This window comes from Pseudonaja textilis, chromosome 2 (genome assembly GCF_049901715.1).
Source record: "Pseudonaja textilis isolate UNSWEBS1 chromosome 2, rPseTex1.2, whole genome shotgun sequence".
In the NCBI taxonomy this organism is placed as follows: Eukaryota; Metazoa; Chordata; class Lepidosauria; order Squamata; family Elapidae; genus Pseudonaja; species Pseudonaja textilis.
Genome location: NC_141991.1, coordinates 18,319,410 through 18,391,498, shown reverse-complemented (window position 1 = coordinate 18,391,498; position 72,089 = coordinate 18,319,410). Strand labels below are relative to the sequence as shown.

Genomic DNA, 72,089 nt, shown 5'->3' with positions numbered 1-72,089 from the left:
CTCAATATATTCAATCCTAGATATCTCTTTATCTCCCCTAATTGCTTGATTTTTATTTTCTTGGCTAATGATGCAATTATTTCATTTGCTTCATCATTAGTCTTAGTTATCAGAGCAATATCATCAGTAAACAACAATAATAATGATATTTTCCCATTCTTTTCTCTCTTAAATAGACATGGGTCGGCTAAACCAGCTTTAAACCCTATATTGGTCAGTTCCTTCACAATATACTGGTTCCATTCATAGCCCGATTGTTTAAGACCATAAAGGCTCTTCTTTAAACAACCAACAATCATTATTATTGTCTCCTTTAAATCCATTAGGCCTTTTCATATAATAGTATGTCTTAGTGGAGCATGCAAGTAAGCAGTTTCCACATCTAAATGGTTAACTATATATTGCTTGCTTGCTGCCCACACTAATGCTGCCCTTAAAGTTGCTGCTTTAAGACTAGGTGCAAATACTTCATCATAGTCTTTTGCACTTTGTTTAAAACCTTGGGCTACTAACCTTGCCTTATGGATTGTGTTTCCATCCTTATCTGTCTTTATTTTAAAAATCCATCTGCAGCCAATGGGTTTTTCATTACTAGGTAATCTCACGTTCTCATACACCTTCATATCCTTCAAAGATTTCAATTCTTTATTAATTGCTGCATACCAATTTTCTTTCTCTTTAGAAGGATATCTTTTAATCTCATCCACAGTACTTGGGATTCTATTTTCCTGGCACACTGTGTTAGCCTGGTATCTATCAGGCGGTCTAGAAATACGTGTAGCCCTTCTGGGTATTACTGGGCTTGGTTGAGTTACTACCTGTTCCTCATCTTCAGCTATTTCTTCCTCTAGGGGCTGTACTTCTTCCTGTACTTCTTCCTTTTTAAAGTTACAGGGATACTTAATGGGATTTCTATATGATTCAATAATCACCTCGTTATTGTTATCCTGCTCTAACTTATCCCATCCTATGTGCTCTAGAAATTGGGCATTGGCACTACATAACACCTTAGATGTGCCTTTCTCCCAAAATCTATATGCCCTATGGTTAGCTTGGTAACCAACAAAGAAAAATTGTTTAGCTCTGTGTTGCCCTTTACGCCTGAGTTGTGTAGGGATATGCACCCATGCTGGTGCACCAAATGTGTGCAGGTAACTCAGATCAGGCTTCCTGCCATGCCACATGGTGAATGGTATTTCACCAGTAGTTGAGTTAACCACGTTGTTCAATAAGTTATTAGCACACATTGCAGCCTCCCCCCACAAAAAATCAGGTAATCCAGAATCAGTTAACATTGTTCTAACCATTGCCTGTAGTGTTTGGCCTCTTCTCTCTATAAATGCGTTGTGTTGTGGTCTGTATGGTGCAGATTTCTTATGCTCTATACCAGCTGCCTTTAATCTATCCTGGAATTTGCTATTAACAAATTCCGTACCATTATCTGTCACCAGGGTTATCAGTTGCAGTTTAGTCTTTCTTTCAGCAAACTTTAACCAGTTGAAGAAATGTTGATATGTTTCAGTTTTGCTTTTCATTAAGTAGCAAAACCCATATCTAGAGTAATGGTCCATAATGCTCAGTATATATCGAGCACCCCCCATACTGGGTTTCTTTGGACCTATAATGTCTGCAAATACTACTTCTAAAGGTTCTTTAGTTTTAAAACCATTTAGCCTATTTGCAGGCATTATTTTACTCTTATCTTCACAACAGACATTACAACACAAATACTTATCACAGGGTTTTAACCTTATTCCTTCAGATAACTCTACTGTACGTTTTAGCATTTTAAAATTCACATGCCCCAAACGCCTATGCAATAAATGGATACATTCATCATGAGGCTTGATATTATTAAATACAGTTTGTGCCTCCCCTTTCTTACTATCATGTAAGACATATTAAAGCTGCAGTTACCTTTTTGCCATCTCTTTCCAGTATGCACTTATTATTCTTAAATGTAACCACATATCCTAGTTTATCCAATACTGTTACAGAAAGTAAATTCATTTTTAACTGTGGTACATATAACATCTTTATATTCTGGTTTAAACATGGACAATAAGCAATACCTTCACCCTTGGCCTTGAGGTGTCAACCATTGGCAAGTGATATACGTTGAGAACTTGTAGACATTTTTATAAACTTTGTCTTATCTCTCGTGATGCAGTGGGATGCACCACTGTCCACCACCCATAAATCATTCTTCATATCACAGTTGCTAAACGTGGCCAGTTCAAAGGATTTCTTTGGCTTCTTTACATTCTGGCGTTTTCCTTTTCTGCAGAATCTTGCCAAATGTCCTCTGCCTCCACAATTAAAACACTTTTTAATTGTGTATGCCGTTGAAGATAAATTCTCTTCCTCCGGGTGCTTTACCTTGCATAGCTGGTTTCTTTCAAACTTTGAAGATAATTTCTCTTCATTAGGCTTATCTTCTCTCAGCTGGTCACGTTCACTCCTTCTTCTGGCTTCTTCTAATAGCCTGCCGGTTATCTCAGTTACTGATAAACTGTCTTTAGGCAGTACCTCTAAAGCAGTCACAAAATCATCATAGCTTCGTTCCAAAGAAGACAGTATAATGTATACTTGTTGCAACTCATTAAATATAAGCTCTTTTTCTTGTAATTCTTGAAAAATGCTTTTCATACAGTTTAAATGAGTTAACATGTCTCCATTGCTCTCAAGATGTGTTCTAAACAGCTTCCGTGTAAGATTTATATGAGCTCCTACACTGTCTCGAACATAAATCTTCTTGAGGTTATCCCAGCAATTGGCAGCACTTTCCACTCCACGGATATGTATCAGTTGCTGGTCTGAGAGAGTCAGTCCTATGATGCACAAAGCCTGTTCATTCTTTTGCTTATAGTCCTGTATCTTTCTGGCATCCTCATCAACAGTAGGATCTAAATTAGATACATCTGGTGGGTTTGTAATTATGTCCCACAAACCTTCTCTTCGTAGCAGTAAACTACACTTCATTGACCATGAAACATAGTTTGTTCCATCTAACCTGGATATCATGGACAGACTTGGCAAATCTATTTGTGCCATTACTCTGCAGAAAAATAACTATCCAACAAACAGTTTGTTTTCACAGTAATGTGCAACTCACCCCAAAAACTCTCACTGCTATAACCTGGTTAGCTAGACTGTGCACACTGCTGGGCCCATAACCAATGTTAGTGTTTGGGGATAAACCCCCAAGCAGAGTATGCAGCAGCAGTCAAGCCAGGCAGGCAAATGAGAGAGAGAGTGGGCCCAAGAGTATACACACACTGGAGACAAAAACACAGTTTGTGGTTTTAAATAGTTATTTAATACACACAGAGATTAAGAAGTGTCATTCAGTCCATATGTCAGTATCCAGTATATCTATCCAGTTATCAAGTCCATTAACAGTAAATACAATGTCCTTATCTGCTTGTAAATCTTCTCCTCCTGATACCTTTCTCTCAAAGACAACGCTGAGTCCTCAGCTCACCAAGCAAACAGTCTTTGTGTTCAGTTGAAATGGTATCTGGCACAGTAGCCTCCAGAGTAAGCAGATAGACGTTCCAGAACAGCAGGCAGCAGACCAGGAACAGAACCAGGTGCATCCAGAAGCCGGGGTCTATTACGTTTCCCTTCCTACCTATATTGCTGCCTGCAACCGCACCCACAATGACATTGCAGTTTCTTGCTTAAAGCTACAAGACACTTAATCCTAGGTTTACATATTTATTCAACCCAAACCTGGTTGGAGTATCCATATACCCAACAATTTGTATGAGAGGAGCAGCTATATTAATGATTAAAATACATGGAACAGTATTTTAGAACAGAAGGCCAACTACTACAATCGATTGCTTTCTTTCCAAGGATGCTTCAAGGAAGCTCACCTTTAATGATAGACTAGAAGGAACCTACAGGTAGTCAATACAGTTCATTTAGTGACTGTTCAAAGTTAAAATGGCCCTGAAAAAAGTGACTTGTGACTTCAGTAAGACATTTTGACAAAATGGATCACAGCCTACTTCTTGGTAAAACAGAAAAGGGCGAGATAGACAATATCATCACTAAATGTATTTGCAACTGGCTGGCCAACCCCACACAATGGGTAATCTACACTACACTACATCTAAATGGAGGGAAGCATGCAATGGAATGCCCCAAGGTTCTGCCTTAGTCCAGAATGCTTCAGCATCTTCATAAATGTTTATTCGTTTGTTTCTTTGTAATTTATTTGTTTAAAGTTTTGTCATGTTTATATAGTGTATATTGGAGATGACCTTTTGAGAGCTGTAGGTAATGAAATTTCATTTTAATGTATGCCGATTAGTGTACACTTAAAGTGACAATAAAGTTATTTATGTCTTAAGTCTAATTTAGATGAGAGGGTATGAGGAGAACTCATAAATTTGAAGTCAACACCAAGCTGGGAGAATAACTTCAGAAGATAGACTCAACTAAGCAGTTGTGGGAACTAGGCACATCTAGTCTAACCAAAAGAAGAACTAGGGGTGACATGAGAGCAGTCTTCCTATACTTGAGAGGCTGTCACAGAGAAAAGGGGATCAATGTATTCTCTAAAGCAATAGTCGCCAACTGGTGGGCTGTGAGAAAATTTTGGCAGAGAAATCTCACCCCCAGAGCACTCCTTCAAAGCAATTAATCCAGGCTGCGCAGAAACACAAGGCTGCACTGCCCACATGGCCTGCAGAAACCCTCCCCACCCACTCACTGCTTACCCGGTAAACTTGCCTGCTAAATTGCTATTTTTCCTTTTTCCAACCATCATGTTCCGCTGTGCCGGAAGATTTAGATTAGCTAGAAACAGGAAATGGTTGGGTTTCTTGTTTCCTAGCTAGTCTTTAGATCTTCAGCTCAGCACAGCCGAACCTCCCTTAGGGCTGAAGGTTTGCTTGCAAGCAAATTTGAGAGACTGAGCTAGACGATGGCAGATAGATAGATCACTGAATGTTTCTGTGAGCAACTCAGTATGCCTGCTTTGCGTGATATTGGGTAAAAGTTGCTCTTTTTTAAAATAAAAAAATCAATATTTACATGCATGGTGTGTTTGTTGTGAGTTAATTTTGTGAGTTTGCTTGCAAGCAAATTTTATGTGACAGACTGAGCTAGCCAATGGCAGATAGATAGATATCTGAATGAATCTGTGCCAGTGTCTTAACCACTCAGCCACCGTGTCCCTAATTCTAGACTTTAGCGGTAGGCAAACTTTTTGCGGCTGAGGACATTTAGGAAATTTAATTTAGGAAATAATATTAGGACATTTAGCATTTAGGAAACATCCAAAGACTGCAGTGTGGTACTGGTAGAAATAAGATTTTGTGTCAGATCAGCCACAACTTAAATCTCTAAGCAGAAATGATCCTTGGCTCCACTTGATGAGAAAAGTATAGTTTTATTAGAAATCAAGTGTATTGCAGTAATGCAAAGCCAGAACTGAGAATCACACGCCAAAATCAAGTTCTATTTTTCCCTCCTTAATTGCTCCTTGCTGCTCATTTCATTGTAACCAATCATGGTCATGCAAGATGGTTGGTATGCAGTTCCTTCCTCCTTCCAGCTGGATGACCTTGGAGCAATGTTTCAAGGTGGCACATTTACTATTTTCATTTTCCGCAAACATTCCCCTCAACACAGTTTATGGCAGACTCACCGCATGACAGCAAAGCACAAGCGAACATAAGATGGCAGCTGGCATTATGGCTTTCCTAAGGCCAAAAGGGGAAGAAATTTGAGGGGGGGGCCTCCTATTTTCAGTAGTTAGGATCAGTGGTGGTATTCCACCTGTTTGGCCCAGTTCGGACTAACTGGTAGTAAAAAATGTTACCGTTCTGCCAAACTAGTAGTAAAAAAAGTGTTGTACTTCATGATTCTTGATGAATGTATCTTTTCTTTTATGTACACTGAGAGCATTTGCACAAAGACAAAAGAATTCTATTATGTTCTGCTTTGTTCTGTTCTATTATTTTATTCTGTAAGCAATGGACTTTTCCCCTCAACTGAAAAGAATGAAGTTCTGGAAACTAGGTATTTCAAAAGGAATCCTTCATTGAAAGGAAGTGAATCCAGTACTAGTGAAAGCAGAATCTAAGGTGCTTCCAGGCATACAGTAATAAATAAAGGGAGTTAGAACCCCTCCCCTTATTTAGATGTGGATTTAGTCAAACAAAGAACCAACATGTTAATTCCTCTCTCTCCTTTCCTGGGAACGTATCTTAGACGATTTTCCCAGGGAGTATCTTCCAGAGCTGGAATTTTTATGGTCCCTTCTCTTCTTGCTGTCTCTCCAAGAGGTGACAAGTTTCTAGCCATCTGGCTCCAGTCCTCCAGTTGTATATCAATATAAAATTTAATATATTCAGGTTATATCAAAAAGGATTACTTGTATCAACTTCCCCCCCTTCTATCTGGCAGATACATGGATCTGACCTATTCTATTCTTCTATTCTCCATTCTATTCTATTTTACTCTATTCTTTGCAATGCTGGAAATAGAAGCAGCTACTTTAATAAATGTGGGCAGATGCCATGCTAGCACTTCTACATCTTCCACATGAAATTCAAAATACACTCTGATGCAGGAAACACAAGCATAATTTATCAAGGTTATATATCAGTCATATCAAACAACAAGCAATGAAAACACATTAAAATAAATAGTCACATTAAAATAGCTTTAATATTAACCAAAATGGCAAGCAAGGGAATAAGGCACAAACGGAGTAGAGTTAGAAGGTCCTTCCTTCAAATCTTCTAACAAATGCTGGTGTCAGTTATGCTGAATTTAGGGTGAGGCTACCATCATGAGCTTCCACTGATGGAGATTGGATTTTAAATGGGGTTTCCTACAGGAAATTCAATATCTGAACCACTGCTCCATGCCAATTCTCATTACTTTCCCTTTTGAAGCTATGACATGGATTATAAAAGATGTTCTCATTTTGGTTTGTTTTTTTTTAACACTGGGTTAAGATTTACAGTACTTTGGATATGTTTTGCTTTGCAATGCAATGGAAATAGAAGCAGTTACTTTGAATGAGTTCCAGGCAGATGACATGTTAGCACTTTTCCGCCTTCTGCATGAAATCCAAAATTATTATTATTTATTGAGTTTATATGCTGCCCATCTTGCCTAGAGGTGGCTTTCAAGCAGTAAAGAAAGCAATATTAAGTACTAACATTAAAAATAATAAAGATGACGACTTCCGGTTTGAAGAGCTTCGGCGACAGACAGAAATCCGCGATCGTGCACAGTTTCTGTCTGGGCTTGCTGCTGGAGCGCCCTGACCCAGCTGGTTTCAGGGGTAAGCCACCCCGTAGAGGTGGGGAAGAGGGGGAAGACTGCCAGCAGGGTTGAGGAGAGCCGCATCTCTCCTCCTCAGCTGGCCATTACTCCCTTTCCTGAAGACAGTTGCAGTGGTGGTCAGAAATTGCCACCACAAAGGAGAACTTGACTGGAAAAGAATGTGCAGGAGGAAGATAAGAAGTGAAAGTTTTGGCTGACCGGGTTAAATTGTAAAAGTAGCAACTAAGGTACCCTGGAATTTAAACTTACAAAAAATAACATCACTCCCAAAAAAGAGTCGGAAACAGCGAAGGAAAGTGAAAAGTTTGGCTTTTTTCTTCTTCTCTCTCCTTCCGTATACTGACAACTAAGAGACTTAAATAAGAAATCGGAAAAATCCGCTTTGACATCAATAGGCAATTAAGCTGAAAATAAAACAAAAATGCCAAAGGGATAATAAAGATTTCTGGACATTAAAAACTTTCTTTTTCATAAGCAGGAAGGGAGAGAAAAAGAATAAGGGCAGGATCTGGAAGAGGGAGGAGACTGCCTGGAATTAAAAAGAATCTACAGTAGAACTTCAACAAGACTTCTAAAAGATACATTTTAACTGAAACTTTGCAACTAAATAGTAACCCCAGGAAGAGAAAGTGAAAAAAAAGAGCAAAAAAGAAACAGCTTGCGTGTATTTGGATTATTTGGTGATCTTTGGATTCTTGGTTATTATATTTGAATAACTAAAATCAATCGGATGGTTGTTTAAAAATTTATACAATGGAACCACTTCTGGATGAATTGAAAATGGAACTTTAAAAGTACAAAGAAGATGCACAAGAAGGGAAGGGTTCTTTTGGCTTCGTTTTTCAATTCTTAGAAATGGAGATTTGGAACTATGAGAAACAACAAGAAAAGAGTGCAAAACAAGAAGACTGGGACAAAGAAGAAGCCAACTTTAATGAACAAGCAATTTTATGTGGGGAAGAAAAAGGAAAGGGGGGAAAGAGAATGGAGAATTTAAGACTTAAAAAATCAACCAAAGAAAAGAAAAATAATTCGAAAAATAAGTATAATACTGGAAAGCAACAGAAAAGGGGAATACAGAAGAGAGAAATAGAGGTAGAGAGACAAGGGGTAAAAAGGGGAGAGAAGAAGAAAGGGAAGAAGGAAAGGAAAAGAAGTTACAAAAGACTGGAGCAAGATATAGAGAAACAGGACCTATTTAGAGATAATGGGTGAAAATCTATCTGAAAAAGGGATTCTGTAAAGGTAAATAAGATTGTATTGTTATATTAGTAATATAAATAACTTTAGAAAATTGGAAACAACGTATGATTAAAATGAGGGATAAAATAGTTAGTGTAATTTAGTGAAATGTTTGTGAATAAAATAAGTGAAATAAAATAAATGAGAAAATTGAATTAGGAAGAAACAGGAACATTTTAATTAGTTAATGTTTTATAAAATATAAGTGAAAGGGGGGGGAATTAACTATGGAAAGCTTAGAATTGTTCCCATAGAAGTATGATATTTAATTGAAAAGTAATGTTAAAGATGTTAAGACTTTAATGAATATTAATATTAATGATAGAATTGAATTGGAATGGAATGTTGTTTTAATTATATTATACATTTATAATTTTTTCTTTTTTTAAGAATACAGTGTGTATTTTAAGAATGTACCAAGCAGAATCCGAATGGAAGTTATGTGTTCTATTGAATGTTACAACTTTAGGGAAAAGATATAAAGGTGTCATACTCCAATCAGTAACTACAGGAGAAATTTTGTTTAATGAGAAAAGATAATAGATAATTGAAACAGGACAGACAAAAAATATAAATACAATGATTTGAATTGAGATGAGATAATTAAAATAAAATCGAGAAAATTAAAAGAGGGGAGAAGCTATGCAGAAAATGTAAAACAGTAATAAGATATCGAATAGAATATAAAAATGAGCATGAATCTGAATTTGTGTCAGTATGAAGAAATGTAGCCTGGGATTACGCTACTTTCAAAAAAGATGTTTTATTTGTATTTTTTTTTTCTTTGTGAAAACTCAAATAAAATTTACAAAAAAACCCACAATAATAAAGATGGCAAGGAAAGGAGAAAGGCACAAATTGTACGGAGGCAGAATCTTTCCTTAGTCCATTAACCATCTTCAATATGACAAGCCACCATTAGGGATCCAGCCCAATCAAAACAGATTATAACACCCTTTATATATAACACAATTGTTATAACACAATTGTTATCCATAGTCCTGATACACAATCTGCATGAATGTGTCCGTGAAGTCAACAGGAACCTATCTTGGTTCAAGGGAAACTTTCCCATAATAACTGTAAGGCAATACAGAAGCTGTCTGGACTCTAAAATTAAAGTTTGGAAAATAACACAGAGAAATCTGTAAACTTAGTTTTGCCTGACTGAGGAAATAATGGCAACTTACATTTAGCCATTATTTGCAATCGCTTGAATAACAAATAGGAGTGTGAATAAAATAAGCAAGTGTTAAATGAAATAGCCTGTGTGTATCTGGATTGCTTGGTGACTTTGGGACTTTTGGAAATTATTATTTGAATGATTAAAAACATTTGGGTTGTTTAAAAAATTTTCTACAATGGCATTACTTGTGGATGAACTGAAAATGGAATTTAAAAAAATATAAAGAAGAGGAACAAGAAGGGAAGGGCTCTTTTGGCGCTGTTTTTCATTTTTTAGAAATGGCGATTTCTACTTATGAGAAACTACAAGAACAAGAAGATTGGGATGAAGAAGAAGCCATCTTTAATGAACAAGCAACTTTATCTGGGGAAGAAAGGGGAAAGGGGGAAAGAGAATGGAGAATTTAAGACTTAAAAAAACAACCAAAAAAGGGAAAAATAAGGTGAAAAGTGGATACAATGTCAGAAAGCAACAGAAAAGAGGAATACAGAAGAGAGTGGAGGTCAAGAGACAAGGGGGTAAAAAGGGTAGAGTGGAGAAACAAGGGAGGAAGGAAGGGAAGAGAAGCTACAAAGGTCTGAAACAAGATGTAAAGAAACAGGATTTATTTAGAGATAATGGGTAAAAATATATCTGAAAGAGAGATTCTGCAAAGGTACGTAAGACTGTATTGTTGTATTTGTATTTGAAATAATGTTAGAAAATTGGAACAACATATGATTATAAAATGGGATAAAATATTTAATGTAATTTAGTGAAATTTTGTGGGGGTTTTTGAACAAAATAAATGAAATGAAATATGAGAGAATTGAACTAAGAAGGAATGGGAACATCTTAGCTACATAATATTTTAAAATATATGTGAAATGAGGGGGAAGTAACTAAGCAAAATTTATAAATGTTCCCATAGAAGCATGATACTTATTTGAAAAGGAATGTGTCAAATGTTTAAGATTTAAATGAATATTAATTTTAACGATAGAATTCAATTGCTATAGATTGTTGTTTTAATTATATATTTATAACTTTTTCTTATTTTAAAATATAGTGCATAGCTTTAGAATGTACTAAGCAGAATCTGAATGAAAATTATGTATTATTTTAAGTGTTAAATTTAGGGGAAAGATACAAAAGCGTCATATTCCAATCAGTGATTACAGGAGAAATTTTGTGTTAATGAGAAAAGATAATAGACAGCTGAAACAGGACAGACAAAAGATATAGGTATAATGATTTAAATTGAGATGAAACAAATAAAATAGAATTAAGAGAGTGAAAAGAGGGGAGAAGCTATATAGAAAATGTTGAATGGTAAATAACATATGGAATGGTAGACAAAAGTGAGCATGAACTTGAACTTATGTCTGTACAAAAAGATGTAACCCAGGATCAAGCTGCTTTCCAAAAAGATGTTTTACGTTTTCATGTTTTATGTTTTGTTCGTATTTGGATATATAAATGCCTCCATTATTGATAACCAGACTGGTATTTTCATATAATGTTGTTTCCTTATTTTCTCCCATACTGACAATAAAGCATCTCTAACACAATGTCTTTGAAAATAACTGTTTTTTAAAAATTAATAAAATTCTTGGAAAAAAATTAAAAGAAGGATGGAAGGCTGAGTCAACCTTGACCCTGGTGAGATTCAAACTGCCAAATTGCAGGCAGACAGTAGGCAACAGAAATAGCCTGCAGTACTGCACTCTAACCACTGCACCTCCACGGCTCCTAGTTAGCTAGCCTTAATTCTAAAGCAAAAATTACAAAAAGCTAATTCAGGACTGAGATTATTAGGGTTATTTAAATACAATTCTTAAATAAACATTTTTAGCTTTAAATAAAAGAAAAACTGAGACAAAACATTAAGACCTGCCTAGGAAGCTGTCACTCAATGACCTTATTGCTCTGTCCCGCACCCCCTACCCCCATTTCTCCCAGATAGGAGTTCCCCTTCATTCCAGCCTTGATGTAACTTTCTGGCCGACTGCAGAGAAAATGTTTCTCCATGGAGCATACAGTACTACTGGCCCCTTTTCCGTTCAGATATGCACAGAAGCCTTCTCCTCGCACTGGAAACCTGCAGAAAGAACAAGGAATTACTACTATCTGCTTGGGCAGAAATTAGCACTGCAAAAATGATCCTTCTAGGAAGACTGCCATCTTTAAAACACAGGGTACATCAGCCAAGAGATGTTACATATTATTCCCTGAGCGCTTTTATTCTCTTTTCCTCCCCTTTCGGTGCTTTATTTTTGCAGAGAGAGCCTTAGGTAAAAATTACCCTCATTGTTATTATTGTTTCAACCATTGAAACTGAAGATGTATGTAAATACTTTGAATAGTTAAATAGCTCTATAGATCCTAAAAGCAAAGAAATAAAACCCTACTTACTGATTTTTAAACACTGTGCCATTGGGCCATTTCCAGATCTGGTTAACTTTTCTTGAGAGACCAAACCAGTAATGAGAGGAACGGAAAATATGCACCAAAAACTCCTAGGAGAAGGGAGATAATGTATAGTAAAATCCTCATTTAAAAGACTAACTGAAGGAAGAAAGTGTAAGAAGTTAATCATGATGTCTACTTATTCCTTACCAGTTCTTTCTGAGTATCAATCACAGCCAAGGAGGCATTGAATGAAGAACAAGTTTCTAAACTGACAGGCCAATTTCTTTCTTCTTTTGATACATAGAGACATTTTCCATTGTATTTAATCCAGGAATCTGGGCAGGCAACACTTACAAAGGGAGGACAAGGGGAACATGTTTCTCTCTTTTTAACTAGAAATAAAGCAAAATGGACAAATGATAGAACTCACAATCCACTACAGTTCTGACAACAAGGTTTGAATAGTTAATATTAACGTACCTCACTTAAATTGCAATGTGTTCTAGTCCTGGGTTAGACACAAAACCCAGTTGAGTTACCTTAGGATAATAAAAATAAGGACAAATAGGCTGAAAAGCAGCTTCTAGCCCAGGGCAGTAATTCTACTGAATTCTACTGTATAGTGCAATATGAATGCAATATCAGGGGTTTTCAATTCAATGTATGGAATGTGAAGGATGTGTGTTTGTGTTTATGTTCATAGTCATAATGTACACTGAAGATAGTATTTAATTTCATTGTAGGAGGTGCAATGACAATAAAGCAAACTAAACTAAAATTAGGCCAGTCACTCTCTCTCAAGCCTTAGAAGAAGAAGGAAGCAGGGGCAAACCACTTCCAATGTCTTGCCACACAAAATACCCCATCTGTTTTTGACTGTTCAGCATTCCCTTCCTCACACGATCAAAATTTGGATACTTGGCAACTGATTCATATTTAAGATGGTTGCAGCAGTGGACTTCTGGTTGAACTTCCCTGAATATGGACCATTGCCATGATCGTCCGCGGCTTTGGTCCGTGCTTTTTCGTCGGAGAGCCCCGATCATCCAGATCTGGGGCAGAAGTTGCCTCGAAGGGGCGGTGAGGGAAGGGAGACTGCCAGCCAGGTACAGGGGAGCCGCATATCCACACCCTGGCTTGGCAAACACTCCCTTCCCGAAGATGTCTGAAGCAGTGGTCTAAAATGGCCACCCTGAAGGGGAAGAGTCTGCTGGAATAAGAGTGTGCAGGAGGAATGGTGGAAAAAGAGGACAGCATAGAAACCAGGAGAATTTTGGTATAAGGTACCCCAGTTTTGAAATCTTTTAAAAGCATTAAGAAAGTAGATTTAAGCTGCGGACAAAGAAATTAAGAAAGAAAAATTGTGACAGATGAAATGGCTTTGTACTTAAAAGGAAGAAGCCGAAAGAAGAAACTTGCATTTGAAATAATTAAATATACAACCCTGACACCAAACAGGTTTATTAAAACTGGACTGGGCCGTGTCAAGGTGGGAAATAAAATTTGAAAATTAATGCTTGAATTTACTGATATTGGAACTTTAAAATCTTGAATAAGTGAAATCAGGAAAAAGGAAAAGAATTGACTCTAAACACAGCAGAGAGTGCCATCTAGCGGAGAAGGGAATTGTTTATACATATCCCTTTCTATTCTAAAACTTGGATCCGTTAAAGAGTTTCTTGATATAAAAGAATCGGAATTAGGATACTACAAAATAGGGACCTTGGAAAGTAAAAGTGAAATTTGAAAACAAAGGGAAATTGTGGACGTGTTTGGTGCTTTTGAATTATAACTTTAATTAATGGATATTAAAAAGTGGAGCTAATCTGGAAATCAGGAGTCAATAAGAGTAAAATGTTGGAAAAACTTCTTTAAACATTGTCTAAAGATGGCAGGAATGTTACTGGAACTTAAAAACATGAAAGACATACTACAAAAAGAAGGCAAATCATTGGGTTTCGCATTGCAATTTCTGGAAATGGAGGTTTCAAAATACCAAGAACAACAAGATGAAGAGAAATCAACGCAAGAAGTGGCCATCTTAAATGAACATTTGAATGAACGGAAACTTAAGCAAAGGAGGAATAGAAAGAGAATTAATAATAGGAGGTTTAACACTGTAAGTAAAAGGGGATTTATTCTAAAAACTGAACAAAAGAAAAGGAAACAGCAGGAAACGAAACTTCAGGGGGGAGTAATGGAAAAGAAGGGAGGTCGAAATTGGAGTGATAAAATAAGGGCAAGAATGAAATGGGATTTGGAAAGAAAAGAATATGGCAAGCATATAACAATGAAATGGAATTGCTTAATTAAAAGGCACAGAGATAATGGTTGATTGAGAATTATAAAGAAGGGGATTCTGCAAGAGTATTGGGACTACTTTAAATAAACAAGAAATGATAGGTTTAGAAAATAGTGAAATATAGATTATTAAAAGGGGAGAGTGGGACTGACATTGTTTTGCTATTCATCGTGATTGCTTTTTCTTTATTTATGTTTTGACATTAAGAGAGATAACTAAAACAAAGACATTAATAATATTAAATGAATTAATAAGCAATAACATAAGAAATGATAAACAGTGGAATATAGAGTATTAAGATGGGAGAAGGGGATTGATATTGTTTTGCTATTGTAGTGACCTTTTGCTTCTTCTCCCTTTATATTATGAAATTAAGAGAGGTAATTGGACTAAAGATATTAATAATACTAAGTGAATTAATAAGTTGTGGCAAACAGAGCAGGAGTAATGTCAAAGGGGACACAATATTAGTTCTTATGAAATGATGATTAATTATGTCTGTTTTATCTATATTTTTTTTTAATCTAGATATATTTTTTAGGTAATGAGAAAGGGAACTTGCAGATCCAGATTTAAAAGAGATATACGTAATGTAGTAATTACTAGAAAATTGTTATTGTGCCTTTTTCTTCTTTTTAAAGTGTTAACTCAAAGTTAAATTATGGGAATCTTAGTGGGGGGAATTAATTATGTGATACGTTTAACCACAGGGATGGCACTTTGGAATTGGCAAATAGGAGTGTTTATTGTTGTTGTTTTTTATTAGTATGTTGAAAATGTGTGAATTGATGAAATGATGAATTAATAGATGAGTAAATTGTAGATCTGACATAAGAAGATAAAATATAACGAATATGAAAATATATAATGATGTATTAAGGATTTAAAGAAATAGATAGCAATAGCACTTAGACTTATATACTGCTTTATAGTACTTTGCAGCCCTCTCTAAGCGGTTTGCAGAGTCAGCATATTTGCCCCCAACAATCTGGGTCCTCATTTTACCCAACTCGGAAGGATGGAAGGCTGAGTTTCAACCTTGAGCCCGGTGGGATTTGAACTGCCAAATTGTAGCTAGCTGGCTGCAGAAGTAGCTTGCATACTGCACTCTAACCGCTGTGCCAGAGGCTCCTAACCACTGCACCGCAGAGATCAAACAATGTATTGGAAAAATTATAAAATAAGATGGGAAAAGCTGGATGATTAAAATTAAAGAAAATATATAAAGTAAGTTTAAGATAAGTTATCAAATGTGAAAGATGAATATGAAATGTAAGTCAAGTTTGTTAACCTGGAATCATGCTGTTCACTGAAAAAAGTTTTTTTTTTCTCTAATATGTGAAAATTGAATAAAACTTTTGCAAAAAAAAAAAAAGATGGTTGCAGCATCCTGGAGTCATATGATCAGCTTTTGCGATCCTTCTGACAAGTCAATGAGAAAGCTAGACTCATTTAACAACCATATTACTAACTTAACTGCAATGATTTCCTTGACAACTTTAACAAGAAAGATTGTAAAATGGGGTAAAACTCACTCAACAAATGTCTCACTTAAGAACATAAATCTGGGACTCAATTGTGGTCTACTTTTGCGGTCTAATTGAGAACTACCGTATTTGGGTTTGTGCGATAAAACGAAGAGAAATGGTAGAGAATGAAAAGGCATTAAAATCAAATGCAAGTTTGTTTATGTTGGATCGTGTTACCTTCTTCCTGTCTCCAGAGCCTTGGTGGCACAGTGGTTAGAATGCAGTATTGCAGGCTAATTCTGACCACTGCTAGGAGTTTGATCCTGACTGGCTCAAGGTTGACTCAAGCTTCCATCCTTCCAAGGTCGGTAAAATGAGGACCCAGATTGTTGGGGGCAAATATGCTGACTCTGTAAACCACTTAGAGAGGGCTATAAAGCACTATGAAGCAGTATATTAGTCTAAGTCTATTTAGTCTATTTCTAGTATATTAGTCTAAGTCTATTAGTCTATTTCTATTTCTACATTGGCTTGTCCTAACTTTCACATAGCAATATTCCCTTCCTGGGGCATTTGTGAGTGTCAAAAATGTCCAGAGGCAATCACAGCAGTGTAACACCATTCTTGCCTTTTTTAGATATGCAAGCAATATTTGACCACACCTACACTCTTCCGGAAGGCACTGAAGACTTGACTCTGCCAGTGGGCCTGAGGAACGCAGGGCAGGTTTGAGCCCATTAAATGGCTTGTGTGATGTGCTGTTGCTCGGTAAAAGGCTTTTATATTGGTTTATTACCAGTAATTTATTTTTGATTATTTTCTTCTATTAGTTTTATGTTTTATATATGTTTTTATATTCCTGTAAGCTGCCTTGAGTCGCCAAGTGTGACTAGGCAGCAATATAAATTTTCTAAATAAATAAAAATAAATCAATAATTAAAAGTCTGGGATTCAATTGCACTGCCACAACCATCATTTTGACTTATTTGACACTCCCTATTTTTAGTTGTGGCTACTTCCTTCCATATCCCGCGCCTTAAATGTAATCATTCATGCGTGGGATGATCTTGATTTAAACAATAACAATAAGAAAACGGAGAATATTAAACAGAAATCTCTCCTTACTTACCAGCCAATGAAATGATAATAATGATCAAAGTTGCAATTGCAACAACAGCTCCTACAGTGAATAGTTTGTCTGAAATGCATTTAGGTATGAGAGCTGAAAAACAGACAGAAAAATATTAGAACGTGAAGTTCATGGTTTTCTTATTTATATTATTTATTCTTTGACAGACTCACAAAATGCTGTGGACATAGTAGATTTAGACTTCAGCAAGGCATTTGACAAAGACCACAACTTACTCCTTGGTAAACTAGAAAAATAGGGATAGATAGACAGCATCACCATCAGATGCATTTTTTAACTGGTTAACCATACTTAGCAAGTAGTCCTTAATGGTACTACGTCTACATGGAGGAAAGTAAGCAGTGGGGTACCAGAAGTTCCATCTTAGACCCAGTTCTCTTCAAAATTTTCATAAATGACTTAGATGAGTGAATAGAAGGGGAACTCATCAAATTTGCAGGTGACACTAAGCTGGTAGGAATAGCCAACACCCCAGAAGACAAGCTCAGCATCCAAAAAGATCTTTACAGACTTGAACAATGGGCCCTATTCAATAAAATGAAATTTAATGTAGAGTGAACCAAGGTTTTATACCTGGGCAGGAAAAACCAAAGATACAAGTACAAATTAAGCAAAACGTGGCTCAAAAACAGTAACTGTGAGAAGGACCTTGGAGTCCTAGTGGATGATCAGTTAAAACATGAGCCAGCACTGACTTCCGGTTTGAGCTTCTTCAGCGACAGACTGAAACCTCATCTCTGCGAGGCTTCAATCCGTGCTCGCTGCTGGAGTGCCCTGAGCCAGCTGATTTCGGGGCTAAGCTACCCCGTAGAGATGGTGAAGAGGGGGGAGACTGCCTGCAGAGTTGAGGAGAGCCGCATCTCTCCTCCCCAGCTGGCCATTACTCCCTTTCCCGAAGGCGGTTGCAGTGGTGGTCAGAAATGGCCACCACAAAGAAGAACTCGACCGGAAAAGAATTTGCAGGAGGAAGATAAGAAGAGAAAGTTTTGGTTGACCAGGTCAAACAGCAAAAGCAACAAATAAGGTACCCTGGAATTGAAACTATTAAAAAACAATAACATTGTTCCCTAAGAAGGTTTTTAAGCTGCGAAGGAGAGAGAAAAGGGAAAAGATTTGGTTTTCTCCTTTTCCTATACTGACAGCTAAGAGACATAAGCAAGAAATTGGAAAAAAAATCTACTTTGACATCAATAGGCATTTAATGCTGAAAATAAAAAGTCAAAGGGATAATAAAGATTTCTGGATAATTAAAAGCTTTTGAAAACAGGAAAGGAGAGAAAAAGAATAAAAGGGCAGGATCTGGAAGGGAGGAGACTGCCTGGAATTAAAAAAGAACTTACAGTAAAATCTCAACAAGACTTCCAAAAGATATATTCTAACTGAAATATCGCAACAAAACCCCAGGAAGAGAAAGTCAAAAAAGAAATAAGATATAACTTGGGACTATCTGGATTACTTGATGATTTCTGGATTCTTGGTTATTGTTTTGAATGACTAAAATTAATCGGGTGGTTGTTTAAAACTTTTTAAAATGGCTCCTCTTTTAGAAAAACTGAAAATAGAACTTAAAAAGTACAAAGAAGATGCACAAGAAGGGAGAGGTTCTTTTGGCTTCGTATTTCAGTTTTTAGAAATGGAGATTTGGAATTATGAGAAACAACAAGAAATGCCTGCAGAACAAGAAGATTGCGACAAAGAAGAAGCCATCTTAATGAAAAAGTAATCTTAGATGGGGGGGAAAAAGGAAAGGGGGGGAGGAGAATGGAAAGTTTAAGATTGGGAAAAACAACTCCAAAAAAAATAGAGTGAAAAGAAGTATAAAATCAGAAAGCAACAGAAGGGGGAAATGCAGAAGAGAGAATTAGAACTAGAGAGACAAGGGGGTAAAAAGGGGAGGGAGAAGATGAGAGGGAAGAAAGAAAGGAAAAGAAGGTATAAATATAGAGAAACAGGGCCTGTTTAATAATGGGTGAAAACTGAATGGAAAAAGGGATTCTGCAAAGGTACATAAGATAGTATGGTTATATTAGAAACAGAAATAATTTTAGAAAATATGAAATAATATATGATTAAAATGTCTGAAAAAATAGCTATCGTAATTCAGTGGAATGCTTGTCAATAAATAAATGTAACAAAAGGTATATTTAATGATTTATAAAACATATGTGAAGAGAAAAAAGGGAAAAATTAATTATGGAGATTATATGTGTTTTTAAGGAAGTATGATATTTAATTGAAAAGAAGTGTTAAAGATGTTAAGATTTTAATGATTATTGATAGAACTGAACTGGAATGGAATGAGGGTTTATAATTACATATATTTACAGTCTTTCTTTTTTTTAAAAGAATATAGTGTGTATTATAAGAATGTACCAAGCAGAATTTGATTGGCAATAATGTATTATGTATTATATCGAAGGTCATAAACTTAAAGTATATATTGAAGTTTAAATAAGAGTTGAATGGATGTAATTAAAAGATATAAAGGTGTCATACTCCAATTAGTAACTACAGGAGAAAATTTGTTTAATGAGAAAAGATAATATGAAATTGAAACAGAACAGACAAAAGTATAAATATAATGACTTGAATTGAGATGAGATAATCAAAATAAAATTGAGAAAATTAAAAGAGGGGAAAAACTACATAGAAAATGTAGAATAGTATAAGACATGGAATAGAACACAAAAAGGAGCATGAAATTGAGCTTTGTGTCTGTATAAAGAAGTTCAACCCGGGACCATGCTATTTTCAAAAAAGATGTTTTACTTGTATTTTGTATGTGTGAAAACTCAAATAAAACTTTATTTAAAAAAAAAAAAAACATGAGCCAGCACTGTGTGGTAGCACCCAAAAAAGCTACTACAATTCTTGGTTGTGTAAACAGAGGCATAGAAACAAAATTACATGAAGTAGTAGTATGACTTTATAAAGCCTTAGTAAGTTACACCTGGAATACTGCATCCAGTTTTGGTCACCACTTTACAAAAAAGATATTGAAACTCTGGAAAAAGTGCAAGGAGAAACTAAGATGATTAAAGGCCTGGAGACTAAAACACACGAAGAAAGGTTGCAGGATTTGGATTTGGCTAGTCTAGAGAAAAGAAGGACGGAGGGGGGCGGATAATAGCGGTATTCCAGTTTTTAAGGGGCCGCCACAAAGAGAAGGGGGTCAATCTATTTGTCAACTCATAAAACATTTTGTATACACGTTTTATAATTGACAACAGAAAAGCGGGGGAGTTTCAAAGAGCAGGCAAAATCGAAACTACATTCCATTCATATTTTCTTCTAAGACTGATGAGATGGCTGAAGCTTCTGCTGCAGAAAAAATCTAACTGGAGAGCATGATTGACAACTCTTGGCTATGGACGTTTTTCGTTGGATGATACACCCAGAAAGGTGGGGGGGAAAGCAGGATCAAGGATAACAGTGAATTACATATCTCAGAGTTGGCTACGCCCAGATTAGTGCCGGACGTAGAATGTTACCTTCAAATAAATCCTCTTTAGTTTTGGGAGTGTGGCTCAAGGCTCATGATTTAATTGGAGTAATTGCCAGAACCCTAACACTATTTTCCAAAGCACCTGAAAGCTGGATAAGAAACAATGGATGGAAACTAACCAAGGAGAGAAGCAACTTGGAATTAAGAAGAAATTTCCTAACAGTGAGGACAATTAACCAGTGGAACAGCTTTGCCTTCAGAAGTTGTAAATGCTCCAATACTGGAAATCTTTAAGAAGTGACTGGACAGTCACATGTCTGAAATAATACCAGACTAGAAGAATTCCAGGATCCTCCCAGCTTTAATTTATTCTGATTCTGATTGTTTAAATTTTTAAAGTTTTTATTGATTTATAAGCCACCCAGGGTTGTGCTCAGACTGTAGTAAACAGATAGTCCTCGACTTATGACCACAATTGACCCCAACATTTCTGTTGTTAAGTGAAACATTAAGTGAATTTGCCCCATTTTACGACTTGGCTCTCAAATGGCTCATAACGTATATCCTTCTCACATTTGTGGGAGACACACAATCTCAATCCCATTGTTGAATAGCCCTGTCAGAAGAAAAAGCTGGCAACAACTGTGAGCGCCTTATCCAAGTCCTAAAATGTAATATCACAATGTACAATTCAAGTATAGAAGAGCAGAGTGGAAAACTTCATCTTCTCCAAAAGCATTACAAAAATTAACCAGATCTTGTTCTTTGAGACAATGGTATCAATATCAATTCCTTCCCCTTCAGATGGATGATCTGGACTTCCCTCTCAAACCCTAATTACCAAAAGTCAGTGGCAGGGTTTCTGCCCTGGAAATGGGAAATACCCATCAAGGTGATGTTAGAAACTCACAAAAGGTAGTGTTGACCCTAAAGTCAGTTTTGTGTGAAAGTCTGTAGAGATTCTCAGTCATCCAGGTCATGGTTGTCTGACCATGGTGCTTTTTTCAGGAGGCAACTGGACGTTTCGCTTCTCATCCAAGAAGCTTCTTCAACTCTGACTGGATGGTGGGGAATGGAAGCAAGGAATATAAATCTTTCCATTTCCCAACATCCAGTCAGAGCTGAAGAAGCTTCTTGGATGAGAAGCGAAACGTCTTCAGAGAAAAAACAAGGAAGTCCAGTTGCCTTCAGAAAAAGCACTTTTGGGATAGTTTTGTGTGACGTTTCTCTTTTCAAAAGAAGGCACAGACCCTACGTCTTCTTTATAAAATCAGGAGGAAGATAATAAAGAATTCTGATTTTTACTTAGGTGTGGCACAGCTCCACCCACTTTAATATTTTCCCCTCAAAGGGCCCCAGGCAGGTGTTCACCTTTGTTATGACCAGCATTTCTTGCCCTTTTTTCATCACAGCTTCCAGAAGAAGATGCAGTTGTCATCTCAGGAGTCAAACAATCACAGTATCGAGAAACTCCTCCTACTAATACTGGAAGGCAGAAGACAAAACATGGAAGATGTAGTTGTCAGCTCAGGAATCAAATGATCACAATACCCAGAATCTCCTTCTAACCCCTAAAGGAAGGCAAAAAAAACCCAAGAATGTTCTAGTTTTGCTCTTGGGAAGACATTGTCCCCAATACCCAAATGAGGCTCCATATCTTTCTCAGTCAAAACAATTTAAAGAAATACTTTAAGTAGCTGAAACTCATAAGATCTCCAAATCCTGCACCGCTGAAAAGTTTACAGGCAGAACTCAAGGTGACTGCCAAAAATCTCATGAGTGATGAACATTTTGCAATATTTTAATTAGGAAGTGGTGCCCATGTCATAGGACAAAATCGGGCTTAGATCTGGGGTATTTCCATTGCTTTTTGGGGACATATTGGAAGACCTGCTTGCTTTTGCACAAGAAGGTTTGTATGATCTTCTAAGCTTTAAGATCACCGCACGCAGATCACCTGGAATATTCCTCTCAAATGCTCTTCCTGGTTCACCAGATTTAGAATATTTATTTCCAATAAAGCTCTTGTATCATAAGAATGGAGGATGACTGAAGGAAACAATCCTACTGGTAACCAGTTCTCTTACCAGTTTTCTCTTCCCCAGTCATCTCCAGATATTGCAAATCAAAACTTTTGCCCATCCAATTTTGCTTTTTCAATTCATGCCTGCTTTACTTATTTTGATTCCTTTGCTTAGAATAGAAACCAATGTTTTTTGGCCATAGAACCTATAAGCATTTTCCTCTGACTTCATTACTAGAGCTTTTTTCCTGCTTTCTGTAGTTTTCAGCTTAGTGAAAGAAAGATCTGAATTCCTCACTTTTAATTTCTTCTGGCATCTTCCAAGCTGTCTGCAAAAATAAAAAATAAAAATCAGGATTCAGACTGCATGGAAAGGAAATAAATTGGTATCACTCATTCCCGCATTCAATATTGTTGACATATTTAAGATTCAATATAAAGATTAAATGGAATGACCAACTAACATCAGAATCAGCCTTACTACTGACAACGAACATATGGAAGTATTAGACAGCTTTTGCCTTTTGAATCAACTATGGAAAACAAGTCAAGAAACCAACCAGAGAGCAGTGCTTGACAGAAGAGACGTGAAGCTCCTATAAAAATAAAACAAGAAATCAATTTCTAGGACATTATTTGGGGAGACTAAGCATGAAGACTGTTAAAACTAAAAGTAAAGTTGGTTTATTTGATTAAAGTTAGAATAGATATAATCTTTGGTAAATTTGAACGACTTTTGTTAACTCGAATAAGTGAAGAGGTTTTAAAGATTTGTTTATAGAAAAAAGAGATGAGATAGGGGAAGAAGACATCTCTGGCTGAAATGTTAGAGGCGGTGATAATTTATTAAAACTGTTTATGCTTATTATGTAGGGGGAAGTCATTACTTTCTGGATTCTCTTTCTTCCTTCATTCTCTGCACTTACTACTCCCTTTCTCTTTATTTTACTTTGGCTTTAGTTCTTATCTTTTTAACTGTAATGCTTAATAAAATGGTTACAAAAGAGTTTAAAGGAAAACTGTTTTTCCTCCATTGCAGTGGGAGTCCTCACAATCGAAAAGCCCTCACAGTCACAAAAAGCGCTGTGTTTCTTCATGCTGCCCACAGCAGGAACTTCATCACAAGACGAGAGAACACACCTACTCACCACAGTGTACTCAATGAGTCCTATTAATCATTCCACCACAAACTAGAGCACACCCTGCTTGCAAAATAAAGCCCCCCAAACACACAGGACCCCTGCACAAACTCTATAGTCTCTTCAAAGCAAAGCTGTTGTTAGAAAACAATTAACCCTTAGGCAAAGGGGCCTGACATGCTTCTGTCCAAGCCTCAAAATGCAACTCCACTGAGTCTCAGCCCTGAAATACAGGTACACGGTTCGTTTAGTGACCATTCAAAGTTACAACATGGATTTTAAAAAGTGACTTACGACCATTGCAGCATACCCCCAAGGTCACATGATCAAAATGGAGACATTTGGGAAACTGACTCACATTTATGACTGCAGTGTCCCGGGGTGATACGATACCCTTCTGCGGCCTTCTGACAAGTCAATAGGGAAGGCAGATTTACTTAACAATTGTGATACTTAACAACAGCGGTGATTCCCTTAACAAATGTGGCAAGAAAGGTCGTAAAATGGGGCAACGCTCACTTAACCAATGTTTCATTTAGCCACAGAAATTTTGGGCTCAATTATGGTCTAAGCTGAAGACTACATGTAGGCCCAAATCTAGGAGGCCCAACTGCTGCCCAGGCAGCCCGTTCAGCCTTGTTAGGCTTCAGCCAGGAGCCCACCCACACCTGCATGCTAACCCGCCTCTTCCACTGTACAGGGAGTCTTTGACTTACGACCACAACTGAGCCAAGATATTTCTGTTGTTAAGTGAGACATTTGTTAACTGAATTTTACGACCTTTCCTGCCTCCGTTGTTTAGTGAATCATTGCAGCTGAGAAATTAATAACACAGTTGTTAAGTGAATCTGCCTTCCCTACTGACTTTTGCTTATCAGAGGTTGCAAAAGGGGATCACATGACTCGGGCATCAGCAAAGGTCGTAAATATGAACCAGTTACCAAGCATCTGAATTTTGATCCCGTGACCATGGGGATGCTGGAAAGATGGTAACTGTGAAAAACGGTCAAACATCACTTCTTGCAGTGTTGTTGTAACTTTGAATGGTTACTAAATGAACTGTTGTAAGTCGAGGACTACCTGTATTTACTCCCAGTCCCGGACGAGAAGCAACCACTCAGCCTCCACATCTCATAGCTATTCATGTTGCTCTCCTTCCTTCAATTAAGGCCTGAATTGAAAAATCGCCGATTGAGTCAAAGTACAGATTGTGTAAAGAGGCAGAAGTAACAGTACATCATCATATACTTACCTCATGTAAGAATATCTCACCAGTGGTGGGATTCCAAATTTTGTACTACCGGTTCTATGGGCGTGGCTTGGTGGGCGTGGCAGGGGAAGGTTACTGCAAAATCCCCATTCCCTCCCCACCCCATTAACCTGCTTTCCAGCTCCATTCTCCTGTGCAGGGCAACAAAAGAACAGTCAGCCGATCAGCTGGGACTCGGGAGGTAGAGAATAGATGGGGGTGGGGCCAGTCAGAGGTGACATTTGGCGGTTCTCCAAACTACTCAAAATTTCTGCTACTGGTTCTCCAGAACTGGTCAGAACCTGCTCAATACCACCTCTGGATCACACATATAAATTATAAACAAAGACATAATACAGTCACCAAATGATTCACTGGAACATCTGTAAACGTTTTCATGTGCCAGCAGTGAAAAATTGCTGGGAACGTAAGAGTTGAAAAGGAAGTTGAAAATGAGGTTAAAATATTGCAGGATTTCCAAATACAAACACATCATAACACATCAGATTTAAGTGGCTGAAAAGAAGAAAGTTTGTATAATTGATGTGACAATACCAGGAGAGAGTAGAAGACAAAGAACTGGAAAAGAACAGAAAGTGTCAAGATCTGAAAATTGAAACTGAAAGATAACATAAACCGGTCATAGTGGTTCCAGTGGTTATCAGCAGACTGAATACCATACCAAAAAAAAATCTTAGATCTGATATTTCCATCTGTGAATTACACAAGGCCACACTGTTTGGATCCCTCCATATATACAGTATACAGCACTACAAAATCCTGAGGTTCTTAGTAAAAACTTGATGCATATGAAGACCAACACCAGTTTAAAAAACTGGCAGCTTTGGCTTCACATTGTTGTGATTAGAGAGTAACAACAACAATAAAAAATGGAACCATAAAATTGAGAAAGTAGCAGAAAATTAAGAAGTTAAATTGCTCTGGGACTTTAGAATTCAAATAGACAGGCACCTGCCATATAACACCCCAAATGTAATAACCACCAATCAGAAAGACAACAAAGTATAGATAGTTGCAGTACCTGGAGGCAGCATAATAGAAGAGAAAGAAATGGAGAAATGAAAAAAGCATAAAGAATTTCAAATAGAAATAGAATGACTGTGGGAAAAAATAAAGCAAAGGTAGTACTAATAGTCATAACTGCCTCTGGTGCAATCTGAAAACAATTGGAGCACCATTTGGACTGCCAACTGTCAGAAATGGTGTAGCAGGGTCTCCTGCTTGGGCATGGGGTTGGACTAGATGACCTACAAGGTCCCTTCCAACTCTGTTAATCTAATGTAATCTAGCACCATCGGCATTGATAAGATCACAACCAGTCAATTGCAAAAGGCAGCTTTACTTGGAACAGCTTACATCCTGTGACAACTCATTTAACACCATAAAACAGGAGCCTTCAAACTTGACAGCTTTAAGACTTGTGGACTTCAACTCCCAGAATTCCTCCTCCAGTCATGTTAGCTCAGGAATTCTGGGAGTTGAAATCCACAAGTCTTAAACTTGCCAAGTTTGAAGACCCTTGATTTATACTACACTGTAGTTAGTAAGATACAGTACTTCAACTCCCAGAATTCCTCCTCCAGTCATGTGAGCTCGGGAATTCTGGGAGTTGAAGTCCACAAGTCTTAAACTTGCCAAGTTTGAAGACCCTTGCTATACAACATCAACATCTGCCTATCCCTTGTCCTTGGGAAGGATTCGATAGGGGGACAAAAATGCCAAATTTACACCCACAACATGAAAGTTAACATAGGGCTGGAAAACATACTCACCAAAATGTAATCAAGCAGTCTTCACAATCATCGCATTGCAAGTGTCCTTACCAGCACTCGCAGCCTGGGTGTGTGACCCAAACTAGTGCACCTCCTGCTTGCAAAATAAAAACCCCAAACTGGCTGGACCCCTACATGAATTCTAGTCTCTCCACGGCAAAGTTGTCAGAAAGCGATTCACCCTCAGACAAAGAGGCAGAAACGCTTCTGGACTCGCCTCAAAGGGAGGCGGGCAGCCTCACTGAGATTCACGAGTGGGAAACGCATGCAGATTTGGGGTGGGTGGAACAATGCTCTCTACAGGCAGCCTGTTCAGCCTCGTTAGGCTGCAGCCAGAAGCCCCATCCTCCTCCACAGACTGGTGCCAGCCCCTCTCGGCTCTTGCACAGTATTCACTCCCAGTCCCGGGTGAGAAAACATTAGAGCGGCCTCCATATCTATTCATGCTGCCAAAGTTATCCGCTTCTCCCTTCCTTCCCGCGGGCAACACCTGGCAGCCCCTCCTCAGCAGGCGACCTTTTCTACTCTTCTTAGCTTCTTCCTTGTTCCGATTTGCGAATCAAAAGCGCCGAAAGCAGCTGGAGAAAAATAAAAACACGAAGAAAATCCTCCGACAACCGTGAGGGAAGCTCCGCAAAACCGTAATCACCAAACCAGTAGTTACACTGGTTGAATCCCACCCCTGACCTTGGAGGTCTTCTAGACCAACCCAGGGTGGGATTCAAATTTTGTAACAACCAGTTCTGTGGGCATGGCTTGTGGCTTGGTGGGCATGGCCAGGTGGCCATGTGGCTGGCAAACCAAATATAAGTGGTCCTCACTTAATGGCCAGTTGCTTAGCAAGTGTTCTAATTTATGACTGATCTCCCCAGAACTATTTGACCTGTTTTTGGAGTTTTGACAGCCATGCACGCACGCATGTGCACACGCACGCACACACACATTCAAACCTCCTTCTAACACTGCTATTCTATGATTCTGTAAGGATCTCCTGCTGGAGGAGGGGGTTGGACTAGATGACCTCCAAGATCCCTTGCAGGCCAGCCCTAGATTGCTGTGCTGTTTCAAAGAGTCTTCTGAAGCCAGGGTTTGTGTCCTTCCTTCCTCTCCTTTTTTTCTCTCTCCCTCTCTCCCTTCATCTATTTATCTATCCACGCACATATCTCACTTTCTCCTCCCTCACTTTCTCTTTGTCCCTTCCTTCCATCTCTCCCTTTGTCTATCCCTATTCTTCCTTTCGCTTCCTTTTTTTCTTTCTCTTTCCTTTTTCTTTGTCTCTCTCTTCCTCATTCCCTCTTTTTCTTTTTCCCTCTCTCTTTCTCCCCCACTCTCTCTCTCTTTGGCTCTATCTCCCCCCTCTGTATCTCTCCCTGTCTCTCTCTGCCCCCTCCCTATCTTCCCCTCTCTCTCCCCGTCTCTGTCTCTGTCTCTGTCTCTCTCAAAGCCACGGCTGGGCCAAGCCAGCAAGCTTTCCTTGGAGCTCTTCGCTACTTCTTTCATTACTTCTTCTTGGAATCCAGACTGGCTGAACGATGATTGCCAGCTGCGGTGGAAGCGTCCCTTCAGGCGACCCTTCTCCTCCTCCCCCTCACAACTGGCAGTGTGGTGGAGCCGGGTGGGTGAACATGCACAGGGAGACCCTCCTCAAACGAGCAGCCGCTCACCCCATGCCCAGTTTTGTTGTGCTTTGACACCTGTTTGAGGGTCTCCCCGCACATGTGCACCCCCCCGCCCCACCACGGCCACCGGTCGTGAGAGGAGGGGGAAGAGAGTCGCCCGAAGGGTCGCTTCCACCGCAGTAGGCGATCCTGCTCTTGCTGTGGAAGCGAGGGAGCCTCTCTCAAGAGCGAAAAGCTTCAAAGTCTCCCTTCCCATTGGAAACAGCTCCCGGGCAGCAGAGAGAAGCAGGATTCAACCTGGCTTGCTTCTCTGCTTGCCCGGGAGCCATTTCTTGTGGGAGGGGAGGGACTTGGAAGCTTTCCGCTGTGTAGCAGCAGGTGAGAGAAGCAGCCACTGACCTGGCCAGACCTATACAAGCCTCTCCACGTGTTCCTTGGTGGAAGGCAAGTGATTTGGGAAAGGCAACTGGTGGCAGCAGCAAAAGGGGTGGGGGAAGGCGACTGGGGCTTGCAGAGACTCACTCACCCAGGGACATCAGTAAAGGCAGAACTACAGCAGAAGGCAGGTAGCAATGGCTGGCCTGGCGGGCATGCAAGAGCAGGCTGCAGTGTTGCGCATGTGTGCAATGTCGCGCATGCGTGATAAGGACTGATGGGCAGGCAGTGGAGAAGCGGGCAGAGAGGGGCAGGGCCAGCCAGAGGCCCGATTAACTACCAGGAATGGTAAGAACCGGTTCTATAGAACCGAGCCGAACCGGTAGAATTCCACCCCTGGTTCAACCCTCCTACTCAGGCAGGAAATCCTATATACCAATTCAGACAAATGGTTGTCCAATCCCTTCTTGAAAACTTCCAGTGTAATGTAGCCCCCAAACCCAGAGAACCCCAACATGAATTCTAATCTCTCCACTGCAAAGTTATTGTTGGGGGGGAAAAAACCAGGCAGCCTGTTTGAGAAGCTTCAAAGAGCTTGGCCAACTACTATTCAGACTCTTAGGCCTCAAACTCTTGTGGCTCTTCGACCTAAAAAGGTAACCCGCCCCTCCTTTCCATCCAATAGTGCTGTGCCCCCACCCAAAGCAAAAAATGAAGGTGACAGACATATTAATATATATATATAGGAAAAAAAGACAGTTGCAGAAATATGGTAAAAGAAAACAATGAACAGTTAATCAGAGAAACACGGGGTTGTGGTAGAAATAGTTTTAAAGTGGATAAAATAGTTTTAGAAGTGGATAAGAAAAATTAAGCAGTGCTTAAAACAGCAAATGAAAATAAATATAAAAGTAATGAAACAATTCAGAATGGAATAGAAGAAATGGAATGATCGAAGTACGATTTTGGAGATGTTTATGAAACTAATATGATAAAATATGGAAACTAAGAATGCTTTAAAGATTAAAATATTATGTCCACCACCATCCCACAAATGCTGAAAACAAATGATGTAGGAATATTGAAAACAGGTTACTTGAATAAGAGCAAAAACATAAGCACACAATGTAATTATAAAATACATATTCCATTTTTAATGTTTGTGAGGATTGCACCTGTGACTGTTCAAAGAACCCCATGTTTATTTGTTTTTGTTTTTTGGTTATTTATTTGATTTCTATAACTGCCCATCTCAGCTGACTCTGGACGGCTCACATCAAAAAGATATTTCAATTAAAACTTAAAAATAGTTTAAAACAAAAACAGTAAAAAAAACCATTAAAATAATAAAAAGATTAAAAACGTCTAATTTGAGTACATACAAAGCAAAACACCTGGCCTGTTAACAATATAGCCAGGAGAGGTGGGGGTCTTAGTGCATGTAGTAGGCCCCAGACTCAGGAGCATAACCAGGTTTTAAAAGTTTTATGGAAGGCTAATAGAGTTAGGGCTATTCTTATCTCTGAAGAGAGGATTCCACAGAACAAGGGCTGCTGTAGGAAAAAAACCCTTGTCTTCCTAGTCCCCTTTAGCTGACATTCTTTGGATGATGGATCTGCAACATGCCTGCCCTATTTGATCTAACTGGATATGTAGAAACTTTGGGGGAAAAGGCGATCCCTCAGGTACCCTGTTCTCTATTCAACAGAAAGTGGACAGGAGTGCTAATTAAAAATACAGAGAGATTAGTTGGTAAAGCATGCATGGAAGGGGTTTGGGAGAATTCTAAACAGGATGAAGGAAGGAACTTACAAACATTTAAAGCAGTAAAATCAATCCAGTAGTTTGCATGATAGAAACAAACACCCCCATCCCACCCAAAGTGCTGAATAAACAGATCTATTTTTATCTTAACCTTCTTCCTAAAATAGAATAGAATAGAGTTGGGCTGTTGCATAGAAACTCAGGCATCCAGAGTTTGGCATGAAGCAGATAAAAACTTCAATTGGAAAGATAGAATTTTACCTTTGCAAAGGAGACGTCTTTGCCCACCTGGAAATACAAAACACCCAATAAATTCAGGCAAAGCAAAAAGCGTTTATAGGTAGTGCTCAACTTACAACCGTTTGTTTAGTAACCATTCTAAATTACAACAGCACTGAAAAAAGTGACTTATCATCATTTTGCACTTTTATGACTGTTGCAGCATCCCCATGGTCACGATTTACATTTGGATGCTTGACAACTGGGTCATATTTATGAAGGTTGCAGTGTCCCAGAGTCATGGGATCCCTGTTTGCAACCTTCTGACAAGCAAAACCAATGGGGAAACCAGATTCACCACTTAACAACTGTATTACTAACTTAACAACTGCAACAATTCACTTAACAAACGCGATAAGAAAAGTCATAAAATGGGGCAAAACTCACTTAATAAATTTCTCACTTAGCAACATAGAAAATATTCCGCTAGTGGCAAATTTATGGGTTATCTTGCTCTTTGCCAGCTGCGTTTCTATCTTTCTTAAAACTTGCGAATGTATTCAAGGACTTTCAGAATCTGCTATCTGTGACTATTTTACCTTGGTTCTGTCTTGTATTTTTCCACAGGAAGAAATCTTGCTAAAAAGCAAAGCACTGACAAGAAGGGAGTTAATAAAAGAGACAAAGAATGTGTATTCAAATAAGATATGCCTGTCTATAGCAGCTATAGAGTATGTGACTCATGTCACGTAAACTGGTCAAAAAAGATTAACATTGTATCTCTTTACCTTTCTGTAAATTTCCTCTTTCACCCCCTCCCTTGAATTAGCACAATAAAAGAGGACAGCAAAAAGCCAGGGGGGAGAGGAGAAAGGAGAAGAAGGGAGCAGGAGAAGGAGAGAGGCCCGGACATTTTTCCATCTGTTCCAGGGCAGCTAGGGAATCCCATCTCCCCAGGCTCAAAGTGCTGCCTCATTTTGAAGATTTCTTGTGTTTTGTGTGTTTTATTTCTTGTGCTTGCTTGGCAATCACTCTTTTGTGAGTCTTGCCTGGCCTCACCCTTGCGAGGGTCCCACTGTCTCGCCCTTGCGAGGGCTACTTTAAATCTCACCCTGGAGAGGGTTATTTTCTGAGAAGAATTCAGCAATCAACCAGAAAGGCGAAACAACAGACCGGTCGCTCAACGCGACAGCTGGGGGCTCGTCCGGGATCTCTAATCATCTGGGATCCTTCGCCTTTCAGGTTCCAAGGTGTGACTTTTGTCTAGAAGTGCATCTTCTTCACTCATTCTTATTCGCCTGGAATAGGCTACGTCCGACAAAAAGGTAAGAATGGGCTCTCGATTTCTCAAGTTTCGTCAGGGCATAGGGACGAACTTTATAATCTAGTGAAGAAAGCTAATTCCTTTCAAAAAACCAATGGTACCACTGTGTACCCTATTTCTAAGAAATCTTTAAATAAATTTATAATTTATATTGAGGCACACTGTCCAGCCTATCCATCTGCTGGAACTCTTAACCATTCTGACTGGGAAAAATTAGGAAAATATTTACATGAAGTTCCCAGAGCTCCCATGGATATACTTATTTCTTGGAAAGCAATAATGGCTGCTATTACAATTATATATCCTCCTTCTAGTCTTCCTGAAAATTCCTTTTCTCCTGTTTCTTCTGACTCCCACTCTTCTAATTCAAAAACTTCTAAGCCTCTTGCAGCTCATTTGGAATCAAACTCTTCCTTACCACCTCCTTATTCAGATATTTCTTCCCCCCCCCCTCCTGCTCTTCCTTCTCTTTCTGATTCTCCTATTATGAATCCTATGGGAGGAATCATAACCAATCTTTTGTCATCACCTCTATCTTTAGAAACAGAAGAACCTTCTGCTTATCCTATGACTATCATCTCTGGGGGAGGAGGCAATGTTCATAGTAACATTGAGTTTAAAGTTTTGAAAAATATAAAAGATGCAGTTACAACTTATGGATTGCATTCTCCTTTTACTAGGGGAATACTTGATTCTTTGTTTACAGCTAATACAGTTATGTTATTGTATGATTGGAAAATGCTTTTTCTATGCTTATGACTCCAGCACAATATGTTGTGTGGCAATCTGAATATGAAAAGCTATTGAGGCTGAAATCCGTAGGGGTTTGCCTGCTGGAGTAACTGAAAATCAGTTATTGGGGAAAGGTCAATTTTCTACTCTAGCACAACAACAAAATTCTCCTCGTCGTAGTTTTGCCATTATTCATATGTGTGCTATGAATGCTTTAAAGCGAGTGGATGATTCAGATTCTCAGTCCATTCAAGCATTTTTAAAAATTATGCAAGAACCTGAAGAACCTTATGCCTCATTCATAAGTCGGCTTCAGACAGCCTTAGATAGACAGATAGATAATCCTGTTGCTAAACAAGAATTACTTATAAAATTGGCTTATTCAAATGCTAATCATGATTGTCAAAAAATTCTACAGCCAGTTGCTAATAAGCCAGGAGTGACTTTGGCTGAGTTTTTACAACTCTGTAGAATTGTAGGAACAACTACTCATAAAATGAATATGCTTGCTAATGCAATCACAGCTTCATTACCAAATCCTAATTCTGCTACCACTTCTCCTCCTGATGCTTTTGCTTTAAATGCAATGGCAATTGTTTTAACTGTGGCAAGCCAGGACATTTTAAAAATCAATGTCGTAAGCCAGGGGGAGGAGCTGCTTTTCGTGGCCAAAGCAGAGGTCCACCCTCTTCAATTAAACCAAAAACTATCTGTCCTCGCTGCAGGAAAGGCTATCATTGGGCTTCAAATTGTTATTCTAATCCTTCTCCTTCACAGCCTTCGGGAAACTAATTGAGGGGTCTTCAGCTAGCCCCGCCACAAAGGCTGAACTAACTGCCACAACGTTTCCTGTGGTATTGTTAGAGGATCTTGTGTATGATGATCCTGGTGCTGTTTTTACTCTTCCTTTAACTGCAACGCTTTTCAAACCTCTTCCTCCTTCCACACCTGTCTTGCTTATTCCCAATTCTTCTCTTACAATAGAGGGTGTGGTTGCAGCTCCTTACTTATATGATTCTTCTGCTCTTAATAATCTTGCATTGGCTGCAATAGGAGATCGTTGCCTTTCAATAGATTTAAAGGACTGTTTCTTTTCTATACCTCTGGCACAAAAGGATAGAATCATCTTTGCATTTACAGTGCCAGAACTCAATAACTCTAAACCCACATCTAGGTATCAATGGAAAGTTCTTCCACAAGGTATGCTTAATTCACCAACTAGGTGTCAATATTTTGTCAATGAGGCTCTGCATCCTTATAGATCTCAATTTCCTAATTTTCTTGTATATCATTACATGGATGATATCTTAATTGCAGCTGATGGGCCAAAGGGGACGGTACAAAAACTTTTCGATCCTCTTGACCACATTAGCAAAAGCAGGGTTACATATAGCACCTGAAAAATCCAGTCTCACTACCCAATGCAATATTTAGGTCACAAGGTTTTAGCTTCCTCAGCATCTCCACATATTCCTTCACTCACACTTCCACAGCCAACCACATTGGTTCAATTACAACAGTACTTGGGAGTTATTAACTGGGCTAGACCATATCTTGCTCTAACCACACAGATGCTATCACTGCTATTTCAAGCACTAGTAGGATTAAAAAATCCTGCAGATAAGGTCTATCTTTCAGCTCAGCATCTAGAAGCTTTAAAGCAAGTAAACACAGCCCTAGCAACTCAATGGGTAAACCGTGCACTTGCAGACACACCACCTTCTCTTGCTATTATTTCCACTCATCAACTACTGACTGCAATAATTGTTCAAGTATCTAATGCAAAAAATCTTCATTTCTTGGAATGGTTACACCTACCACATACTCCAAAAACCTCTATTTTTACAAAAGCAGCACAAATGGCTTTTCTTATACAAAAAGGGCGCAAGAGAACCAAAGCCCTGATGGGAATGGATATTTTTACATTGTATATTCCTTTTAAGATTAGTCAATGGGAACCTCTTTTTCAGACCTCCACAACACTACAGGATGCATTGGAAGATTGGTGTGGCCAAGTGTCATGCCACCTTCCATCTGATTCACGACTGCAGGTGTTGAAGACAGTTCCTTTGTTTTACAATCACCTTTTGTCCAACAGCCATTGAAGGAAGGCTTAACTGTCTTTACTGACGGTTCAAAAATATTGGAGCATGTGCATGGTGTGAAAATGCTCAATGGAACAAACGCTTAACTGCCCCACAGAACTCAGCACAACAAGCTGAGTTAGCTGCTTTTTCTTTGGCCTTGTCTCTTTTCCACAGGAATCTTTAAATGTAATATCTGATAGCATGTATGTTACTCAGATGGTTGCTCATATTTTCCATGCATATATTTCTCCTGTTACCCCTCCTTCTCTCATGACACTTTTTTACAGCTTCAGACACTGCTGAAAAAGCGAGGAAACCTTTATTTGTAGCTCATATCAGAAGTCATCAGCAATTGCCTGGATTCCTGGCAGAAGGCAATCATATGGCAGATGAGGCTTGTAAAATTATGGCCTCCTCTCCTCTTCCACAACAGCTTTCAGCTGGGGAGAGTCATGACTATTTCCATCAAAATAAGAAGGCCTTGGTACAACAATTTGGGATTACGTATCAAGAAGCCACAGCAATAATTCAACAATGTCCAACATGTAGCTTGCAGGCCAAAGGTATCCCTGAAGGTGTTAATCCTAGGGGTACTCAAGCCTGTGATACATGGCAAATGGATGTAACTCATTATCCTCCCTTTGCTCCTGGAAATACATTCATGTATCAGTTGATACATATTCAGGGTTTATTATGGCAACATTACAAAGAGGAGAGGCTACTAAAAATGTTATTAATCACTGTATTCGGTTATTAACGTTGGGATGTCCAAAAATTCTCAAAACAGATAATGGTCCTGCTTATGTCAGTTCTCCCTTTGCTGAGTTTTGCCATAAGTGGGCCATCACACATAAATTTACATACCTTTCAATAGCCAAGGTCAGGCTATTGTGGAAAGGGCAAACCAAACTCTGAAAAATGCCCTTGATCGGCAAATAGGGAAAAAGGCTTAGGCCCCCGAACCTCCCGCGTTACAAAACATCTTGAACATTACTCTCTATTCTCTTAACTTTCTTAATCTTACTGGCTCTCCTTCTTCCACAGCGGCTTCTCGCCACTTTACCAAGCCAGTAGTTCCCTCTTCCCGTCCTCTTGTTTATTTCAGACAGCTTCCAGATCCTGCATGGAAAGGTCCTGCACAGCTCATCACCTGGGGAAAAGGTTACGCTGCTGTCCAACTTCCTGATCGAGTGCTTTGGGTTCCTGCTCGCTGTGTCAGACCTTACCATGGCAAACCTGACTCTAACTCTAATTTTTCTTCTGATATCAATATTTCCTGTCTTTTCTCAATTCAGGGCATCTCCTGATGCTATTTTTACTTTTCTTGCTGACACTGTTACCTTTATTTTTAAAGATAATCTCCTTTCTACATGTAATTATGTTTTACAACACAATGGTAGCTTTCTTTCGCCTACTTCTGACATTACTGTTCACTATTACTATTCTCCTTGTTTAATATTTTTAACTATACATGTTACTCTATCTACTATAGGATCTTATTCTTGCTTAGGATTTTTCACAATCACACATACTTTAATCACACTGTTCTATTACTTTCCACTCCTTCACTGGCATCTCCTCCACTATCCTCTGCTTTTCCTACATTGCCATCTCAAGCTAATTCTGAGACAACTTTTCCTGGAGACAAACTGCAATGGCATCTTCGTTGCTGCTTTCCACCCTGTGATGTCACCAAATGCATATTGCATCATTCATCTTCCTGGGTTCCTGTTCACTACAAAACACCTGTCGTGCGAAGACGCCACCTCATCCCTGATGACACTCATCGTAAGACTACAGCTCCCATTCGAGCTCGCCATCTTGGGTATCCTGTCTTCATCGCTGACAACTCCATCTCTAAGCAGTCTGCATCTCGTGCTGTTCCAAGATTTGGCTATCATCGCATTCCTCGAAGCATACAACCTTCTACAAATGAACATCAACCTCAAAAATATACCTGGACTATCCTTGATTTTCAAGGAAATATTTTAAACATCACCACTAATTATACTAGATGGCCATGGTTTCCTCAGCTTTTCATGGATTTTGCTGAAATGGGGACAGGAGTAGAAAAATTTGCAGATAAAGAACTACAAGCTGATAAATGGGACAAGCAAGGCTCCTGTTCTCCAGCACCTGCTCACAACTTTAGACTATATTTTTGTCCTGCTCACAGTACTGGTACTTCTCGTGCTGCCTGCGGTGGGGTAGTTGACAGATATTGTAAAAATTGAGTTGTGTATCCACAGGTCATATCTGGTGGGAAGCGCCTACCAAAAATGACTATATTCATATTACCCGTGCTCAAGAACATCTTCCCTGCTCTTCAATGCCTTGTTGTGGACAGAGACTAAATCCACTCAGAATCACATTTACTGCAAAAGGAAAGACACTTACAAAAAAACAATGGATGGTTGGGTTTACTTGGGAGGACGTCAGTGGGATGGTCTAGAAGATGAAGGGAATATTTTTACAATTAGCTTTCTATATCTATGTCTAATTATGATATTTCAAGGACAGTCATGGTATCAAAGCGTGTTTAATTTTTCTCCCTGGTTAACAACACTATTATCAGCCTTAATAGGTCCTCTTGTGTTATTGCTTCTTGCATGTACTATTGGTCCATGTGTAATAGGACGTTTACTAAAATTATTGAGGATCGTTTGAAAACACTTGACAATGAAATTAACAATACTCAAAAAAAAGTTAGCTTTCTTACATCCAGCATTGAATCAAAAGATCTGGTCAAAAAACCGCTGTTGGAATGGTACTCTGACCAAGAGTCAGAGGAGGAAATAGACATTAATAACTTCTTTTCTCCCAAAGAAAATTTCTTAACTAGGTCCAGCCACGACTCGGGGGATGAGGACTTCTCCTCGTATGAGCTGGTTCTGCAAGGCATCAACAAACCGAAGGGCTTGTTGCCACCTTGTGAGACTACTCTGGAAGAGAAAGAACTCTACCTAGAGTCATGAGCACAAAAAATAAAGAAAGGAGGAATTGTGACTATTTTACCTTGGTTCTGTCTTGTATTTTTCCACAGGAAGAAATCTTGCTAAAAAGCAAAGCACTGACAAGAAGGGAGTTAATAAAAGAGACAAAGAATGTGTATTCAAATAAGATATGCCTGTCTATAGCAGCTATAGAGTATGTGACTCATGTCACGTAAACTGGTCAAAAAAGATTAACATTGTATCTCTTTACCTTTCTGTAAATTTCCTCTTTCACCCCCTCCCTTGAATTAGCACAATAAAAGAGGACAGCAAAAAGCCAGGGGGGAGAGGAGAAAGGAGAAGAAGGGAGCAGGAGAAGGAGAGAGGCCCGGACATTTTTTCCATCTGTTCCAGGGCAGCTAGGGAATCCCATCTCCCCCAGGCTCAAAGTGCTGCCTCATTTTGAAGATTTCTTGTGTTTTGTGTGTTTTATTTCTTGTGCTTGCTTGGCAATCACTCTTTTGTGAGTCTTGCCTGGCCTCACCCTTGCGAGGGTCCCACTGTCTCGCCCTTGCGAGGGCTACTTTAAATCTCACCCTGGAGAGGGTTATTTTCTGAGAAGAATTCAGCAATCAACCAGAAAGGCGAAACAACAGACCGGTCGCTCAACGCGACAGCTATCTATTGTGCAGTTGCCAAAAAAGCAAGTTCTCACATGACAAAGAAATGTCCTTGGCTAAGAAGGGAAAAACATGTTTCCTTAAAGAAAAAAAACCTGCCACCTTAAAAGTGCTAATATAACCTTTATAAAATGCTAATAATGAAATTTGAGATTAACAGTGCCACCCTGATCTCTAGTGCCTGTGACCCATAACAAAGGCTGTTTGTTGGAAAAGAAAAACCAATCATTCATGTCAAATGCAGGTAGTACACAACATACAACCACAACTGAGCCCAGAATTTATGTTGCTAAAATGAGAAATTTGTTAAATATTTTTGATCATGTGACCATGAGGATGCTACAATGGTCATGTCTGAAAAACGGTTATAAGTCACTTTATTGGGTGCAGTTATAACTTTGAACTATGACTAAACAAACTGTTGTAAGTCTGCATATATATATATATAGCAGGATCTACTATACAACCCATTGAAGACTAAAATGGAGCATTTAAATGGGCAATATATTAAATGGTTTAACTTCTAAATTGGGATTACAAAGCCTTGAGTAAGGTTAAAATAGATGTTATTCATAGTAATTAATCCTTTTCCTGACCAGGACTGAACAACGATGCTGTAAGGATTTGCTTAGAGAAATGAGGTGAGTTATGGGAAGATTTTCCACTGAAACAGTTGTGAAAGTGTTATTAAAACTATACATTATAAAGTTGAAGTCATTTCTTTAAACATTTCCTTTCTTCGTTGCACATTCCAATTCCTCTTTTTACTGTTTTTTTTTTTTTACTTTGTATTACTCCTTATCTTTTTAACTGCCATGCTCAATAACATTATTACAAAAGTGTTTCAAGGAAAACGATTTTTCCTTCATGGTCCAAATCGCAAAAAGCCTTTTCTGTGTGCTTCATACAGCACGAACCTCATCGTAACGAGAGAAAAATATACAAAATTAGTCTTACTAATCATTGCATTACACATATCCTTAGCAAGTGCAACTTAGTAGCGCATCCCCTGCTTGTAAAATAAAGCCCCCAAACCCAGAGAACCCCTACATGAACTCTTCAATTTCTCCACCTCGAAGTTCTTGCTGGAAAAAACATATCCCGGAGATTAATTACCTTCACGTTAAAGGACGGGCAGGTTTTTGCACAACGCCTCAAAGGAGGCTGTGCAGCCCCGCTGTGAGTCCGCCCGCAAAAGACGTACTGAGACTGAATTGTCCAGCCTGCCCTTCCAATCTTTATTAGGCCTCAAAACCTTGCAGCTCTTCGTCCTAAAAATAAAAAGGTAACCTGCCTGCCCTTTCTGACAAACTGTGTCCAGCCCTTCCCCGCCACCGTCACCACACAGAACTTTTTTTTATTCCTGGAACCGATAGCACGGTGGTTAACGCGCCTACCAGGAAAAGAATTGCTCGCTTGAGGGAGCTTTGTACAACTTTTTCGCCTTTCCCTTGACTTGGCGATAAAAAGGCGCGGCCGCATAATGGAGCGCAGCGTTAGCAAAACTGGGGAATCCCCCGCGCCAAGCAGCAGTGCTTCCGGCTTTCCAAGGACTCCCCCACCCAGCCCGTCAGACCCAGAGCCGAGCCCCCTTCCCCACCTGAGCGTGCAGCGCCCGAGGGTTTTTTTCCTCTTCCCGCATTTTGCAGCGTTGAGCCTAAATCATATACTCCCCACTTCTCCCGGGGTCTCCGGATCTGCGGCTATTTCCAAAACAACCTCCCTCTTTAACGTCCAATCAACGCGAAGAGACCGTCGCTTTTGTCCTTTCGCTTTCACAGTAGAAGCGATTCCTTGAGTTGCACTTCCCAATTTTGTCAGAATTTGGGATTTCGGGTGCCAGAATGTCGCAGGCCACCCATAAGTCACCTGCCCTTCCCAGTTGGACAATGGATTAAGGAGACAAGTAAAACCTAGAAATAAAAGGAGAAATTTCCTGACGGTGAGAACAATTAATCGGTGGATTTTGTCTCTAGAAGTTGTGAATGCTCCATACTGGAAGTTTTTAAGAAGAGATTGGACAACCATTTAATTACAAGAGCGCTCTCTCTTTATTCATGTCTTCTCCACGAATACATCTGACCCCACTTTGGAACAATTTAAAGCCAATTTGTCTGAAGCCCCCCTCCCAGTTGTAGGCTAGCTAGTGCCCCCCCCAAAAAAGTCATTCCCTTGTTGATGTTTGTGTGTGTGTGGTGGTGGTGGGGGAAGCAAAGAGAAAATCTATTATGGGGCCAAATGTAAGAACTCTACCAATGACCTCCCAGACTCCTGCACATGTTTCAAATGTCTTGAAACCATCAATGAAAGCGAAATTTACATCAAATGCCACCTATGCGATAATCTAGCCCACCCTGCCTGCTTAAACGCAAACAAAAGCCTAGCTGATATGGCTAAAAATTCAGATACATTTTTTTATCTATGTCCATCATGTTCTCCTAAGCTAAACAAACTGAGTACCCTACCTGACAGAGTTGAAAGCATAGAATCACTCATTCACTCAATAGAAGAACGCTTAGCAACACGTTTTGAAACAACTACACAAGCAAGCCTAATTTCTCTTGAAAAAAAAATAAAAATACAGCACCGATAAGTGAGTACCTATCAGCTCAAAATCAAATCCCACAACAACCACAACCACTACCTCAACTACAATCACAACTACAACCAAAAATAATCACCAAACCACAACCACAAACAATTACTATCCCTTCAAATAATTCCACAAATAATATCTCCTTACTCATCAGAGACACCATGGAACGTGAACAGAAACGTCCAAATGCCATCTTATTTGATCTCGAAGACACCAACGAATCAGATGACATCACCAAAGTTCGCGATATCATAAGCAACTCAAATACAACAAACATCTCTCCTGAAGATATCATTGAAATAACCAGAGATGGCCATGGGTACAAATACAATGATGGCTCTGTGGTCCCAAGTTTTGTAGAGTTGTATGCAAAAATGAGTCCAGCAAACGCATATTCATTCATACAATAAATGCCATTGCAAAAACCAATCCCAACCACAAAAAACTTTGCTCAAGACCAGACTTATCCATACTGCAAAGAATCCGCTCCCGTGAACTCCATGCAGAACTCAAAAACCATCTAGACAATGGAGAAAAGGACCTATACATTGACTACAGAGCTGACTGCATCAAAAGAAAGTCACACAACCCACAACTCCGCATCCAACCCACCCCATCCAATCCAACTTCACTCAAAACTAGGCATGTATGCCCCTAACTACCTCTATTCCAACCACAACTGGCCTTAAATGCAAGCTACTCAGTGCAAGAAGCCTTGTAAATAAAATACCTGAATTTCTCCTCTTACTAAATACGGCTAAATTCAACATTATATTTGTCTGTGAAACATGGCTCAACACATCTCTCCCTGACTCCATTACTACAGTAAGAGACTATCATGTTTACCGATCAGACCGTGAAATCCGTAGAGGAGCCAGTGTTGCTATCTTCTATAAAAAGTCCCTACATCTAAAAAACATCCAAGTTACCCAGAGCTTGCTATTCCTGAGACAGTTGTCTGTGAACTGTCCTTAAATATCACATTTCAGTTCTTACTATGTTACAGAGCCCCTGATTATGACATCGAACATGCAAACAAGCTAAATACACTACTAACATGGGCAGCATACTGCCCACACGCTTTTATCTTTCTTGGTGACTTCAATCTACCTCATATTAACTGGACCTTTAACAAATGTACAGCTGAACCCACACATGCAACCTTATACAATGCAGTAACAAATCTGGGACGAGAACAACTAGTAACCCAACAACACTAGCTTTAACAACTGCCTCGATCTCATCTTCTGCAATAGTTTGAATTCAATTTACGGAATACAAATTAAAGAACCTTTTTCCAACAGTGACCACAACATGATTGAGAATTCTCGCTTTGGGTTTTACGGCTCATGGGATCTGGTGACTTGCCACCTTTGGTACTGAATGGGTGGCAGTACCCCACAGAAAACTGGTGAATACTTTGGGAGGACTTCTGGAGTTACAGCTCCACTTTTTGGAGCAAAGATATAACTTATCTTTAGAGTAAATCACATCAGATTTTCGTCTTTTCAATAATTGTAAATACCTCCATTATTTGTATCCCTCATTATTTTTCCATATAACTCAAGGCCAACATATCCAACAGAACTTCATCCTGTTTTATCCCAAAACAACAACCCTGTGAGGTGGGTTTGATCTGAGAGAGTGACTGGCCCAAAGTCACTCAGCTGGTTTTCATAGCTAAGGCAGGACTTGAACCCACAATCTCCCAGGTTCTAGCCCTGTACTTTAACCACTAGACCAAATTGGCTCTCTTCTGATGTCAAAATCCTCTCAATTTTAAAATTTCCCTGAGAAATTTCTAATCAATCAATCAGAATAGAGATGGAAGGGACCTTGGAGGTCTTCTAGTCCAGCCCCCTGCTCAAGCAGGAGACTCTGTACCCTGATGACGAACCTATGGTATGTGAGCCAGAGGTGGCACACAGAACCCTCTCTCATTGCCCGAGCACAGCTCTGCCGCGCATGAGCACAGGCCTCCCACCGGTCAGCTGGGGGACAGGGTGCATGCACGGCCCATGTGCGGGGGCGTGGCAGATGCACCGGGGACATGTGTGCATCCACAGAGGACGCACATGCATGTGCAGGGGATGCACACACATTGCATTTTGGCAATGCACATGCACACTTTGAGCGCTTGATGCCAAAAAGGTTAGCCATCACTGCCCCATACCATTTCAGACAAATGGCTGTCCAGTCTTTTCTTAAAAACCTCCAGTAATGAAGCACCTACAACTTCAGAAGGCAAAGCTGTTCCACTGGTTGTTCTCAATGTTAGGCAGTTTCTCCTGAATTCCAGATTGCTTCTCTCCTTGATTAGTTTCTGTCCATTGTTTCTTATCTTGCCTTCTGGTGCTTTGGAAGTTGACCCCCCCTCTTCTTTGTGGCAGCCCCTCAAATACTGATCCTTTTCCCCCTGATCCTTTTCTTAGACTAGCCAAACCCTATTCCTGCAACCTATTTCTGTTTTGATTTCCAGGCGATTGAAAGTTAAGTACATCCCAGGGGGGAGGAATTTGCTAACGGACTTGCTATTGAGGAAGCGACCGTTGACGAGAAGTTATCCACGCCATAGTCCCAGACACGCAATATGCAGCCTTCCTGAACTTCTGGGAGGCCCGTTTTTTTGCCTCCGCGTGTGCCCTGCACTTTCCTGCATCTAAAACGGCCGTGTGGGGACTCCTGGGAGGGGAGGAGTGGGGTGGGCCAGCCAGGAGTGGGATTTGGGGGTTCTCCAAACTGCACAGAATCTTAGCTAGGGGCTCCCCCAAACCCCTGTGAACCCCCAGCAGCCCATCCCTGGTTATACTATTCCAGACAAGTGACTGTCAGTCTCTTCTTAAAAACCTCCAGTGATGAAAAACCTCAAATTTCTGAAGGCAAATTCAATTGTTCCAGTGGTCAATTGTCCTTACTGTTAGGAATTTTCTCCCTAATTCCAGGTTGCGTCTCTCCTTGATTAGTTTTCATCCATTGTTTCTTCTCCTACCCTCTGGAGCATTAGAAAATAAATTGGGACTCCCTCCTCTTTATGGCTGCCTCTCAAATAATAGAATATTGCTATCATGTCCCCGTCCCACCCAGTCCTCCTTTTCTCTAGACTAGCCAAATCCAAATCCTGCAACCATTCTTCATATATTTTTGTCTCCAGTCCTTTAATCAACCGAGTTGCTCTTCTTTTCACTTTTTCCAAAGTCTCAAACATCTTTTTTGTAATGCGGTGACCAAAACTGGATGCTCTATTCCAGGTGTGGCCTAACTAAGGCTTTATAAAGTGGTACTAATATTTTATGTGATTTTGATTCTGTGCCTCTGTTTATACGATCAAGGATTGTATTAGCTTTTTTGGCTTCGGCTGCACACTGCTAGCTCATATTTAAGTGATCGTCTACCAGGACTCCAAGGTTCCTCTCACATTTACTGTTTTTGAGCCAGGTTTCACCTAATTTGTACAGTGTACCTTTAATTCTTCTTGCCATGTAAAACCTTGCTTTTCTCCATAGAACAAATATAAAAAACTATCTTAAAGCTAAAAGAGATTACAGAAAGCCAATAATACAATGTGGCCACCCCACAGAGTTTGCCTTCCACACCCCGCAGAGTTTGCCCTTTGGTGGAAATAAAGACAAACTCAAATAGGATTTGAAACATTAGGCACAAATACAAACACTCACACAAAATCAACTTACAAAGGGAGAAAAGGGTATAAAAAACCAGGGACTTACCATAAGAAGCTAGCTAGCCCAGGAACACAGACTTCTCGCTGTTTTCCGCCTTCCTGAAAAATAAAGAGATCCAGCTTTCAAGCAGTTGTCCATATCCTTGAGCCAGAGCTCTCCCTGCGGGAAAATCGAATCCTCGAAAGAAAGGCATTTTGATACCTTTCAACAGGTGACATGATAGCACTGTTCCAATATCTCAGAAGTTGCCACAAAGAAGAGGGAGTCAAGCTATTCTCCAAAGCCACCTGAGGGCAGGACAAGAAGGAATGGATGGAAACTAATCAAGGAGAGAAGCTACCTAGAACTAAGGAGAAATTCCCAAAGGTAAAACCAGGGGTAGTCAACCTTTTTATACCCACCGCCCACTTTTGTATCTCTGTTAGTAGTATTTTTTTTTCTAACCGCCCACCGGTTCCACAGTAATGGTGATTTATAAAGTAGGGGACAAAACCCCTACCGCCCACCATGAAAGTTGGAACGCCCATTAGTGGGCCGTAGGGACCAGGTTGACTACCACTGGGTAAAACCATAAAAATAAAACAAGAAATCAAGTTCTAGGCCATTGAGGGGACTAAGCATCAAAATGTTTGAAAATAAAAGGAATGTAAAGTTTTATTTGATCAAAGTTAAAATAGATACCGGTATTTTATTCCTGATAGCCCTTAATGGGTTTTTGCTGACCACAACGTAATAACAAGATTTTAAAGGTTTATTTATAGATAAAGAGAAGAGATATGGGAAGAAGAGATCTTTGCTGAAATGAAACAGGTGGTAGGTTAACAATTGTTTATATTTGTTATGAAGGGGGAAGTCATTTATATCTTTCCTTCCTTCCTATTCTGCACTTTCTACTGCCTTTTTAGTGTCTATTCTTCTCTTTTTAATTAGTTCAATAACGTTATTAACAAAAATTTTAAGAACTATTTTTCCTCCACAGCCCAATACCCACAAAGCACTGTTGCTGTCTGTTTTCATGCCTCCCAAAAGCATGAAAGTTATCACAAGATTAGAAAACACAGGTACTAGTCACCAAAAATGCAATGAACTAATCCTCGCATTAGACGTGTCCTTAGCAACACTTGCAGTACGGGTGTGTGACCCAAATTAGTCCACCTGCTGCTTGCAAAATAAAACCCCAAAATCCGGAGGACCCCTGCATGAACGCACCGCAAAGTTGTTGTTGGAAAGCGATTAACTCTCAGGCAAAGTGGGGGGAACGTTTCTGCAGAAGCATCAAGGGGAGCCGGACAGCCCAGACCCGGGAGGCCCAGTTATTCTACCGTCTGCCCGTTCAGTCTTGTTAGGCTACAGCCAGGAGCCTCATGCTCCTTCCCCCCTCGCAGGTGCCAGCCCATCCCTGCTCTTCCACAGTATTTATCCCCACTCCCAGAAAAGAAGCAACCGCTCGGCCTCCACACCTTGCAGTTGTCCAAGATAACCCGCCTCTCCCTTCCTTCCTGTGGCTAACACCTGGCAGCCCTTCTGCTGCAGCTGCCGTTTACTCCTCCCTGAGCCGCCTCCGCGGATGTCAGAGCGGTTAACGCGGCTACCAAGAGTCGGCCGGGGAGGTGTTTCCTACCCCTCTTTGCCTTTCCCTTCTTCTCACCTCTGAATGCAAACGTTGGGGGCCGCCGCAGAAGAAAAGGCGGGGAGGAAAAAAAAACCCCTTCGCCAACACAGCCCAGGCAGCAGCAGGCGCCAAGAGCAGGGCGGGCCTTCCAAGGACCGCCAGGGAAGTTTCCCCGCCCCCGCCCCATCCAGATCGCCCTTCTTCGCCTGAGCTTGCAGGGGCCGAGCGAGGGCTTTCCTCTGACCACGCTTCGCAACGAGGGCTGGGCAAGGAGTAGCGCGTGGAAGCTTGTTAAAGGGAGATCCCAATCTAGAAGTAACGAGAACTTTTCTGAGAGAAGAGTGAATCCTCCCAGAGTCGTGGGTGCTGGCTCGCTGGGACTCTTCAAGAATAGACAGGACCCCCATTTGATTTGACCGGGATGGAATAAAATCTCCTTGCCTTGAGCTGGGAGTTGGACTAGAAGACCTTTGAGATCCTTTCCAACCCTGTGATTCTATGTTCTATGATTCTAGAGCAGCGGTCCCCAAACTTGGCAAGTTTTAAGACTTGTGGACTTCAACTCCCAGAATTCCCGAGCTAACATGACTGGAGGAGGAATTCTGGGAGTTGAAGTCCACAAGTCTTAAAGCTGTCAAATTTGAAGACCCCCTGTTCTAGAGCAGAGGTTGCCAACCTTTTGGACCTCAGGGACCACCAGACTCATAATTGTAAATCCCACAGATCACTAATATGAATTTTGACTGATGGTGGCTTGCTGATGTTGGTGGGAAAGTCGGTCCCATATTTCAGAGCTGCAGTAGTTACAGGACTGGCTTGTGCACCGGCCTGCCATGGATTAGCTGCTCCGGGATGACCAAAGGGCCAGTCTTGTGACTACTGCAGCTCTGGAATATGGGACCGGCCCATGATGGGGTTGGAAATCTCCACCATAGGGGCTGGCACGTGTAATGTGCAAATTTGCGGGTGGTGCAACGTGCAAAAAGCAGCACAACCCTCGCCAGCCAGGACAAGGTAATGGTGCTGTTGTAGCAAGAGGGGGGTGGTGGCACAGGTGGGCTGAAGCAGAGATGGAGATGGCTGGAAGGTGCAGGAGCCAAGCGCCGCTCTACTTGCATTTGTGTGGCATCAGCATTCTGCCTTGCTCGAGAAGCCTGGCCGAAGTTTCCTGCGCTGCTCGTGCTTCAGCGCTTTGACTCCCAGGGACAGGAGTTCAGCCAAGCTACCTGCAAAATCGCCTCTCTCTCTCGAGGATCATTGCAGAAGCAGCACGGGAAACTTCGGCCGGGCTCTTGAGACACGAGAGTGACTACGGATGCTTCTCTCCCGGAGCAGCTCATCCATGGCAGGCTGGTGCACAGGTCAGTCCTGTGACTGCAGCAGCTCTGGAATATGGGATTGACTTTCCCCCCAACAAGGTAAAGTTTGAGCTCGCCTGAAGGGTTGGAGCCAGCAGGTGGGTGGGTCATGTGGGTGGCACAGCCTTGTGTTCCTGCACAGCTGGGTTAATTGCTTTGGGGAGTTGCTTTGGGGGGACATTTTCTTGCGGACCACCAAAATTTTCTCGTGGACCACCAGTGGTCTGTGGGCCACCGGTTGGTGACCCCTGTTCTAGAGCACTGTTTCCCAACCTTGACAGTTTTAAGAAGTGTGGAGTTCAATTCCCAGAATTTCTCAGCCCCCATGCTGGCTAGGGAATTCTGGGAGGTGAAGTCCACACATCTTAAAGTTAGTGAGGTTGGGAAACACAGTCCTAGAGTGCTCGCCCTTCTCCCCCAAGCCAAGGCCAATTAGTGTGCATCCTCCTGTTTGAGGTCTTCCTAGCCAACCTAGGTATAAGGCACGCACTTACAGCTCCCTTTCATCCTGCCAGTAATGGCCTGGCTGAAAGGGCAGTCAGATCAGTTAAGGAGGCCCTGGCAAGGTTTGGGCCTATAGATTGGCACTCTAGGCTTGCTAAGTACCTCCTAACCCAACACACAACCCCCTGTGCCACCACTAATAAGTCTCCAGCCGAACTCCTCATGGGTAGACATCTGAGGACCACCCTAGACAGACTCCATCCGCATTATGCCCCAGTCATACCCCTAGGGTCCAAAAGCCAGGCAAGGGAGTTCACTGAAAATGACAAGGTCTATGCCCAGAACTATGTGGGACATCCTTTGTGGATGCTGGGGCAAATTGTGGCAGTAACTGGTCCTAAGTCTTATAGGGTCCTACTGCAAGATGGGCGCATCTGGCGCCGCCGTATCGACCAGTTTAGAAGGCATTGGAGTGCGGTTGCAGATGGCCCTCAAGACATTCCTGCAACTGAGAAACTGCCAGCTCCCACAGAAACTTCCCTCGGACCTGACAAGAACACAAGCCTACCTGAACTGTCATTGGTCCCTCGCCCAGAAACGCCTGAAGCCGAGACGCCAGCTTCGTTGGCACCAAAAGTTGCCCAGCAAGCGGAGAAGTTCCTTCCAGCAGCAGCTTCACCAGAACTTAGACGATCTGGCCGCCTGCGCAAGCGCCCAAGCTATCTCAAAGACTACGCATGCTCCGTTCTGGGGGAAAGGAGTGTAGTGTTCACAATGGACTAAGCCGGTCTTCACTCCGGTCCGTGTTTCCAGCGGGAACACGGACCGTTCCTATTAGCTGATGCTGTTTGACAGCCGGCTATAAAAGGAGCTGTCAAACAGCATCAGCTGTTGTCCACCAGCTGGCTGCCTTGTTAGCGCGGCAGCCACGGCAACCCTTTATTTATAAAGTAACAGCTGAAGTTCACTCCGAGTTTTGCCTCAGCTTATTCCACCGCTCTACAACAGTTTCCTACAAAGGTTTCTTCATCTTTGCCTGTCCTTTATACCTTATGGGAGGGGCAATCACCTCCCAGCCTTACTCCCGAGTCGCCCCTTTTGTCCCAGCTTGCCTTCTAGCAGCTCTGCGCACATGCGCATTGGGAACAAGCTCCCCTTGTTCCTTTGCCTCGCTGCTGCCAGACTCTGGAGGCTCCGGAGTCAGCACACAACTCCCAGATGGTTCTGGCCCATCTCTGCATCGGATGCAGGACCCTTGTCTGAGTCCTCCCCAGACTCCCAGACTGGTCCCCGTTCTTTCCCACTGTCCAATTCTGCTGCCGTCTGGACAGGCTGCCGGCAAACCACAACACTAATAGGCTATGAGCAATCACCTAGTTCATTTTAGCAATGTATTAAAGATCAGGAAGTCTAACACAATCTGTCTGCTCTATCCAAGAACATTTTCTGGAGCAATCGGGCCTCCCACCCTAAACCAATGAGATATTTATATCATATAACTGTCTCTAAATTTTGGAGGGCACTAACTCTAGCACATTGTAGCACTCTGCCCACAGCAGTTCTGGAGGACCGATAGAAAAAAGTCGCATATTAGCTGAGACTGTACCCCTGGATAAGGGGCAACGCTGAAACCACATCCTGCTATACAGCATCCTGTATAAGGAGTCACTGACTCGTTTTATAACTCCTTATCTGATCTCTTGTATGTACAGCTGCTACTATTGGATCAGTACAGCACAGTTTATTTGAACGTAACCAAATTTTGCTATACTATGTGTGACATTAGGCAGACCACAATACAAGATTGAATTCGTCCTCAGCCCATATTCTCTCCCGCTAGAATTCGAGAAAGAGAAAATTCTAATTCTGTGATGCCACCTATTGATGGATTTTGGCAAACCAGATTATGATCGCTGTGGAAAGTACTACTGTATGTGACATAGAGATCGAGGTTAAATCAGGCCTAAGAGTAGAATTGGAATTATTATATTTTTTGACATTTTCCACTTCTATTTTTAAACATTTAAACCTATTTGTGGGCAATGTTAGCTTTTCTGGATTTTCTGTCTCAAAACTACTGCAAATCAATTTTCAGCACAATTGCATAAACGTGATTCTGAAGGGCATCAAGGCCAAGGAATATCTTGGTATTGCTCAACTCTCCTCTTCGTTAAAATTGAATCCTCAAATTCACCTGGTCGCCAGGGCAAAGGCAGACGCTCTGAATTATTTTTGGTTCATTTGGGGCTCTGCATTATCTCCTTTATATCTTCATAAACTTAATTAAAAGTTTCATTTAGAAACTCTCCTATCTTTAATTCAATGGATTTGAATAATTGTAATTGGATATTTAGAGAGAGGTATTGAAAGATTCACTTACTTAAATTCTCTTTCAATATTTTTTTAAAAAAATGCTTTGGCTTTCTTTGGACTTTATCACCTGATTTACATTTGAATTCCTTTCAATCTTGAACCCAGATAGTCAAATGATAGTAGCCAAACAGACCTATTGACAAATACAAGGACACACAAATTTGTTTGGCAACACGCTGCAGTTTACGGATCTCCACAAAACTAATGAATGCAAGTGAGCAAAAACTTAACTCTTCTTCCCTCCAACATCCAATGAAGGTAAAAACGTGCCCTTTCCAGAACATGTATTTACATGTTCAAATTTCAAGATATTCTTTTAATCAACAAAGATTGCTGAAAAACAAATTGAAAATCCCCAATTCTTCAGTTGAAGCTATGTTACCTACTAACTAGCATTTCAAATACTGCCAGTGAAGTGACAAGACTGGAAATGCAGTAGTTAGGAAAACTTACTATCCCAATCCCAAATCAATTAAGCAAATATATCTTTAGATGTCCCCAAATTCCAAATATAAAATATCTAAGATATATACAGTAGAATACATAAGATATAAAATATCTCCCTCTACTTATTCGTATCATTTTAAAATCCCATAATATCCCCTTTTATCTTTTCACAACTGACATGACATAGTTAGATTTCCAGGTCTTTGTTCCTCCTAAAGAATAATAAAGAAATAAAAATGAAGGTTGGAACTTTGTGTTTTACTAGTTGATATCTCAGCTTTATGTTTTTGTCTCTTAAAATCCGATAGCCAAACCTGATCTTAGACTCATGCCCTGGCACAGGAGATTCAACTAAGCAAACCTGGGGCAGGAAGATCATTTTATTATGATTTATCCAGAATGTTCTGCTTAAAAAGGGGTCCTCTCTTCATAGTGGGAACCCCAAGCACCAACTTGTACTCTCTTTTATAATTAACACATCAAAGGAAAATACAAAACAAAACTTTATTGGATAGGGCAAAACATTCTCCCTTTTGCATAGAAAATCAGTTACATGAAGTTGAATATGATACCACACATGCACATTCAAAGGAAGGTTATGGAATCTGTGTGTGATGACCCAGGGTTGGGCACAAAAGCAACATAGCCGGAGTACAGATAACAGATAATCAGAGTTGGAAGAAACTTTTTTTAATTATCTTTGACTTTTGTTGCAAGTCTTTGTTCGTTCTGAGCCTTTGCTATCCTGACTTGGTCTTTGCAGATTCTGGCTATCTGCTCATATTCTGCCTTAGTTGTATGTCCTTCTTTCCATTTTTTGTACTTGTCCTTTTTTTCTTTCAATTTGCCAAAGAGATCTTTGTGTAGCCATGCTGGTTTCTTCTTGGGTTTCTTGTTTTTCTTTCTCAGTGGTATTGTGCTGGTCTGGGCTTCTATGATCATACTTTTTAGAGTTTCCCAAGATTCTTGAGTTGTTTTCCCCTTTAGGATTTTCATCCATGGAATCTTTCCCAAGTTCTCTCTGAGTTTTTTGAAATCAGCTCTTTTAAAATCCAAGGTTCTGGTGTCATTATATTCTGTTGCTTGTGTTTGTGTTATGTTGAATTCTAGTATGACATGGTCACTCTCACCCAAGGTTCCTGCAGTTTCAATTCCCTCTGTCACTTCTTCTCTGTTTGTAAGAATTAAGTCCAGTATGGCTGTCCCTCTGGAGTGAAGGCTTCATTTTAATTGCTCCAACTTTCCCTCCCAAAGTTCCCACAGTTCGTTGTAAGTCCAACAGCAACACTCCAAACAAACACACACCTCCACTAGTTCCTGGCTGCTGTGAGTCCACAGGAGCTGCCAGTTCTGAGAGCAGCCAGAGTTCAGGGAACTTGGCTCCAGGGAGTCTTCCTCGCCTAAAGTGGACACTGGAGCTGCAGCACAACCCGAAGCAGAGCTGTGTTACCGAATCCTTGCCCATCACCAGGCTAGGCAAAGCAAGGCAAGTCAGGCCCAGGAAAAATAAGGGTAGGCAAAGTGGCAAGACATCGACAACCGCAAGTGTGGCTGGAAAAAAAGCCTGTTCCTGACAAGCGCCGCTCTCCATGGTGTCTCTTTAAAACTTATTCCCCAGGTGAGCCTTGTGATGAGGGTTGGGGCATCCTCCTCCACCCAAGTCATCGGTTCACCCTCAGCTGTGCCGCGCAAAGCATCTGAGGTTGAAAAAGCAGGAAATAAAGGACAGGTAAGAGCCCGGGTGGGTGGATGGGCCAAACAGCAGCAGACACAGAATCAGTTCAGTGTCTGCTACTCTTCAGAGCTACTGGTTCTACAGAGCTGGACAGAACCGGTAGAATCCCACCCCTGGATGTACTGAAATTCTCACCTTCAAGAGATGAAATTATTACTGTTAAATTCTGGGAGAAGAATGGAGGTAAAGCCAGAGTGATTTCTAACTGCTGTTTATTCAACACCACCTGAGAGTATTTTCCCTCACTAACAGAGGAGCAGAATGAAACCTTCAACTGCCAATTATCTACAATACATAACAATTACACGTATAAAAACGCAACACAGTGAAAAGCAGTGATGTAACATGGAGGTTGCAGGGAAATGTGAATTTCCCCAGAAGGACCAGAATAGCTCTCTTAAGAGAGGATCTGAAGATGGTTCCTTAGGGTTACAACTAAAGACTATATGGCCAGTAGCAAATCTGGATGTGCCAGGAAAGACTACATCCATATGCTTCTCAAGGCAAGAGTTCCTTCTTTGGATGAGGTTGATATCCAGGTATCCTACAACTTTCTGGTTGGCTGCAGAGAAAAAATTTCTCCATGGAACACAAGGTGCTATCAGCCCCTTTTCCATTTAGATATGCACAGAAGCCTTCCCCTCGCACTGGAAACCTGTAAAAAGGACAAGGAGTTACTATTTGTTGGACAGCGGCAACCGAGGGCAGAAAGTAGCATTGCAGGAATGATCTTTCCAAGAAGATACCCAGATTTAGAGCATAGAGAACATCAGCCAACATTGTGCCTCCAGGGCGCACTGGATCAAATTGATTATGGAGTCAGGAGTTAGTTTTGTCTGACAAATGGGTCATGACTGAAGTAAAAATAAATGCACACATGCACACACACAAAGCAGAAAGCATCCATTTAGAGGTGTATCTCATTCTCGGAAGGAGATGTGTGGATTTCAACTCTCAGAATCCCCTAACCAGCATGGTTTACTGGAGAATCCTTGACAAATTCTTAAAGTTGCCAAGTTTGAAAACACTGCCTTTTGGGTGGGGGAACCTTCCACGTTATGACCATCTGGGCTGCTTCTCCCTGCTTACAAAAATATCAAAATTGGCAGGAAAACCATCTATTCTTGGAGGTGGTGTATCATCTCAGCCATCCTGAACTTCTCAGTCCATTACACAGCTGGCCAGCAGTGCAGGGACCACCAGATGTTACATACTATTGCCTGATTAATTCTCTTCTTTTTTTTTTTCCCCCTTCATTTTTTGTGTCTTATATTTTGGGGGAAAGAAGATTAGCCAAAAATTATTTTGATTCTTATTATTCTTTCAGCCACTGAAGGTGAAATGTGACGTATATAAATGCTTGAATGGGTAAATAGTTCTATAAGTCGCATAAACAAACAAATAAATAAAACACACTTACTGATTTCTAAACTCTGTGCCGTTGGACCACTTCCAGACCTGGTTAACTTCTCTTGAGAGACCAAACCAGTAATGAAATGGTCTGAAAAGTTTTACCCAAAAATCCTAGGAGAAGGAAAATAATAAACAATAAAATCCTCATTTAACATTGGGGAGAGAAAGTTTCTGTTATTTTTGCCTGACTATTGAATGCCAAAATACTGTATATCATTTGTGTCAGATTATTTTATTTGTTCAAGATCATACAATTAAAATAAAATTAATGTATTAAATAAATTAATGTACCTATGTGCCTTGCCTTGCCAAAACTATTTAAGAGACAGTGAGGAGATATGTACACAAAAATTGGGTCTTTTGCATCCAAAATTCATTAAAAGGAGGTCTATTAAATTAAGCTTTCTACTGCAATGATGTACAAGTATCTCTATTTAAATTTAAAGTGCATTGCATAACATTCAGCAGGAATATATACGTTTATCTTACTCATAATGACACTCCTTAAATATTTATTAATATTAATAATTCATCAAGGTAACAAAAATGTTCATGGCCACTTATATGCAGATAATGTATTTATTTGGTTATGTTGCCACTAAGTTAATGTTAATCTTACTGATTACATAGGTTTCACTTTCTCTAGTCTAGGAAGTCTTCCAGGTCTTCCAATGGGTACCAGTTGCTGCTGTAATTGATCATATATCTGTCAATGTGAGTACTGCACCCATAGAAGGCAAACCTCTAAGGAAGGTAGATTCTTCAAAGAATAGGTTTATTGGATACATCATATCAGCGTAATTGGTGAAAACCAACTCTGAAAATTCCTGCAGTTTTCACCTAATTAAAAAGTAAAGTTCCCCCTTTCCCCCAGGTCATCAGTCACATTGTCCAATAGAGGTGCTGGCTGGTTGCTTGGTTACTCTGCTCCTCCTCTCCCAGACCCTTGTTGGAATGACCTTGGTTCTCACAGGAAAACTTTTTGTTTTGACAGCAAAACCCAGCTATCTATTTCCCACCCTCCCTGTCCCCTCTTCTGCCTTGTGGCAGCCATGAAGCCAAAAAAGATGGCCTCAGCCAAGTTCGCTTTAGCATTGACAATATCTTGCTGGTAGTCATCCTCTTTTTCTCTTTTCTTTGACCTTTTCCACAGTGATAGACTTAAGAGAGAGTCTTTAAGGTACCCCCTCAACATATGACTGTAATCAAGCCTACCCATTAGCGGTGTATATCATAATGGTAATGAAATGGCTTGATCATGTGATAAATCCAGTTTGATGACCCTTTTTGCAGTGGTCTTTAAGCAAATCATTACAATTGTTAAGCTAATGCCCTGGTACTTATGTGAACTAATAATTCGCTATGGGTGTGATTTTGCCAAAAACTCTACGTGTCAAGTTTTTGAAAAATTGTCATAAAACACCTTCATGTGATGACAGGACTTTGCAAAATTATGTTGCTAAGTGCCTGAAATTTGGTTACCCTTTGCTGAGGGCCCCCTACTGTTGGAATCTCAAATATGAACCGCTCTAATCTTTTTCTGGACTGGTCATAACTTCAAACGTTCGTAAGTTGATTACTTGTATATAAGATGTCCAACATTTACACCTGGTCTCAAGGAAAAATGAAATAATTGGACTAAAAAGAAATTCTGTATAAAGAAAACCAAACTAAGGACAACAGATAGAACAACCAGCTGTAGAACTGACAATGAAGATATTGAGAGTGAGAGATAGCTTTTGCCTTTTGGGGATCTGTTTTCAACAAAGGAAATGCACTGAAGACTAGCAATGGGTAGGGCAACCACGAAAGGCCTGGAAAAACAAAATCTCAAGAAACTACACCTACAAAAAATAGCTACATGTACAAAAATCAGAAATGTGCAGGCAATGGTGTTCCCTGTAATACTCTGTGAGGGTTTGACTTTGAAGAAATAGGAAAGAGAAATATTGAAGATTTCAGGTATTGAAGTTGGAGAAGACTCTTAAGAATACCATGTATAGTTAAGAAATATATCATAGAACAAATTCATCCAGAGCTCTTAGCTGAAGTACAAATGACCAGGCTGTCATTATGTTTTGGACACAATGTGTGAAGACCTGGCTCTCTTGAGAAGACTATAATGCCAGAAATAGCAGAAGGAAAGAGTGTAGAGGACAACCAGCAACAAGATGGATGGATTCACAGGCATGAGGGGTATATAGCTGGAACATTTGAAGGGCCAGGTTGGAGTCAACTAATAGTAATAACTAAGGAAACAATGGAAGACAGAATTGGTAGTTGGAAATAAATAATATGGGATTGTCAACTTTAGGAGAGGCATCTTCCAGGGTGATTCATCCTTATTCATTATTGGTATGATTCTGCCTTCAGTGATTAGAATAGAATAGAATAGAATAGAATAGAATAGAATAGAATAGAATAGAATAGAATAGAATAGAATAGAATAGAATAGAATAGAATAGAATAGAATTCTTTATCCTTGTGATTGGGCACACAAGGAATTCATCTTGATGCAAATGCTCTCAGTGTATATACTGAATTAAACAAATCTGGGCTACCAAACAACATAAAATGTGGATAAAAATATCATATTTGCTTTATATTGATGATCTGATGCTTTATGGAAAATCAGAAATTGAAATCCAGTCATTAACAAACACTATAAGAATATTTAGCACAGATATGCCAGTGGAATTTGGCCTAGAGAAATTTGTGACAATAGCAATAAACTGGAATAAAATCACAAACAGTAATGGAATTGAAATGGCAAATGGCAAAACTGATAGGAGTCATCAGGGTGAAGTCTACAAGTATTTGGATATGTTGCAGTTGGATAATATCAAGCATGTACAAATTAAAATGTGATTAGTAAAAAAAATACATCTAAAGAGTGAAAAAAGTGCCCAAAACAAAATTGAAGATGGAAACATGATCAAAGTCACCTATCCCTGAACCATACTTCTGAGATGACACGCTGCAGGAATTATTAACTGGACACAAACTGAACTGGACTGTTTGGACCAAAAAACAAGAAAGCTAATGACAATTCATTACGTGTTACATCCCTGTAGTGATACTGACAGTTTATACCTTCCATGTGGAAATCAACACAGAGGTTTATGTCAAGTCAGAGTGTCAGTTAAGCCTGCATTAACTGATTACATAAAAGACAGCCAAGAGCAAGCACCGATACAAGTTAAAAATTGGAACTTATGGGTATGCAGAAAACAAGACATGAACATAAAAAAATGTAATAAAAACATGAACAAAATGCTGGTAAGGAAAAGCATTATATGGTCAATATCTATAAAAGATCAGTTGGAAAGTGGGTGATGATAAAACCTGACATTGGCTTACAAATGGAGCATTTAAAAAGGAAGAAACTGAAGGCCTGATTTTGTCTGCTTACACCTATTTGAACTAACGCAATCAAGGTCAGCATTTCAATCAGAGTAGAGTTGGAAGGGACCTTGGAGCTCTTCTAAATCAGTGGTCACCAACCTCGGCAACTTTAAGACTTGCGGACTTCCAACTCCCAGAATTCTCCAGCCTGGGAGTTGAAGTCCACCTGTCTTAAAATTGCCGACATTGGAGAACTCTGTTCTAATCCAACTCCCTGCTCATGCAGGAGAGACTATACCTGTTCCTGACTAGCAGGCTCGAAAGCCTTCAACTCGGATTGGCCTGCTGATAGCGGATCGTGATTGGTCACCTCAGACTGATCCGATTGGCTAGTAAACGGGCTGCCGCGATTGGTCTAGCCAAGCGCGGTAGACTCAAATCACCGTCATTGGCTGCCTAGCCGCAGCCAGCCCTATATAGGGGGCTGCTGCCGCTGGGATATTTCGCTCAGATCTGAAGTCACTAATAAAGAGCTGTTGTTGTTATCTGAGTCTTGTCTCCGTCCTTGGACCCATCCTCCCAGAGCTAACAATACCATTTCAGACAAATGGCTGTCAATTTCTTCTTAAAAGCTTCCAGTGATGGAGCATCCACATCTTCTGAAGGCAAGTTGTTCCACTGGTTAATTGTTCTCCTTAATTCCAGGTTGCTTCTCTCCTTGATTAGTGTATCAGTTCTTGTCTTGCCTTCTGGTATTTTGGAAAATAAGTTAACCCCCTCTTCTTTGTGGTAGTCTCCGAAATACTAGAACTCTGCTATCGTGTCACCCCATAGTCCTTTTTCCCTCTAGACGGGCCATATCCCAATTCCTGCAACTGTTCTTCGTATGTTTTAATTTCCAGGCCTTTGATCATCTTAGTAACTCTTCTTTGCACTTTTCTCAACATCTCTTTTGTAATGTGGTGACCAAAACTGGATGCAGTAGTCCAGGTGTAATCTTACTAAGGTTTCATAAAGCTTCATAATATTTCACTGTCAACTCATAAAATATTTATGAGATTCACATGATTTTGACCCTCTGTTTATGCAACCAAGGATTGTGTTAACTTTTTGGATTGTTGCCACACACTGCTGACTCATGTTTAAGTGACCATCCACTAGGACTCCAAGGTCCTTCTCACAGTTACTGTTTCTGAGCCAGGTTTTACCTAATCTGTACTTGTACCTTTGGGATTTTTTGCCTAAATGTAAAACCTTGCTTTACTTCTCATTAACTGTCATTTTGTGCAGTAGGGCCCATTGTTCATGTCTGTCAAGATCCTTTTGAATCTTGAGCTATCTTCTGGGGTATTGGCTGGCTATTCCTGCCAATTTATTGTCATCTGCCAATTTAATGAATTCCCCTTCTATTCTCTCATCTAAGTCATTTATGAAGGTATTAGTATTGGTTTAAGATTTGAACCTTTTGATACTCCACTGCTTATTTCCCACAGTGCAAATGTAGTACCATTAAGGATGACTTGTTGAGTATATTTGTCAGCCAGTTATGAATCTATCTCATGGTGATGATGTCTATCCCATTTTTTTCTAGCTTACCAAGAAGTAGGTTGTGGTTTACTTTGTCAAGTGCCTTATTGAAATCCAAGCATACTATATCTATAGTGTTTTACTGGTCTGCTAGTTTAGTCACTTTGTCAAAGAATGAAATAAGATTTGTCTGGCATGATCTGTTTTTAACAAAGCTGTGCTGGCTTCTAGTTATAATCAGAATTTAAAATTCTACTCAGATTTTAATTAGAATTGAAAAATCACCAAATTATTCAAATTATTGATAATGCAATTTATACTTGTGACTCTGAGGTACTTTTTATGGGCGATTGAAAGGTTCTGATTTCCACTGAAGCTGATTGGCTAAGATACATCTTCAGACCTGCAAATGTGTGGTTAAAGCTCTGCTCTTTGACCTCAAGAGGGAGTCAAAGATTACAAAGCAGTGGGTAATATGATACAATGAACATCAATCTAGATCGCAAAGGTGGGAGCCAAACAAACTGGATTTCATGAGAAGATTTTTTAAAAAGGATGTAAAACTGAAATGAGAACTTTTCCCTTTAGGATTGTTGACCAAAGTGTTTCAACTGCTTTTGAAACATTTGAAAAGTAACTCTATTCAACTTGCCAAAGTCTGGGAGGAAAGGAAGGAGAGAAAGAATGCAGATGCTTTAGAGACAGACCATGAGAGTCAAGGTCACCAATGCAGGTATCTGCCAAAGAAGTGAACTGTTCTCATAACAAAATAACAATTCATAATTGGACAATATGACCAACAAGGAGGTGGGGAGAATGTGAATGTTTAACTATGCAGGGCTGCATATAGGAAAAACTAAAGTTTTGTTTTGTTTCTTCAATGCCAAAATGGTATATCCAATAATGTTTTGCATTTGGGACAGCAAAGTTCCTGAGAGTGCCTACTTTGGGGGGGGGAGGGTCACTAATCAGACCATTGACACAAAGAGCCTGAAGGAAAATTTTGTCATTATATAACCTGACAGTAGTGAAAATTTACTATGGATGAATGGAAACTTATATTATTTCCCACAATGGAAAAATGGATGGAAAAACTACTGGACTTGGTGGACATCTTTTAAACAAAGACTTTATCCTTTTTTTTTTCATTTACAATTCGCTTCTAAACTCCCTGCTTGAAATAGATGAAAAACAAAGAAACTTTGGCTTTGGGTCTTGAGGACTGGATTAATCCAGTGACCTGTAGTTACTAAAAATGCAACGGAAAACATTGATGCTACAGTTCTATTTAGTATTTTACAACAATGAAAAGAGTAAAAAGTCATTACTTTTTTATTTATTTTTTCATCTTGTACTCCCTTTTTCATTTTTTGTAAAATTTATTTTCATTTGTATTTTTATATTATAATAAATTCAAAGAAACATCATTTAAAACAAAAATAGCATCTGTAATAATTATTACATCCCAGTAATGAAAAATTGGGGGCAACATCGAGTTGAAAAAGTAGCTGAAAATGAGCAGATTAAAATATTGTGGGATTTCCAAGTACAAACTGACTAAGTCTTCACTCATAACATACCAGATTTCACTGTGGTTGAAAAGAAGAAAGTGTGAATTAGTGATGTGGCAATACTAAGAGCTAGTAGAATAGAAGACAAAGAATTGGAGAAGATCAGAATTTATCAAGATCTGAAAATTGAAATTGAATGATTATGGCATAAACCAGCTGCAGTGTGATGACCAGGGGAGTGGCACCAAGGCAACACAGTCAAATAAGCAATAGGAGTCCCTTTATTATCTCCAACTTTGCCCCCAAGGTCCAGATTACCTTCGGCTGGAGAAAACTCCCCCAGGAACAGCCTTTGACAGTAGAAAATTCAGTTCAAAACAAGGCACATACAAACTGTAACTAGAAATCCAAACAAACCAAGCTGAAGTAATTAGCTTGACAGGGCAGGAGAAGGAACTTCAGACCTGAAAGCACGGCAAAACTCACACAATTGGGAAGATGCCAGGAACACTGATAAGCCACGACAATACAAGATAACTTCACATTTGCTCCCAACAGGTTGCTGGTGCACAGCTTCCTCTTTTATACACTTTGTTCCCAGCTGCAGCTAATGAAGGGAATCAGGGCCCTTTCCTCCCCCATAAGCCATGCAACTCACGTTACTCCCATCTCTATTCCTCCCTACATGCCCTAGGGGGATGGGTCTGGGTCTTCCTCTGAATTCTCTCTCCCTTGCTCTCCCTTTCTCCTGCTCTACCCAGCCGGACTTTGCCCTTCCTCAGTTTCTTCCACAGCCAATGGAGCCACACTCCCACTCCCTGTCAGCTGTTCGACTTCCCCCTCTGAATCAGATTCCGACAGGGGCATGACATGCAGTGGCCCCATTGGTTATTGGCACACTGAATGCCATATCCAGAAAATGTTGAATGGCACTTAGAAAACCACCGATACAATTTTCATCTGTAAACTACAAAAAGCCACACTGCTTGGATCTGTACATATACTACACTGATACTTTGCAACATTCTAGGTGCTCGGGAAGAACTCAGTGCATATGAAAGCCAACACCAGCAAAAGAACTGGCAGCTGTGATTTCACATTGTTATGAAGAGTGAATAATAATAAAAATAATTAGACAACTTTGTGACTTGTTTGTTCAATCTTTGAGAGAAAACTAGTGCAATCAGATATGACAAAAATGAAAATGAACATTAAATTTTAAGATGACCAATTTTTTATTCCCATAATTGTAAGATGGTTCCTTCATCATCTAAGCAGAGTATACATAGTGGAACCTCGTGTCGTGACCGTAATCTGTTCCCAGATTCTGGTCATGACCCAATTTGGTCGTGTCCGGAAGCACGACTAACTGTGCAAGCGCGCAGTAAAAAAAAATGGCGCCAAAAGGGAAATTGGTGCGGAAAGGGAATCTCTCCACCCCAATTTTGTTAGCCAATTAAATTTTGAATCATGACCCAATTCAAAAATCGGGTGGATTTTTTGTTTGCCACCCGATTTGGTTGCAAACAGGAGCCTTCGCATCCCGAGGTTCTACTGCATATGATAAATAGAAAAATAATTGCAGTGGTAAGCAAACTTCAATAATAAGTCAGTATTTACTTTGTTAAAGAGATTCATCAAAATGACCATGGGTAGGCAAAAAACAGTGACAGTAGGAACAACTTCCAACCTCCTGCTTGCTTCCCCGTTGACTTTGCTTGTGGCAAGCTGGCAGGGAGCATTGGAAATCGCAATCATGTGAGTGTTGGAATGCTACACAGGCCACAGTTTTGTGAATAGCAATAGCAATACCACTTAGACTTATATACCGCTTCACAGTGCTTTTACAGCTCTCTTTAAGCAGTTTACAGAGCCAGCCTATTGCCTCCAACAATCTGGGTCCTCATTTTACCCACTTGGACAGATGGAAGGCTGAGTCAACCTTGAATCTGGTCAGATTCGATCTGCCAAATTGTAGGCAGGCAGCAGGCAGCAGAAGTAGCCTGCAGTACTGCACTCTAACCACTGCGCCACCACGGCACTTATATAAACCTGATCTAGACATCATAGGCATTTCAGTTCATAGGAGTGACGGGTTGCAGATTTTTTTATGTATTCTTTAAATTAGGCAATTTTAATTACACTGATGCAGAAATTATTGCAAAACAATAATTTGTGCTAACTTGAGGATACAAACAGACAAAGGGATAAATAGAACGAGAGTTTTAATAGTATATACTTTAGATGATAACAGAAAAGGTAATAGGACTGCTTTTTATATTTGCGAATACCAGGACAATTATGCAATTAATCATGATGTCTCCTTATTCCTTACCAATTCCTTCTGAGAATCAATCACAGCCAAGGAGGCATTAAATGAGGAACAGGTGCTTAAACTGAGAGACCAATTCCTTTCTTCTTTTGATACATAGAAACACTTCCCTAGGTATCCAATCCAGGAATCTGGGCAGGCAAAACCTTGGCTTGCAGAGGGACAACTAAATGGATGTGATTTAGTTTTGTTAACTGAAACAAAAACAAAATGAGTTAAGACAATTAACTACAATACTGAAAAAAAGTCTGAATAATTAATATTAGGCTACCTCACTTAAATTGAAATTCCAGGATTTTTTAAGGAAGCCAAGTAAATTCACCTGTAAATAGAGGTAATCCTCACTTACCAATCACAACTGAAACTGGCAATTCCATTGCTACAACACAGTTGCAAACTGAAAAATCATATGCCCAATTCGTGACAACAATTAATTTGACAGTTTCAGCTGCACTTGCAAAGCAAATCATGATGGGTTCTTAAGTGCAACCTTATGTGACTGTGACTTGCAACTTCCTGCTCATTTCCCAAAGATGTTGCTAGTTGGAAACCGGTTATGAAGATCACAAACAACAGTCATGTGACTGTGGAATGCTGTAACTACTGTAAATGTACACTGTTTGCCAACCAACACATTACAATCACATCCCTGTGGGGCTTCTATGATTGTTACAACTTCAAGGATTGGTCATAAGTCTCCTTATTAGAGCTGTCATAATTGGAACAGCAGATGAACAAGTGGTTGCTAACTGAGAACTACCCATACACACAAACACATATATAACTTCATAATCTAATTTTAAATTTACATCATGAATATGTTGTAGTAGTCTTCCCAGGGGGTGGGATGCTACTGGTTCGGCCTGGTTCTATAGAACCTGTAGTTGCGAAGAGCAGCTGACACCTAACCGGTTCGGTGTTTGGCCCACCCACCTGCCTGGGCTCTAGGCTGTCCTTTATTCTGTGCTTTTCCCTCCTCAGCTGCTTTGCGCGACACAGCTGAGGTTGAAAAAGCAGGAAACAAGAGGATTTTCAAACACTGCCCACCCGAGTGCAGCGCTTGTCAGCTGTCCAGGCAGCACAGCTGATGATTTCTTGCAAAGGCTGCACGCACAATTGTCCCCAGTTCGGAGAACGGGCAAATCGCTCCACTGGCTGGCCCCTCCCCTCCCCACCCACTCACTCCTTTCCTGGCATGCGAGCCATCCAACTTGCCTGCTTTGGTAAGTTGCTATTTTTCCTTTCCCCGCCCTCCAACTATTAGCTGTTCTGCTCTGCCAGGAGGTTTAGATTAGCTAGAAAGAAGGAAATTTCTTGCTTTCTAGCTAATCTAAAAGCAGAGCTGAACTTTCCTTAGGACTGAAGCTTTTCAGTGAAGACTCAAGTAGCTGATTGCAGATAGATAGATCTCTAAGTTAATCTGTGATTCTGTGAGCAACTCAATCTGCCTGCCTGCTTTGCCTGCTTTTGTGTAAAAGTTGCTCTTTTTTTATAAATAAAAAACCCCAATATTTACATACATGGCGTGTTGTGAGTTAATTTTGTGAGTTTGCTTGCACGCAAATTTTATGTGACAGACTCAGATAGCCGATTGCAGATAGATAGATCTCTAAATTAATCTGTGATTCTATGAGCAACTCAATCTGCCTGCTTTGCCTGCTTTGGGGTAAAAGTTGCTCTTTTTTATTAAAAAAAATCAATATTTACATAATTATTTATAATATTTACATACAAGCCATGCCCACCCAGTCACATGACCACCAAGCCACACCCACAAATTAGGCCACACCCACAGAACCAGTTGTTAAGAAATGTGAATCCCACCCCTGACTTTTCCTATATAGTATCCCCTAGTTGATGCAAACAACTGTATTCTGGGTTGCAAGATAGCCTCTAATTTACTGTAGAGATCTCTGGGTGTACTTATGGCAACCTAGCCAACTAATCAATACTGCCTTTACCATTGGTAGGAATGCTGCATGTATCACAAGTATGACTAAGGTGAATAATTAAATCTACAGGTGTATTTTACAAAAATGTTATAGAACTGCATCACTTAACAACCGAGTAGCTGGATCAATTGCTGCCACTAAACAAAGAGTATCCATACTGTTCTAGCTGTGGTGGCACAGTGGCTAGAATGCAGCATTGCAGGCTAACTCACTGCTCACTACCAAGAGTTTGAGGCTCACCAACTCAGCCTTCCATCTTTCCGAGGTCAGTAAAATGAGGACCCAGATTGCTGGGGGCAAAATGCTGACTCTGTAAACTGCTTAGAGAGAGCTGTAAGCACTGTGAAGAGTATAGTCAATCAAAGTGCTAGTGGTAGTGTTCTCCTATATAAGGGGACACCTAGCAAATGTTTGAGTGCGGAGTCTACTGGGGAGTTATTTTGTTGAGTGAGTCTGGGAAAGTATCGGGCAGATTTTTCTAGTCAAAATGGTATGAAAGGTGCTAATGCAATCAGCTTGGGAAGTTGTTTGTAGTTTTATGCTGGACAGGAGACAAAAGTCCAGATTTCATTCTTTAGTAAGTCATTTACATAAGCATGAATATGTAAAAACAAGTTCATTCGTCAATATAGAGAAAATGTCTGATAAAGTGTATTATGTGTGAGCTTTGGAAGCCATATTCCACACTGCCACAAGCCTGAGAAAGTGGAAGTGGGGATGGATTTGTAGTTTGGGAAATTGTCGGAAACCTGGAAATGTTCAGATTCGGGATTCCACAGATGTGCCAGTTACTATCCTAATAAAGGTACTTTTGAGGTATGTTTGTCTCAGAGTCACTGATTGGGATGCTGACATTATGGAGTATTTTACATGAATATGTAAGCTGAATGTAGTAAGAGTTGTTTACGATGAAAGTGAAACATGTATGAGAATAGACATTTTTATGACTGGTTCAACATTGAGTAGGGAATAAGATAGAAATGTGTGCTAAATGTTTTTCAAACAAATGTGGCGATGTTAAAGTAAGTGAATTTTTGTACCCAGTGTAATACCATGGCATTGGCCCAGAATCTGAATAAATGGCAACAAATATTACATGGATTGTATGATACAACAAAGAGTATGGCTCTAAAAATTAAAATACTTGATACATTTTCCCCTACGGGGAAAAATGAGTGAATGATGGCAAGTTCCACATTTGATGGCCATTTAAATTTGTGTAACTTGATAGAATTTTTATTAAAGGTGGAAAATGGTTGGAGAAAGTTTAAAAGTGCAAATGCTGGTAAAAAGGAGGGAGGTATGTGGTCCATGGCAAAGAATAAATGTCAGCAAAAGTGAAAATGGCTTGTGTGAAATAATGTTTAGGCTTATGCTTGTTTTGTTTTGTGTTACTTGAAGCTACATCATCTGATGGGATTTAGGAGCTGTGACTTTTCTATTATGGTGCCTGACCTGTGGAATATGTTCCGGCCCCAAACCTGTTAGTTTTTAGGGAAACTCAAAAGACCTGGCTGATCTCTTGGGCTCTTGAGGCCAGGATATTAGATAGGCCTCTCTTGGGAGGTGTTTAGATGTTGTATCTCAGTTGTGTATTTTGTTATGATTTTTAGTTTTTTACCTGATTATATTATAATTCTATTTTTATAGCTATACACTGCCTGGACTTACACTTTTGTAAGGTCAATGGCTATATACATGTCCTTTAAAGCAGTGCTTGTTAAAGTTTTCCCTTCATTACACAAAACCGCTTATCAGAAAGTCCTTTTTATCCAATGTAGGTAAAGCACTTTGAATCAATGTAAATGTTGGGATAGGGCAACAGGTTTATGTGTCTTTGCCCAAAGAAAAACCACTTTTACTCAATTTGGGGTAATTTAAATGAATTTAAAACGTGAAAATGAAAGTGAGAGTTGAGTATGTCAGGAGAAACATAAAATTAGCCTAGTTGCTACATGAAAAGATCCTGCTTGGTGTAGTGATTACCACATCAAGCTCAAAACCAGGAGACTGTGAGCTATAGTCTTGTCTTAGGCACAAAGCTTAAGGCTGTGAATTCAAGTCCTGTCTTAGCTAAGAGAACCGGCTAGGTGACATTGGGTCTGCCTTAGAAAAGAGACAAAAGCAAACTACTTCCAAAATCTAGAAATAGGAATGTCTCATTACTTACCAGCTAATACAATTATGATAATGATCAAAACTATGATTACAACAGCAGCTGCTGTAAATAATTTGTTGTCTGCAATGCGCTTATATAGGAGAGCTGCAAAACAAAACACAGGAAAATATTAAGAGATGAAATTCATGGTTTTATTGTGATTGCTTAGGATTGTAGTCACACAATACCATACTAAATCAGGCAGGCAGGCAGGCAGGCAGGCAGGCAGGCAGGCAGGCAGGCAGAACAGGAAAAGAATCAGCCACTATTAATGCCAGTATTTGCCCTTTATGGCAAGAGACTGTACATTTACCCCAAATGACTGGCTATAATTTGTATGAAGTTTTTGTGTTCTATCGTTTAGAACTGCCTTCTTCTGGCTTTGTATGCTCCAGGTGGCATACAAAACTATAAGGAAGTAGAGTTAGGAAAGGAAGCCCAAAACATCTGGACAAGCTTTTGTTTGGAGAAGGCAGATGATTTCACATTTGTTGACAGTTCGTGTTTGTGGTTCAACTTGCACCTGTTGATCCTACCCAAGATAAACCTGAACGCTTCTCATCTCCCTCCCCTTCCCTCCACAAAGAACAACAGAAGAAGGTAGTCAAAAGTGCCTCTGAGGAGGACAGAAGCCCAGCTCTGGTGTCTGACGTGTGTGGCCTTCAGATTTCTTTCCCCACAGAACAAATGAAATGGATCTGGAGTGGCTAATAGCCTACATCCTTCTCACATTTGTGAGAGACACAAAGTCAATCTCAATCCCATTGCTCTTAAATGCCCAACAGCCCTGCCGGAAGAAAGAGCTGGTAACACTTGTGAGAGTGTCAGGTCCAAGTCTGAACATTTAATGTCACAAAATTGAGGTATGATACCGTAAAATAACTCAACTTCCTCATCTTCTGCTGCAGTACCACGGCAATTAATCAGATCTTGTTCTTTGTGACAAAGATATTACCATCAGTTCCTTTCCCCGCAGATGAGCAATCAGAACTTCCCTTTCTACTTGCAATTACCAAAGTTCAGCGGCAGCGTTTCTGCCCTGAAAATGGGAAACGCCAAGGTGACATGGGAATCACGCCAAAGCTTCAGTGTTGGCCTAAAGTAGGATTTATATGAGAGTTTTCTTTTCAAAGAGAAAAAACAGCTTCAACTTCCTCTCATCAAAACTAGGAGAGGAAAAAAATCTCGGTTTTTAGCACAGCTTCACCCTCTTATTACACTCCCATCCAGGGATTACAAAGAGTCCCAGGTACGTGTCTGTTTTTACCAGGTAGGTGTCTGTTTCTTAGACATATTACATCAGAGTTTCCTGTCACCCCCGGAGTTAAACCATCAAGACATTCAGAATTTCCTTCTGCCCCTAAAGAAAGGAAAAAGACAATAGAAACAGACGAAGTCCAATTTTGCTGTTAGGAAGACGCAGGTTGATACAAAGACATCAACATCCATTTCTTCCCCCTCGGATGGATGATCTGGACTTTCCTCTCTAATCCCAAGTGCCAAAAGTCAGTGGCAGATTATCTGTCCTGAAGGTGGCATGGAAAACTCACAAAGGGTGCAGTGCTTGCCTAAAGTTGGTTTTGTGTGAGGTTTTCCTTTAAAAAAGAAAAGAAAGGAAACACCCCCTATTTCCTCTCCTCAAAACAAGTGGGGAAAAAAATAAAGAATCTTCTTTTTTTTTAACTTAGGTATGGGCCCGTTCTAGCCACTTTGTTTCATTACTTTCCCCTCAAAGATTATAAAGGATTCTAGGCAGGTGTCTGTTCTTACCAGTATTTCTTGCCTTCTTTGCCTCAGAACTTCCAGTTGTCACCTCTGGAGTCAAACGATCACCACATCCAGAATCATCATCTACCAATATGAAAGACAGAAACAAATACACAGAGTTGTGTGGTTCAGTTTTGTTTCTAGGAAGATGCTGCCCCCCAATATCCAAGCAGGGCTCCATGGTGTTCCCGGTCAAAACAATTTGAACACATATTTTAAGTAGCTGAAACCTCACAAGATCCCCAAATCTTGCACTGTTGATTATACACAGGCAAAACTCAAGATGACTGCCAAAAATCTCACGAGAGTTAATCATCTTACAAGATTTCAGGTGATTATATTAAGGGATGGTGCCCAAGTTATGTGACAGAATCAGACTTACATCTGGGATATTTTTTGGTGCATATTGGAAGATTTCCTTGTTTTTCCATATGCAGTTATTGTTGCTGAATTATATCTGAAACTGACACTCTACACAGAATCTCAGTTGTGAAAGTCTCTGACTTCCTCAGTGAGTCTCTCTCCAACTTAGAAGATAATTTATTTATTTTTATTTATTTGATTTGTCAATTGCTTACAAGGTAATAGGTATAAGTATATACATAGTTATGAATACATGAAATGGGTACACGTAAGAGAAATAAAAGAAAGAATAGGACAGGGATGGTAGGCACAGTGGTGCACTTATGCACAGACCTCTTAGGAAAGGGGTGAGCTCTATAGTAGACAGTCTAAGGTTAAAGTTTCTGGGCTTTGGGGAAGAAATCACAGAGTCAGGTAGAGTATTCCAGACATTGACCACTCTGTTGCTGAAGTCATTTTTCCTGCAATCAAGTTTGGTGTGGTTAACCTTGAGTTTGTATCTATTGTGTGCTCTTGTGTTGTTATGGTTGAAGCTGAAGTATTGATTAACTGGTAAGTCATTGCAATGTATGATTTTATATACCATACTTAGATCGGACCAAAGATGGCATAATTCAAGGTTTTCTAGGTCTATAATTTCAAGTCTGGTGGCATAAGGTATTCTACAACGAGTAGAGGAGTGGAGAACTCTTCTTGTGAAATATTTTACTTTCTCAACTGTGCTAATATCAGATATGTAATGTGGGTTCCAGACCGATGAGCTGTATTCGAGTATTGGTCTAGCAAATGTTTTGTATGCTCTAGTTGTCATATTACCAGAGAAAAAGCTATACAGGATTAGGTTAGCAACTCTTAACGCCTTTTTGGCTATGTAGTTACAGTGGGCTCTAGCACTTAGATCATTAGAGATGAGTATTCCAAGGTCCTTTACAGAGCTTGGATTTTCAACAAGGTCTTGACTATTCAGCTTGTATCTTATTTATTTATTTATTTGCCAATATGTAAGACAGAGCATTTATTTGTTGAGATTTGAAGTTGCCATTTGTTAATAATCTTTGTTATTTTTAATCTGGAAGAGTCCTCTCAGATGCTCTTCCTGGTTCACTAGATTTAAAATATTTGGTTCCAGTGCAACTTTTACCTTGAGAACCAAGGATGACTGAAGAAAATAATCCTAGTTACTAGTTATCCCTAATTCTAACTCGAGTCCAGTCATATCCAAATGTTGCAGATCGAAAAGTTTGCCCACCCAAGCTTGATATTTCAATTCATGCCTGCCTTATTTATTGTGATTTCTCTGCTTAGAAGAGAAATCAATAGTTTGAATGTTTCCTCTAATTTCATCCTAAGGTTTTCGTCCTGCTTTCTTTACTTCTCAGCTAAGTGAAAGAAAAATCCTGAATGCCTCACCTTTAATTTCCCCTTGCATCTTCCAAGCCGTCTTTGTTACAGAAAGAAAAATAAATCAGGATTCAGACTGTATGGAAAGAAAAGAAATTGGTATTACTCATTGCTGCACAGAATATCAATGACATATTAAGTAGAGCAGTGGTGGGATTCAATTTTTTTTACTACCGGTTCTGTGGGCATGGCTTGGTGGGCGTGGTAGGGGAAGGATAACCCTAACCCTAACCCTAACCCATTAGGTGGCCAAAGTATTTGAGTTTCATCTTCAGGATCTGGCCTTCTAAAGAGCAGTCAGGGCGGATCTCCTCTAGGGCTGACCAGTTTGATCACTTTGCAGTCCAAGGGACTCACAGGAGTCTTCGCCAGCACCATCGTTCAAAGGCCTCAATTCTTTGGCGCTCAGCCTTCCTTATGGTCCAACTTTCACAGCCATACATTGCAACTGGGAAAACCATAGCCTTGCCTATAAGCACTTTTGTTGGCAGAGTGATGCCTCTGCTTTTTAGTATGCTATGTAGATTTGCAATCTAGACAATGTGTGCGATGATCCGGGGCGTGGCACAAAGGCAACACAGTAAAATAAGCAAGAAGAGTCCCTTTATTATCTCTAACTTTGCCCCCAGTGTCCAGGTTACCTTCAGCTGGAGAAAAACTCTCCCAGGATCAGCCTTTAAGTGGAGGAAATTCAATCCAAAAACAAAATACATACAAACTATAACTAAAAATCCAAACAAACCATGCTGCAGTAATTAACTTGACAGGGCAGGAGAAGAAACTGCAGACTTGAAAGCACAGCCAAACACACACAGTTGGGGACATGCCAGGAACACCGATAAGCCTCGATGATACCAGATAAATTCATGATTTGCTCCCAACAAGTTGTTGTGCGCAACTTCTCTTTTTAAACACTGTATTCCCAGCTGCAGCTAATGAAGGGAATCAGGGCCCTTTCCTCCCCCGTAAACCACGCAACTAACATTGCTCCCTTCTCTGTTCCTCCCTGTGCACCCTAGGATGAAGAGGGGGTGGGCCTGGGTCTTCTGCCGAATTCCCTCTCCCTTGCTCTACCTCTTCCCTGCTCTGCCCAGCCGGACTGTGCCCTTCTCCAGTTTCTTCCACAGCCAACGGAGCTACACTCCCTGTCAGCTGCTTGGCCTCCCCCTCTGAATCAGATTCCAATGGGGCAGGACAATGTGGATATGTACTCACAGCACGCCAAAGGAGAAGTCCTTCTCTCCAAGTCCGGGGATAATTGAGAGCTCGCCAGCTCAGAGGTGGATAAAAGTTCCCAAGCTCAGAACCCCCCTGCTGGGTTTCTGCTTTTCTCTCCATAGGCAGCCCTATTGTATGAGGGATCCTTGGTGCTCTCTGAGCTTGCCTGTTTTCTTACAGGCATTTCATTAACCAAACCAAGTAACATGATCAGCTCCGGAATGGTGTTCATATGCATATGCAAGTGTGTGCACGCGCATGCACACACTTGCTTGCTGGCAGTTTGGGGAGCTGAGGGCCTGGTGGGGTGCCGAGTTGGTCCCCTGTCCAGTTAGCTGGTGTGACTTGTTCCACATTGACCCAGCCAGGCTCACACAGTTGTACCCAGCTGGCTGGGCAACCCTGCTCACTTGGCTGCACT

The 72,089-nt window shown here is 40.2% G+C and overlaps 2 protein-coding genes across 12 annotated transcripts in view; both read right to left on the bottom strand.

Annotated features, from left to right (window-relative positions):
- Positions 1 to 11,625: 11,625 nt before the first annotated feature.
- LOC113450857 (C-type lectin domain family 2 member D-like) lies at positions 11,626 to 44,810 on the bottom strand. 11 transcript variants are annotated; one of them, XM_087923397.1, is made up of 9 exons: positions 40,037 to 40,164; positions 30,723 to 30,749; positions 26,704 to 27,281; positions 22,821 to 22,851; positions 21,871 to 21,984; positions 17,034 to 17,126; positions 12,341 to 12,525; positions 12,137 to 12,240; positions 11,626 to 11,822 (listed from the first exon to the last, which is right to left on the bottom strand). In XM_087923397.1, exons 4-9 carry the CDS (start codon positions 22,837 to 22,839, stop codon positions 11,630 to 11,632), a joined length of 708 nt encoding a protein of 235 aa, XP_087779523.1. In that variant the 5' UTR covers positions 22,840 to 22,851; positions 26,704 to 27,281; positions 30,723 to 30,749; positions 40,037 to 40,164; the 3' UTR covers positions 11,626 to 11,629. The 11 variants fall into 11 exon arrangements, with proteins under 11 accessions (XP_087779523.1, XP_087779520.1, XP_087779519.1 ...); XM_087923394.1 differs by lacking the exons at positions 26,704 to 27,281; positions 40,037 to 40,164 and adding an exon at positions 44,758 to 44,810; XM_087923393.1 differs by lacking the exon at positions 26,704 to 27,281 and having other exon boundaries at positions 40,037 to 40,186.
- Positions 44,811 to 52,876: 8,066 nt separating this feature from the next.
- The window catches only part of LOC113450858 (early activation antigen CD69-like), a 21,137-nt gene continuing 1,924 nt past the window's right edge, over positions 52,877 to 72,089 (bottom strand). Inside the window, exons 2-8 of the mRNA XM_087923374.1 lie at positions 70,460 to 70,526; positions 68,690 to 68,770; positions 68,187 to 68,279; positions 66,932 to 67,024; positions 62,813 to 63,003; positions 54,102 to 54,205; positions 52,877 to 53,336 (exon numbers count right to left, since the gene is read on the bottom strand). Coding sequence (XP_087779500.1) covers positions 53,180 to 53,336; positions 54,102 to 54,205; positions 62,813 to 63,003; positions 66,932 to 67,024; positions 68,187 to 68,279; positions 68,690 to 68,770; positions 70,460 to 70,478 — 738 coding nt within the window. The 5' untranslated portion in view covers positions 70,479 to 70,526 and the 3' untranslated portion in view covers positions 52,877 to 53,179. The remainder of the gene's footprint in view (positions 53,337 to 54,101; positions 54,206 to 62,812; positions 63,004 to 66,931; positions 67,025 to 68,186; positions 68,280 to 68,689; positions 68,771 to 70,459; positions 70,527 to 72,089) is intronic.

Excerpts from the sequence above, each read along its gene's own strand:
- LOC113450857 (XM_087923392.1), bottom strand. The coding sequence starts at position 40,078 with ATGCGGGAAGAGGAAAAAAACCCTCGGGCGCTGCACGCTCAG. Across the intron at positions 17,127-21,870 it reads AAATGCTGGTCATAACAAAG|CTCTCATACCTAAATGCATT; the intron begins GTGAACACCTGC and ends TCTGTTTTTCAG. Across the intron at positions 12,526-17,033 it reads TATTATCATTTCATTGGCTG|TTAAAAAGAGAGAAACATGT; the intron begins GTAAGTAAGGAG and ends CTTTATTTCTAG.